Source organism: Microtus oregoni, unplaced genomic scaffold (assembly GCF_018167655.1).
Source record: "Microtus oregoni isolate MIOR12 unplaced genomic scaffold, Mior012 000043F_ref0000047, whole genome shotgun sequence".
NCBI lineage: Eukaryota > Metazoa > Chordata > Mammalia > Rodentia > Cricetidae > Microtus > Microtus oregoni.
This window is the reverse complement of record NW_024543210.1, coordinates 21,275,456-21,347,544: the sequence shown is the minus strand read 5'-3', so window position 1 is coordinate 21,347,544 and position 72,089 is coordinate 21,275,456. Positions and strand designations below refer to the sequence as shown.

Genomic DNA, 72,089 nt, shown 5'->3' with positions numbered 1-72,089 from the left:
TTTCACCAAATTGGCCTGTGATGAACTTTTTTGATTGATGATTGATGTGGGAGGGACCAGACTGGGGGTGGTGGCACCCCTGGCTTGATGGTCCTCAATGGTATAAGAAAGCAAGCTGTGTAAGCCATGAGGAGCAAAGCGGCATTCCTCTATGATGTCTGCTCTCTGGCTTCCCTGAATGATGGACTTAGGAGCTGCAATATAAAATAAACCCTTTCCTCCTCAAGGTGCTTTTGATAATGGTGTTTTATCACAGAAATAGAAAGCCTTAAAAGCCAAAATACAGCATTAACTAAGGTGCTCATCAACAGATGAATTGATTAGAAATGTGAGATGCTATGACCATTGGAATGTGTTCAGCCATGGAAAGAATTTTTGTATTTGCGACAACATAAATGGAATTAAAAGATGCTATATTAAGATGAAAATAGTTATAAAAAGAAAGTTGTTCATATAACGAAAGCAAATATAGAATGATCTTATTAAGCGATAGAGGCAAACATTGATTTCACAAAGTAGAGGGCAGAACAGTGATCACTAGAGGCTAGGCAGGGTGGAGAGGAAGACGTTAGAGTGGAATTAAAAGTAGATACAAATGTGCAGTTAGAGAGAAGAAACACAGCTGAAGCTTATGCATGATAGTAAGGGGACTAATTTATAATTTATGATTCATTTTATAATGAGCTAAAAGAACAGAGTTCAAATGTTCTCACATTAAAGAAATGATATATAAAGATTTGTAGATGCTAATTATATAGAATTGGTTGCTACATATTGTAAATGTATAGTGAATTTTCAGGCTGCACTCTATTCAAAAACATAGAATTGTGTGTCAATTAACTTTTTTTCAAATCCTTGACTTCAGACTGGAGCTATAGTTTTGTCATAGAGTACTTGATATGCATACAGGTAGTCCAAGATTCAGTCTTTGGTACTGGTAAAAGTATCAAAACCCTGACTTGAAGATGAACAGCACAGCTCTTTACCAAACTTAGTAACTTTCCTACATCTTTTGAGTTCATCTTTAAAAACAGACATGATCATATAGCATTCTGAGGTCAAATAAGGTCAAGCTAGTAAAAACATTTTGTAAACTGAAAAGCCCAATAGAAAATGAATTGTTAACCTGTACTCTTTCTGCCTTCATGTGCATATTTCCCACGAAAGTATCAATGCAATGCATCAGGATATGGGAGTCAAAATTGTCTGGGAGGCAGGTAGGGCCGAGGGTCTCCAGGTCACATGCAGTGCATAGTGTAATTCTACTTCCACATAAACTCCATGGCTAATGTTCAGAGTACTCCTTCTAAGCAACACAGGAAACCAATCTCAGGCATCCTCTGCACCAGAGCAATAAAAGAACTTGCAGTATTCAGAGGACATGATAGCATGTTTTCTCACGCATGACTCCACCCACGGGAAGAATCAACTAAGTTTAGAGTCCCAGAGTCTGTGGGAGATTATGAAGGTCCATTAAAATGGTTTAACAAATCCACACATCAAAGATAACTGGGTAAACTATGAAGCTTTTTACCTTGCCTCCCCAGAGAAGAGAGGATTTTATAAATTTATTTTTTTTCTTTGAGAATTTTAAAGTACCTGATAAGTTAGAATTATATCTACCTCACTTCTTATCGGTCCATGTATTCCAATTCCCTGTGAATCTGCCTCTTCATTCTACATCCTCTTATTTTTGTAAATAACTCATTAAGTATATTTAATGCTGCCCGTATGTGCATGGATGTAGGGCCATCTACTGGAGCATGGACAACCTACCGGTGACCATACCCCCCGAAGAATGACCCTCACTCTCCCGGGAGCCACCAACTTCCAACAGCTTCTCGGTTAAGAGCAGAGCCTTGTGAATTCCTCCTCTGTCTATGCAAGAGTTTTTCCTGGCTTGATCTTGCGCAGGTCTCAAGCAGATAACCACAGCCACTGTAAGTTCATGGGTGCAGTAGCTATAGTGTAGTTACTACCAAAGTCTGAAATACTGATCTAGTGAACAAAAGGATGAAACTGTTGCACCTAAAGCCACAGATTGTTAATGAAATGCATTATTTATAATGAGTGAGGAAGGACAGACTACAAGGAAAGAAATAAAAATTAATTAATCAGAAAAAGATAAATTATGGTGGCGTAAGCATGAGGTTGGCAGATATTGTCAGCAAGAGTGTTGGTCGCTTGTAGGCTATCACTATGTATGTGTTAGGCATTTAAATTTAGAATAGGGTTTGCTCTGAGAACCTGTGAAGAGAGAAAACCATACAAAGATTTGTTGTGAAGCCGGGCGGTGGTGGTGCACGCCTTTAATCCCAGCACTTGGGAGGCAGAGGCAGGCGGATCTTTGTGAGTTCGAGACCAGCCTGGTCTACAAAAGCTAGTTCCAGGACAGGCTCCAAAACCACAGAGAAACCCTGTCTCAAAAAACCAAAAAAAAAAAAAAAAAAAGATTTTTTTTGTGCAATTCCTACTAAAGTTGTCTGAGTGACCTTGACAGTCTGTCTTAGCATGTTTGTATGAGATGAACAGTGACCGTGATCCAAATCTAGTGTTGCCAATTTTTGAGTCTTATGAATAAAAGGATTAGCCTAAGAGTGTCCACGGATATCCAAGAAGAGTGGGGCTATCCAAGGACAGAAGGTAGAGTTGGCAAGTTCAGGAGTAGGACTTTGATGGCTTTACTTGAACACTTTGGTCATCTACACCTTGATTTCCCTTCACACCCTCCTTATTTTATGAACTTCTTTATTGTTTATGTTTATAATGGAATGTCTGGTAATTCACCATGACTACATTCTAGCATCTAAGAATACTGACTACTGTGCCCTACCTGGATCAAGCCTACTGTGGACACTAAATTAAAGGTAAAAGTGGACATTAGGAGTATGAAGTTCAGGTGAGGGGATAGATTTGCCCTGTGGAAGCAACTCAGGGTGATGACTATCTAGAGACATGAGAGGAAATGTGGGTTGGAAACTAGCAAAGAGCAATGATCTTCATCTTAGGACCATCACCAATAGAGGTAAAAGAAAAAAAAGAAAAAAGAAAAACTGGACTAGACTAGAGTGTCACCCATCTCCACTTTTCTATGTTTCTCATCGATCCACTTCTAAAGGAAAAGATGATTTCAGTCTGCCATGAGTCACAAAGGCATGGGAAGATTCCATTAAATGGGTTTCTAATTGTGGTTTGGGAGGAAGCCTTGTTAAAAATCTGTACCTAATTTTCTGCTTATGAGCTAATATGCTTAGCATATTATCACCAGAAACCAAAATATTAAAACACTTTCAGATTTCAAGTCCTCTTTCATTACCATGCTCCCTGGCTGCTTCCCTTTGCCTGGTGGAATGCCCCCTTTATACTGTGGGTGTCTCAGGAGTTTACCTGCAGACCTCACACTGCGGGCTCCCCTCCCCCTTTTCCTGTACTTGCCTCTGACTACCACCAAGAACCTTAAGCAAGAGCAATAGGTCACAAAAATTACCTGAACCCCTCTTCCTCTTCTAAAGCAGACACTTTTAGCCTTCATGTCCTTCATGTAGATCAAGAGGAACAAAGGAGGAGAAGAATTTCTCCTTGAGAACATAAGCCAGGAAGGAAGGCTGACCAAGCCCTGAGCACTGGTTTTAGGCTCCACATCACTGCAGAAATGGGAATATGTCCAGGCTGAGGGGGCACGCCACCCAGCACTCAACAAAATCTTAAATGGCGTGGAAGAAGCCAGGCTCCTGTAGCGATGAGGACAGAGCTGGGGCTTTAGTTGCTAAACCCCGAGACGGATCCTGACTAGAAATGTCCAAGATCACCCAGGAATTCACCGATCTACATGGTGTCAACAGCTGTGTTTACAGTCTATTGGCAAGGAAGGAAGGACTCATTGTCTAGCCATTGCTGTGAGGGAGTGGAAAATCTTTGTTTTCCTGCCTTGTGCTCTAAAGGAAGTGTAGGATCAATCAATACAATCTACAGGTCTGTTGGAGGATATCCTAGGTGAATCCAGTTAAAATGTAAGTTCAGATCTGTAGCCATTGTTCCATGAAACCTCCAAAGATATGATATCATTATATTTAAAATATCATTAACCTGCTAACAATGCCCCATGTCTCTTCAGCTTCTTTGCTCCTCTACTCACTGACACCGCATGTTGACCCCAAGTCCCCTCTCTAAACTGTTTCTCTCTATCTCATCAAATGTCTCTCCTCTTTTCTTTTCCTGCTGCCAAGATGTGTTTCCTGTCTAGACCATTACAATGAATTCCAGTCAATTAGCCATCTGAATCCAACCTAAACAATAACACTGCTGTCTAAATTTTCTCAAAATACAAAGCTGTTTGCATCACTTCCCTACTTTTGTGGCTCCCCATTCATTAATCCACTAAGGAAGCTATGCAAACCCTTTAGCCTGATGGTAATTTTTTACAGGCCTCACCTCCACCAACTCCTCTACTGCATCTATCCCTTGTCTATTGTTTTTGTCAACACTTTAGTAACATTAGGTGATTCTAGAAAATTTACAGAAAAAAAAACATATAAACCTCAATCCTTTGTCACTGTTCACAAAAGCATTTTTGTCTCTTTACACATGGACTAACTTACAGAAGTAGAAATATCTTGGTTCTTTTTTATTTATCCAATAGTGGCATTTCCCCCATCTTTAAAATAATTTTACATATTCAATATCATTTGTGACCCTGAATGAAAATATAATTATTTGTTTTTATAGTATACTTAGTATTTGGTTATAAATATTATGACAGATGTAGACATGTATATATATATATATATATATATATATATATATATATATATATATGTTAACAAGCAGGCCTACAACTATAACATAGAGCTACCACTGCTGACATTTTTAGCATGTATAGTTATTGCTTCTTTCATTTGATCACCATATCAAGGCAATCTTTCTGTTACATTTTTTCTTCTTCATTAGCTTCAAAACTTTGCATCATGTTTTGTTATGAGCAGTAGTGAATTACATAGCTCCTTAAAAAAATACTAGAGCCCAGTTCCTCTAGTTATTAGTAAGAGTGAAAAGGGTGTATTCATTTCCAATGGAATGCTAATTTCCTATTCTTGTTTCCTTAATAAATTTCCAATTTTTGTTACAATAATCTGATTTCCATAGCACATTTATGACCTCTTGTAACCTGCCTTTTAAAGGTTATTTTAACTATACAATGTTACATAATAATAAAAATAGTAATAATAATAATAGTAATAGTAATAATAATGCTCAAATAGCTTTACCTCTCAAGACCAAATTTTTGTTCTATTTTTGATGGCTTCGTTTGAATTTTCGATTATCTTCACATAATGTTGTTCTAACAAGTTTGTTCAGAAGTATGCACTCATTCCATGCTCTCTAGGCACCTGTCTTAAATATTTTTTCTTTCTCCAAACTTATCTGTGGCAATTTTGTCATCTAGAGGACTCCTTCATAACAATATTTAACCTTCTAGTGCCACCTCTTTTCATCCTCTATCCTCATTGGCTCTGTTAGTTTGAAGGAAATTGATGTCAGTCTTTTCTTAGGTATTTTTTTCTATGCAACCTGTTTTAGTTAGCTCTAAAATTTTCCAGTTTACTTCATCTTCGATTTTAAATGTTTCAGTATTAAAGTAGGTTCTAATGTATTTCCATCAAATTTAAATAAATAACCAATTATTCTTTTCAGTTAAAGACAGGTCCATTCAGATCATTTCATTTTACTTTTTCCCCTACTCTTTCCAGTTATGTCATTCTACAAATTTCCATATTATGTGTGCAATTTTTTTCTTTCAATCTGTGTTTGATCTTCTCTTTTATCCTTTTTTTTTCATATAAGAATTGTACTTCAGTACTCCCTTAGCATCTCAGAGAAATGTTCCATTTCCAACATTATTATTCAGCTTTACAGTGTTCAATCAAATCTCTGCAGCTTCCTTCTAATTAAGCATTTTGTACAATTCTATGAAATCTTTCTTACTCGCAGAATATCCCCCATTTACAACTGCTCACTCAAATTTCTTAGCTATGACAACCTCTTGAATCATGATAATAAGGATAACAATACTTCTAAATTTTCCTCCTACCTTACAAAAGACAGAATTACCCTTTTGAACTACAGTACAATTTTTATGTATCTGGTATTATGTGTCAGGTATTACAACCCTATTAATGTCTCTGCATAAATGGAGAAATAAAGTCAGCCATGCTTGGCATTTGCTATAAAAGTGGGAGCTAAGGTAGGTGGTTCTTTTTCAACTTCTTGAGGGAGGAATTTCTGTCTTTCTGGTTTTAAGTTTTTATAAATTTTATAAATTCTTACCCAGTCCTACCTTTCTTCTGTAAATCTCCGTTAAACCCATGCTTTCCTCAACACAAGCCACATGCCCATTAAAAGAAAGAACACTTCAGATCACTCTTCTATGTTTTGTTGTGCCTTATATTGGATTTTATCCAGTTGGGAATTCTAGATGTTTTCAGAAAATGGTTCATTGGTTACATTTTCATCATTGGGGTAACAGAAATAAGTATAAAAGGTTTGTACGAGCTCATGGTTAGAGGTGAGACACTGTGGTCATCAGTACTCTTTTATTTTATTTTATTTTCCCCCAAGATGGATTTCTCTGTAGTTTTAGAGCCTGTCCTGGAACTAGCTCTTGTAGACCAGACAAGCCTTAAACTCACAGAGATATGCCTGCTTCTGCCTCCTGAGGGCTGGATTTAAAGGCATGCGCCACAACTGCCCAGCAACAGTACCCTTTAGTGGGGTTGAAATGAAACAAATCCCAGCAAGACTGCAAAAAAGGTCAAAACTCTTTACCTCATTGCAAAGAGACAAGAAGAGAATAAGAGGAAAGGGTCATATGATATTCTTTAGAGAAATGCCTCCAACTATCTGAGAGCCTTCATTAGGATCACTCCTGCAAGGCTACATCATACCCAAGGAGCACCACCCTACAGCCTTTGAAAAATGATCAATTTCTGCAAATAACAAGTATATGTCAAGTTTCTGCTCCCCATATTTTTTTAAGACTTGATTACTTTATTGAAACCTGATGATGTGAAAGAACGCAGTACACCTCTGCTGTCATTACATTTCCAAACTCTTTACTTTAAATATTTTATTTCCTGTATTATTATTTTTTATCAATCTCGTTACTATATATTGTATACCTTTTAGACAATATACATTTTCTCATACTTTGTGTTTTGGGAAAGTGTCTAATAATATCTCTTTCAAAGCACTCTCTTCCTATTGCAATAGACAAGACTCTAACACTTATCAACTGCAATAAAAGTGTTCAGGAAAAAGCAATGGAAAACTCATCTTTGAGTAAGCTCTCATGTTTTCTGTGGGTTGGTATGCACTACACTGTGACACAAATACTAGCCATATATGATTATGTCTTATTTCTCCCAACTAGAGAATTAAAACTGTGGGAGAAGCAGCCATGTTTGCTTTGTGTTTGTTTTCTACTAGGGTACAAAGTATCACATAATTGGGTCTCCATAAAATATGGCAAATTTAGTTGAAGTGTATGTACCATTTTATGTGATATATATGTTACATGAATTATTACTATGTATTATTTATGCACCTCATAAAATCCATTGCAAATACCATCTCTTTTGCAAAAGAGTTATATAATGCACAGGCAAGATAGATAACTTACGGTTACCCAGTCAATGACTGAAATTAGAATCAGATCCAAGTTTGATTCCAATGGCCATATGATGTTTCTGCTATGCCATTCTTACTCAATTAAATTTTAATGAAGCTGAAATGACCTCATCAGGCATAAAACTTAGAAGGACTGTCATTGAGTTAAATATAAAACAGCATTCATCCCTTATCAAGTCTACTTGCATCTATTCTTTGGCTGAATATGAGAATGGTCCTCAAAGTTTCTGCAGAATTCTCTTTTCTTCTCCACGATAACAAAGTAATTTTCCACTTACTACTTCTTTAAAATAATTTTGTCATGCCATTCCTTGGAAACTTGAATGAAATTTGATAAAGAACAGAATTTTTCCCATACCACAGCTATCATTTCATGTTAGGATATTTAATCTACATTAGTCGACAGAAAAAAATGGTGTTTATTGACCAGAACCAAAATCATTGAGAATGAAAAGAAAACCTTAAAGCTTGTACTGTCAGCTCAAGGACCAAGCACTACTCTGTGTTGTGTTTAGTTTGGATTGAATGGTTTAAAATCTATTTGATTTTCTTTTATTCAGTTGTCTTAGTTAGGGTTTTCATTGCTGTGAACAGACACCATAACCATGATAACTCTTACAAAGAAAAAGTTTAATTTTAATTTCAGGGATTCAATCCATTATTATCATGACTGCATGCATGACGTACAGGTAGATATGGTTCTGGAGAAATAGCTGAGAGTCCTACATCAGGCAACAGGAAGTTGACTGACAGTCACAGTGGGGAAAGCTTGAGCAAAAGAGACCTTAAAGCCTGCCCGCACAGTGACACACTTCCTCCAACAAGACCACACTTTCTAATAGTGGCACTTTTTTTTGGGGGGGGGGGCATTTTCTTTTAAAACTACCACACCAATATTTAAAAGTTTGAAATCCCACAGAAAGACAAATTCTTAGCTAAAAAGATGTCTGAACACATTGGTCTTGCATTTCATTTCAATACAGGAAATATAACTTAGCTTGAATAATAGCAAGAATGGTTATTGCCTTCGGTTATGGACCAGAGATCGTGCAGACTTGATGTCAAACAAAGAAAATTACAGCAGGAAGAAACCTTAGCAAAATTAACTCAGCCTTTTCATTTGTAATAAGGAAGGATGATGTGGGATCACCCAAGGTGGTGGTTCACAGGAGACTGATAGTACAGAATTGCATATTCTGATTACTCAGGCCACTGCTCTTCTTATTAACAAGCTTCAAAATGAAATAAGGACCTCACATAAAATTCTATATTGGGTAATTTAAAAGTGAGCTGTACTGTAAAATACCAAGCTGCTACTCCAGGCTCCCTTAGTGCCTGATCACTTCTGTGTTTACATTCACACATTATGCTGTCGAAGGACAAACAGATCTTCCAGGCAGATATTGCAATTTAGCTGAGTAACCACAAAGCAATGTCATTCGGAGGGTTGATTTTTTATAAAAATACAACTATTTATTCTGTATTAAACTTATTATAAATGCACCTTATTTATTCGACATTGTGGTATATATTAATATTATATTCTATCATCTATTTTGGACAGTAATGAAGATAAAAAGAATCTGTTGGATTTAACATTTTTGGAAAATGAATCTATTTCCTCTATTGTATCCACAACTCCTGAAATTCTCTTTTCTGTCTCTTGTAATCTGTTGGTTATGCTTGCATCTGTAGTTCTTGTTCATTTACCCAGATTTTCCATTTCCAAAATTCCCTTGGTTTGTGTTTTCTTTACTGACTCTATTTCAATTTTCAAGTCTTAAACTGTTTTAGCTATTTCCTTCACCTGTTTTATTTTTTTTGTTCGTTTGTTTTTGTTTGTTTTTTTGTTTTGTTTTGTTTTCTTGGCTTTAAGAGATTTATTGATTTCTTCAATTTTTTGTTTGTCTTTTACTCCACTTTTTCTTTAAGTGTCTCTATCATCTTCAGAATGTTTTATCTAGGATCATTTTCTTCTGCTTCTTCTGGGTTAGCATGTTCAGGTCTTCTGGTTATAGGTTCTGGTGCCATATTGCTCTTTTTGTTGTTGAATATGTTCTTACACTGCCATATGCCCTTCTTTTTCCAGTGGGGACAGTAAAGGCTTATACTTCAGAGGGTCCCTCTTCCTCCAATTTGTGAAGGTGGGGCCTCTGACTTAGGTGATCACTCTTCCTCCAGGCGCAGGCAGGTCTATGCCTCTAGTGGATACTGATATAGTTCTGGGGCTCCTCTGGGTGTAGGCGGGGTCAAGGCTCTCTCCATGAGCAGTTAGGGCCAAGACACCAGTGGTCACAGATGTGGTACGGGAATGGTTGTGTTTGTGGGAAGGCTGCTCTGGAGTCTCTGTAGTTTGGTGGGTGGTTGTAAGGCACAGGATGTGCCTCCCAGGGCTAGGGCATAGAGAGCAGAGCCCTTCATCTGGTAACCCAGACACTCACCTTTCCAGGAGCAGACTGCCAAGAATCCAGTGGTCATTGATGTGGTGAGCGATGATTGCATGTATGGAGAGGCTGTTCCAGGGTTTCTGAGGTTTGGTGGGTAAAACAAAAAAATCTTAGGGAAAATGTCAAATAACACTTGCCTCTTATAGAACCTGTAGCATCTTATACATTACCACTGACAAACCAGATGAACAGTAGATATTAGTAGTTTTGAAATTTTCTTGAATTAATCCTAAGTGAGGTGGCTAGGGCCTGGAATTTTATGTAGAACTTAGAAATGATAATTTATAATATATGTTATGGGGCAGACAGAGGAGCCAGTGGCAGACAATTCTTATCTTCTACAGTATTTTCAACACTGATGTGCTAAAATCTAAGAATAATGTCGACATGTTATAATAATAAAACAGTAGAGTTTGACAGGAAAATCAATTTGTGAAAGAAGATAAATTGTTCCTTATCTTTTGCCTTAACAGCTAATGAAATACATGAGTGGCTCATTCATGTTTCCAAGGGTCCATAGCAATGGAAAGCAGATGTGGATTCGGTTCTGCATGAGAAGGTTTCAGAATCACTCATGAACATAGAGTTGAACGTGACATTGTTCAGATTAGACAATGTTCCCTAAGAAAACATTCAGCAATATAAGAGGTTATATATTTATGAGGGTGGACCCTTCTACTATAATTTCTAGTAGATCATGGATAAAATAAAACTAACAGACTTCAAAACTCATAGAGGAATAACAAAGGTTTTCATTCTCTACTATCATTCTCAGTCAGTACCAGTAATATATATATATATATATGAATATATTATATTAATTACAATTATATAATATTATTATATATTATATAATAATATATATAATATATACTTGTATATATATTATACATATTATTATATGTTAATATTATATGGTGTTGCGGGAGGTCCTCCCGTTCCTCCAGCCTATAGCTGCTGAGATACCAGCCCATTGGGGCGTGGTCTCTCTCCCTTTAAAAAAGCGGCCACGAGACGCACAGAGGCGGAGCAGCAGCGGCCAGACGCGCAGGGGCGGAGAGGCGCGGCCAGACGCGCGGAGGCGGAGCGGCGGCGGCCAGACGCGCGGAGGCGGAGCGGCGGCGGCCAGACGCGCGGAGGCGGAGCGGCGGCGGCCAGACGCGCGGAGGCGGAGCGGCGGCGGCCAGACGCGGCGGAGCGGCGGCGGCCAGACGCGGCGGAGCGGCGGCGGCCAGACGCGGCGGAGCGGCGGCGGCCAGACGCGGCGGAGCGGCGGCGGCCAGACGCGGCGGAGCAACACCGCATAGAGGAAGAGGCTTTCGGGGACCTGCTCAGAGGCAGACCCAAGCTGCGGGAACAGGCGTGCAATAAGGAGAGCAGATCGCCCTACTACAATCGAATCAAAGAGGGAAACCTGATCCGGTTTTTAAAGGACCCATTGGATAGGATCAATAGGAGGAGATGGGCAGGCGCCAAGGCAAGAATTCTCCCAATACTCCGAAAAACAACATGAAAACATCAGAACCCAATGATCTTACAACAGAAGTATTTGAACAACCTAACACAGAAGAAATGGAAAAAATCGACTTTATGAAGATAATAGAGTCCCTTAAACAACATGTAAAAAATGCCCTTATAGAAATGGATGAGAAGTATAACAAAAAGTTTGAAGAAATGAGTAAATACGTACATGATACCCTGGGAAACCAAGAAAAAACCATCAAACAGGTAATGGAAACAGTTCAAGAATTGAAAACTGAAATGAAGGCAAAGAAGAAAATACAAACTGAGGACCAGCTGGATATGGAAAATCTAGGCCAACGAGCAGAGTCTACAGAAACAAGCATAATCAATAGAATACAAGAGCTAGAAGAAAGACTCTCAGATGCTGAGGACACCATAGAGAAAATAAACGAACAGATCAAAGAAAACAGCAAAGCCAACAAATTCTCAACACAAAACATTCAGGAACTATGGGACACAATAAAAAAACCAAACCTAAGAATAATAGGAATCGAAGAAGGAGAAGAGTCACAGCTCAAAGGCCCAGAAAATATTTTCAACAAAATTATGGAAGAAAACTTTCCCAACTTAAAGAAAGATATTCACTTAAATATTCAAGAAGCCTACAGAACACCAAACAGACTGGATCAAAGAAAAACATCTCCTCGCCATATAATAATCAAAACACAAAATATACAGGTTAAAGAAAAAATATTAAGAGCTGCAAAAGAAAAAGGGCAAGTAACTTATAAAGGTAAACCGATCAGACTTACACCTGACTTCTCGATGGAAACTATGAAAGCCAGAAGGTCCTGGATAGAGGTTCTGCAGAAGCTAAGAGACCATGGATGCAAACCCAAACTACTATACCCAGCCAAGCTATCATTCATTATCAATGGAGAAAACAAAACATTCCAGGATAAGAACAAATTTAAACAATACGTAGCCACAAATCCAGCCCTACAGAAAGTAATAGAAGGAAAATCGCAACCCAAGGAATCCAACACTGCCAACACTGCCTACAATAACCCAGGCATCTAATGACCCTTCACGAGCACATCTCAAAGAAGGGAGACAATCTCTACTACCAAAAGCAATAAGAATAACCGGAGTAAACAACCACTGGTCATTAATATCACTTAATATTAATGGGCTCAATTCACCTATAAAAAGGCACAGGCTAAAAGATTGGATACGAAAACAGGATCCAACATTCTGCTGTTTGCAAGAAACACATCTCAACCACAAAGACAGGCACCTACTCAGAGTAAAGGGTTGGGAAAAGGTGTTTCAAGCAAATGGTCCTAAGAAAAAAGCAGGTGTGGCCATACTAATTTCTAACAAAACTGACTTCAAACTAAAATCAATCAGAAGAGACCGAGACGGTCACTTTATACTCATAACAGGAACAATTCATCAGGAGGAGGTCTCAATCCTGAATATATACGCCCCCAATATAAAAGCACCTACTTATGTAAAAGAAATATTACTAGAACTCAAGGCAGACATCAAACCACACACACTAGTAGTAGGAGACTTCAACACACCTCTCTCTCCAAGGGACAGGTCAATCAGACAGAAACCTAATAGAGAATTAAGAGAATTATTGGAGGTAATGAAGCAAATGGACTTAACAGACATCTATAGAACATTCCACCCAAATAGGAAAGAATATACCTTCTTCTCTGCAGCTCATGGAACCTTCTCAAAAATTGACCACATACTCGGAAACAAAGGAAACCTCCACAGATACAAAAAAATATCTGTGTCCACCTGTGTCTTATCAGATCATCACGGATTAAAATTAGAAGGCAACAGCCACGCTGCCCCCAAAAAACCGACAAACTCATGGAAACTGAACAGTCAACTACTGAACCACACCTGGGTCAAGGAAGAAATCAAGAAAGAAATTAAAGTCTTCCTTGAATTTAATGAAAATAAAGGGACAACATACTCAAACCTATGGGACACAATGAAAGCAGTGCTAAGAGGAAAGTTCATAGCACTAAGTGCCCACTTAAAGAAAACGGAGAATGCATACATTGGGGACTTAACAACACACCTGAAAGCTCTAGAAAAAAAAGAAGCAGACGCGCCCAGGAGAAGTAGAAGACTGGAAATAATAAAACTGAGGGCTGAAATCAACAAAATAGAAACACAGAAAACAGTCCAAAGAATCAATGAAACAAAAAGCTGGTTCTTGGAGAAAATCAACAAGATCGACAAACCCCTATCCAAACTAATTAAACGACAGAGAGAGAACACGCAAATAAATAAGATCAGAAATGAAAAGGGGGACATAACCACAGACACAGAGGAAATTCAGAGAATCATTAGATCTTACTACAAAAGCCTGTATGCCACAATTCTGGAAAATACAAAAGAAATGGACATTTTTTTAAATAAGTACCACATACCAAAGCTAAACCAAGACCAGGTGAATGATCTAAATAGACCGGTTTCTCGCGAAGAATTAGAAATGGTTATCAAAAATCTCCCTTCGAAAAAAGCCCAGGACCAGATGGTTTCAATGCAGAATTCTACCAGAACTTCCAAGAAGAATTAATACCTATACTCCTTAATGTATTTCACAATATAGAATCAGAAGAGTCATTGCCAAATTCCTTTTATGAAGCTACAGTTACCCTGATACCAAAACCACAAAAAGACCCAACCAAGAAAGAGAATTACAGACCGATCTCACTCATGAACATCGACGCAAAAATTTTCAATAAAATACTGGCAAACCGAATCCAAGAACACATAAGAAAAATTATCCATTATGATCAAGTAGGCTTCATCCCAGAGATGCAGGGCTGGTTCAACATACGCAAATCTATCAATGTAATCCACCATATAAATAAACTGAAAGAAAAAAACCATATGATCATTTCACTAGATGCTGAAAAAGCATTCGACAAAATTCAACACCCCTTTATGATAAAGGTCTTGGAGAGAATAGGGATACAAGGGTCCTACCTAAATATAATAAAAGCTATTTACAGCAAGCCAACAGCTAACATTAAATTAAACGGAGAAAAACTCAAAGCCATCCCACTTAAATCAGGAACACGACAAGGATGTCCACTCTCTCCATACCTCTTCAATATAGTGCTTGAAATTCTAGCAATAGCAATAAGACAACATAAGGAGATCAAGGGGGTTCGTATTGGAAAGGAAGAAGTTAAGCTTTCGTTATTTGCAGATGATATGATAGTGTACATAAGCGACCCCAAAAATTCTACCAAAGAACTCCTACAGCTGATAAACAGCTTTAGTAATGTGGCAGGATACAAGATCAACTCCAAAAAATCAGTTGCCTTCCTATACACTAAGGATAAGGAAGCAGAGAGGGAAATCAGAGAAGCATCACCTTTCACGATAGCCACAAATAGCATAAAATACCTTGGGGTAACCCTGACCAAGGAAGTGAAAGATCTACTTGACAAGAACTATAAGTCTTTGAAGAAAGAAATTGAAGAAGACACCAGAAAATGGAAAGACCTCCCTTGCTCTTGGATTGGGAGGATCAACATAGTAAAAATGGCAATTCTACCAAAAGCAATCTATAGATTCAATGCAATCCCCATCAAAATCCCATCAAAATTCTTCACAGATCTGGAGAAGACAATAATCAACTTTATATGGAAAAACAAAAAACCCAGGATAGCCAAAACAATCTTATACAATAAAGGATTGTCTGGAGGCATTACCATCCCTGACTTCAAACTCTATTACAGAGCTACAGTATTGAAAACAGCTTGGTATTGGCATAAAAACAGAGAAGTCGACCAATGGAATCGAATAGAAGACCCTGACATTAACCCACAAACCTATGAACACCTGATCTTCGATAAAGGAGCTAAAAGTATACAATGGAAAAAAGAGAGCATCTTCAACAAATGGTGCTGGCAAAACTGGATGTCAATCTGTAGAAGAATGAAAATAGATCCATATCTATCACCATGCACAAAACTCAAATCCAAATGGATTAAAGACCTCAATATCAGTCCGAACACACTGAACCTGATAGAAGAGAAAGTGGGAAGTACTCTACAGCACATGGGCACAGGAGACCACTTCCTATGTATAACCCCAGCAGCACAGACACTAAGGGCATCATTGAATAAATGGGACTCCCTGAGGCTGAGAAGCTTCTGTAAAGCAAAGGACACTGTCACTAAGACAAAAAGACAACCCACTGACTGGAAGAAGATCTTCACCAACCCTGCTACTGACAAAGGTTTGATCTCCAAAATATATAAAGAACTCAAGAAACTAGACCGTAAAAGGCTAATCAACCCAATTATAAAGTGGGGCACTGATCTGAACAGAGAATTCTCAACAGAAGAACTTCAAATGGCCAAAAGACACTTAAGGTCATGCTCAACTTCCTTAGCGATCAGGGAAATGCAAATCAAGACAACTTTAAGATACCACCTTACACCTGTCAGAATGGCGAAAATAAAAAACACCAATGATAGCCTTTGCTGGAGAGGTTGTGGAGAAAGGGGTACACTCACCCATTGCTGGTGGGAATGCAAACTTGTGCAACCACTCTGGAAAGCAGTGTTTCGGTTTCTCAGGAAATTCGGGATCAACCTACCCCTGGATCCAGCAATACCACTCTTGGGAATATACCCAAGAGAGGCCCTATCATACAACAAAAGTATATGCTCAACTATGTTCATGGCAGCATTGTTTGTAATAGCCAGAACCTGGAAACAACCTAGATGCCCTTCAACGGAAGAATGGATGAAGAAAGTATGGAATATATACATATTAGAGTATTACTCAGCAGTAAAAAACAAGGACTTCTTGAATTTTGCATACAAATGGATGGAAATAGAAAACACTATCCTGAGTGAGGTAAGCCAGACCCAAAAAGAGGAACATGGGATGTACTCACTCATATTTGGTTTCTAGCCATAAATAAAGGACATTGAGCTTATAATTCATGTTCCTAGAGAAGCTAAATAAGAAGGTGAATCCAAAGACAAACACATAGGCATCCTCAGGAATATTAACCTTCATCAGGCGATGAAAGGAGACAGAGACAGAGACCCACACGGGAGCACCGGACAGAAATCTCAAGGTCCAAATCAGGAGCAGAAGGAGACGGAGCACGAGCAAGGAACTCAGGACCACGAGGGGTGCACCCACACACTAAGACAATGGGGATGTTCTATTGGGATCTCACCAAGGCCAGCTGGCCTAGGTCTGAAAAAACATGGGATAAATCCGGACTAGCTGAACATAGCGGACAATGAGGAATACTGAGAATTCAAGAACAATTGCAGTGGGTTTCTGATCCTACTGCACGTACTGGCTTTGTGGGAGCCTAGGCAGTTTGGATGCTCACCTTACGAGACCTGGATAGAGGTGGGCAGTCCTTGGGCTTCCCACAGGTCAGGGAACCCTGATTGCTCTTCGAGCAGATGAGGGAGGGGGAATTGATCGGGGGAGGGGGAGGGAAATGGGAAGCGGTTGTGGGGATGAGGCAGAAATCCTTAATAAATAAATAAATTTAAAAAAAAAAAAATCAAGCTAAGACACTAAGGGTGTGGCCACCTCCAGGCATTGAATAGAGAAATTCCATGTGCTTATGTTATTGTGTGTTTGGAGCGTCTGGTCTACATTGTACAGAGAGTAGGAACATGTGGTCTTCTAAAGTCTTTACACCTGAAGCATCATTCTTTTTGTTTTCTCTTTCTGGCTTCTTCCCTAGCTACTCTTAGTCAACTATTTCAATATGTAACCTTTTCAATATTGACCTCTTTCAAGCATAGAAGACACAGAGAATAATGTAACAAAATCACATTTGTGATACCAGCTTGTGTAGACAGATTTTTCTGTCTCATCTGCCAGCTCCTAAATAACCAAGAGGAACTTATAGAAGCTTGGCTGATAGCTCAGGCTTGTTTCTAACTAGCTCTTACAACTTAAATTAACCCATATTTTTATTAATCTACATTCTACTATGTAGCTTTTATCTCTATCCCATTCTGTGTGTCTGGCTGGCTTCTCCACCCTTCTTCCTCCCAGCATTCTCTGTGCCTGCATTTTCTGCTTTGCTATTGGCTGTTCAGCTTTTTATTAAACCAATCACAGTGATTCTTCACACAGTGTAAAGGAATATTCCACAACAGTCTTGTCTGGTTTTATTACTGTTGTTGTTTTGAGACAGTCTGTTTACATAGCCCTGGCTGTCCTGGAATTCATTATATAGTAGCCTGGAACTTGTTTTTTCTGCTTGCCTCTGCCTCCCAACTGCTGGAATTAAAGGCATGCACAACCACAAAAAAAAAAAAATAATAAAAAAAATAAAAAAAAAAAAATAAAAAAGCGGCCACTTCCCTCTCCTCTCTCTCTTCACTTCCTGCTCTGCCGGCGACTAGACTTCCTTCCTGGTTGCACAGAGGAAGTGAGCTCAGACTCCACAGCTCTCCTCTCGGGAGCAGATGCCTCAATATATTATATTATATATGTCCATTATCCCACAAAATGATGATAAATTTAACAAAATCAAACTGAAATGCTAAAAGACTTCTTTCTTGGATCTTGAGAAGTGTATTGTTAAACATATATAAAAGAGAAAACTACCAATAATAATCAAGATGTCCCTGGTAGATAAGTATAAATGAATAAAGCAGAAGCATAATTAACTGTAACAATGTAACAAAGCTCATCCCAAAACTACAGTATTAATTTTAATATATAGGAAACTGGCATCATATAACTCAATACCAAAGGGTGATAAAATCTCAAGAGTTACCAAAATAACAAACTCTCTCTCTCCCTCTCCCTCTTCCTCTCCCCCTTTCTCTCTCTCTCTCTCTCTCTCTCTCTCTGTCTCTCTCTCTGTCTCTCCCTCTCTCTGTGTGTGCTGAAATGATGGCTTTAGGAGATCATCTCTTTCATATCTCAGCTCTGTCTTTCTTTGAACAAACATTGTAATTTCCCCTTTTTTTAATCTCTAAACCTGAATTTATTGACTAACCCATATACTTTGGTAACTGATTACATTTAGTGAATACTTAATTAAATGATAATATTATAAGAAGTTAGTAGATAATATCTTTTTATAGTGTTGAGAAAATTGCATGTATACATAATATATAATATATACATGTTTCATATATGCATACATATACACATGTAAATACAGACATATACACTATATATGACATATAAATTATTGGATCAGAAATATAATATAATATATTTGCTGTAGGAGGCTGCTTGTTTGTTTCCCAGCCACCCAGACTCCTGAAATAATTACACAAACTATATTATTTGCAATAGTCTCTGGCCAATAGCTTAAGCCTATTTGCCAGCTGGCTCTTACATCTAGAATTAACCCATTTCAATTATTTTATATTTTATCACAAAGTTCGAGCTGACAGCTCACATCTTTCCCCTCTGGTAACTACATGGCATCTTATGACTCCACCTTCTTTCTCCCAGCCTCAGTTTGCTTCCCCTCCTACACCCTTCCCCCTTGCCTAGCTCTACTTTACCCTATCACAGGCCAAGACAGCTTCTGTATTCATTAACCAATAAAAGTAACATATATACAGAAGGCCTTCCCACACCATATATTTATATTATAATACTTACATAAATTTATAACATATAATTTATATATACTATTTATATAATATATACTTATAATATATATTATTGGTACAAAAAAGATGATAGAGAAAAAAATCTATAGTAGATACCATAGAGGCACATACATGCATGTGGAAACTTGTGGTCAGAACTATCACTATAGAATATTGGTAAAAAATGAGTGAAAAGTACCTTAATAGTTAGCTGATAGGAGAGCAAAGTAAAATTTGGTTTCTTAACTAGTATCATGAGGAAAATATCTTCATATACATAATATAATCAAAAGGTAAAATTTCTGGAAGAAAATATCTTCCTTCCCTTCCCCTTCCTTTGCTTCTCCACCTCCCTCTCTTCTCCCTTCTCCTTTTTTGACAGGGACAACATCTCAATATGTAGCATTGATGATTTGGAACTAAACCAGGCTGGCTTCAACTTCAGAAATCTCCCTGCCTCTGCCTTCCAAATGCTGGAAGTAATGGCATGCACCACCATTCCTGGCTGCTTTCCTCTTCCACAGTAATGAAATTGCATAGATATCAACAATGAAAACTGCATGTTCTAACCTACCTTACATGACAGTCAAGTCTGGTGCTGTGTTTCAATGTGACTGCCTTCATAGGTTCATGTGTTGGATTTCCAGCTAGTGGAGCTATTTTATAAGACTGTGGCACCTTTATGAGGTGGAGCCTTGTGGAAGAAAGTGAGTTACTGAGCAGCAGATTTAGGGTTTTATGGTCCAGCCTCACTTCCTGTTCACTCTTAGCTTTCCAAGTGTGGATGCAATGTGACCAGACAACATCCTTCTCCTATTATGGCCCTTTTCCTGCCTTCAGCTCCTCTTTACCACCACAAAGGACTACAGTCCTCTGGAACGCTAAGTGAAAACAAACCCTGTCTCCTTCAGGATTCTTTTCTCTGTGTATTTTGTCTCAGCAATGAGAAGGTAACAGACAGTGGGTGATAAACTTCTTGCCAATGGGATGTGTTTGGCAATATCAATAAAGCAGTTCGCATGATCCTCCTTAAAAGACAGCTGGCACACAAATGCTTTACCCATCTAGTTTTCTTTGGCTATCTTTGTCTATAATATAGTTCTATAAGAACAGTCAAAGATTGGATGGGGAACACAATCATTTGGGGATTTAAGCAGGCTTCATACAGTATAACTCCCATCCTTGCTCTGATTTCCTATCTCACCACTCTTGATAACAGATACTAGCAAATATCTGTCTTGTCTGAGTCTCTATTACACTATCTCTTCTCCTGCCTCATATTACCTACATAGCAATGCTTATTTTCTTTATTTCAAAGGAGTAATGGGGTAGTTTGAATGAAACTGGTACCCATAAGTTCATGGGGAGTGACACTATTGGGAGGTATGGCCTTATTGAAGAAAATGTGTCACTGTGGAGTTAGGCTTTGAGGTCTTCTAAGATTCATTCAGTGTGACACTCAGTCCATTTCCTGTTGCTTTCTGGCCAAGGTACCACGTCTGCCTGCATACCTCATGCTCCCCACCATGCTCCCTGCCATGATGACAATGGAATGAACCTCTGAACTGTAAGCAAGCCACACCAACAAAATGTTTTCTTTGCAAGAGTTGCCATGGTCATGGTGTCTCTTCACAGTAACAGAAACCCTAACTAAGACAAGTACAAAGAAAAAATTCTATAGACGCATCCATTTTTAAGAGACTGTATGGAAAGAGAGAGGTGAGATGAGAAGCTGTAGGAGTTAGTAACAAGCAATGTCATTCAAATATGGAGAATGAGTACTGAAATAAATTGATCTCGTAGTCATCTAGATTAGACGGAGATTACTGGTGACTGTAGAGGGCTATTTTCAAAGGGTGACTAAGCAGCCGGTAAAACAGCCCAGCCCTCAAGGGATTATTGCATGTTATGTGGAATCCTTCCAGCTCTTTTCAAAGCCAGCACCAGAATATGTTGGGTGTTTCTGGACTAGGTGTATCTGAATCATGAAGAAATAGACATAGCCTTTGCCCTGAACGATGTCTTGATGCCTTCCCATAAGCATGATGCATCCACTAACATATCTGCTCTACTCGACCTGGTCACTAGAACGTCATCTGCCAACTCATTTGAGTACAACCCACCTTTGTCCTTAGTTGAATTTTCGAAGGTCACCAACATATGCACTCTCTAGCATGAACAGCATGGATTGCTGGTAACAATACAGTCTTATTTGTAATGAGAAATGATGACTATCTTAAAGATATAATCACAAAGTTGGGCCATGTTTAACCACCATTCTTTCCATAGAAGCCATAAGCACCAAAACATAGGAAACAGAAGAAGATCTAGGGCAAACTGAATTTTTCAAAGTCCAAATAAAGCACTGATTTATAGAACCCAAAGAGATAAATCCCATAAAGTACACAAAACCTGAAAGTTTATTGTGCCAAAGTCATTGATTCATAAGAAATACTGACAATAATTAAGTTTAGGGGATTCCAGTCATTATAACACAATATAGCCTTTATTTATTGACCTTAAAGAATAACAAAAGCACCTAGGTCTACAAACTCTATGCATTACTAAATTGCCTAAAATTCCACACATGTTGTATAAAATTATGAATAAAGATTTTTGTCTGAGCCGGGCGGTGGTGGCACACGCCTTTAATCCCAGCACTTGGGAGGCAGAGGCAGGCGGATCTCTGTGAGTTTGAGATCAGCCTGGTCTACAAAAGCTAGTTCCAGGACAGGCTCCAAAACCACAGAGAAACCCTGTCTCAAAAAACAAAAAAAAAAAAAAAAAGATTTCTGTCTGAAATATATAGACTGATTACCTATACAGTCTACTTCATGCCATCCAAACTCCATGTCCCCCACACACTAAAGTTGTTTTGTTGTTTTTCTTTTTCTTAGAAAAACAAGGAAAATGTGTTGCGAGGGTGGAGGGCAAAAACAGTAGAGGAAACAAGCCACAATTCCCTTCTCCAGAAATGAGAATGGGAGGCTCAGCACTTCCAATCTCTGATTTTAACCAGTTAAAATGGTTGTGGTTTACCAAAATGCACCTGGAATCTCTGCTACTGCCATGCAGGCCAAGGCAGTTGCAGGACTGAAAAATGATTCTCGTGATACTTAAGCTGCAAGGCATAAACAAGCCACAAGCTCAACACAGAGCAAACTGCAGCTGTTTGGCTGTAGCCAGACTTGTGTCCCGCAAGGAGACCCCTGGAATTCCCAAAGGCTAGATGCTATGCTCACTCTGGACATCATATTAACCTCACCATAGCAGCATCTGTGTTTTCTTGACTGTAAGGTTTTACATTTTTGTGCTGGTCTTAGGGTGAGAGTTCATTCCCTGCCTTTTACTCCAGCTTCATTTCCTTTGGTTATTAAGCAAACTCACACCATAGCAATTAAACACTTTGCTCAAACCATATCATCATACATGCAAAGCTATGAGAAGATTATAAATGCCCAATGCAATGCACTGTGTTAATGCTTTCATAAACTATAGTTTCAAGCAATAACAGCTCAAGACTACCCAGAGGGATCCTTTCGTGTGTGTGTGTGTGTGTGTGTGTGTGTGTGTGTGGTACATATGTATTCAAGTCTGTGTGTCCATGCATTTTTGTAGGTATGGGCGATAGAAGTCACCATCAGATGTCATCTTCTGTTATTGTCCCATCTCACTTTTTTGAGGGTTTCCAACTGAACATGGCATTCACTGATGGATAGACGCTTGGCTAATAGGTTCTGGGATGCCTCCAACTTCACTTTCCACCAGGACTAGTGTTCAGATACGTGCCACCCTGCCAGGTTGTTTCATAATCATTACTGTTATTATTATTGATAATTTTATATATGAGTACTATATTTACATCGTACCCCCCCATCTTCTCCCTCAAACTATTCCTGTGTCCCTTGCTCCCTCTCAAATTCTGTTTTCTTTATTATTGGTTCATGTGGAAATATAACCGGCTGGGTCTATGTGTGCTTGCATGTATGTGTTTTTAGGAAAGATCACATGGTTTTGGATAACCAGTTAGGAGACTGAACCCTGGGAGAGCTTGATTCTTTCTCTCTTGTCAGTCATTAGTGGCATGTTACTCTTTATATAAGAGTAGAACTACGTGATATTTCCCTTATCCAGATTACATGCGAGGTTTTATCCACAAGTGTAGAGATCTAAACTCAGGTCCTTATGCCTAGGCTCCTAGCACTTTAGTAGCTGAGTCATCACCCAGCCCCTTCCTTTATGTTTTTAAATTCTCTTTTCTAGATGTAACTTCTGTATATTTTTGGACTCCCCTTCTAGATAGAATTGAATATGATAACTTAAGTTTTCAATATATATAATATATAATTTTCTTAAAACTTCTATCCATTACTCTGTGTATATATGCATGATGTTTATGTGTGGGAACATCTGTCATGATAAAAGTGTGGAGGTAGGGCGGGGAGCAGAGAAAAATGTAGAGCTCAATAAAAATGAATAAAAAAATTAAACAGGGAAATGATGGTTTATTATTTACAACCTTTTAAATCATATTAAAGACCTTCAAGTATTATAATGAAAAAAAAAGTGTGGAGGTTTATAGGACAACTTCGTGGAGTTGATTCTTTCTTTCCATTCTCCCATCGTTTGTTGGAATTGAACTCAGCTGATCAGGTTTGTGCAACAAGCACATCTACCCACTGAACCCTCACACCATCACTGTAGTCTGACTTCCTAAGTTTGTAGTTACACATGTGAGGCATATAAATCCAGAATAGCTTAGCAGCCTGGCACTCCATTTAGCTTGGGCTCTATATAGACCCCTCCTTCAGTGATGCACCTAGCAATTCAGGACCCTCACCCACACTGAGCCACACAAACATAGAACTTAAATAACAGAGTAAGTCTTTCTCCTTTAGTAATAAACATCTCTTTCGTGGTTAGTCTCCATTCAAACATGATAGAACCTGTTCAGGAAGAGAGCAATAGAGGCAATGGACTGATCTCGGTTGGGATGGTCTTGGGGGCATGGGCAGTAAGGCATAGTGTGTCTTCTTTTGAATATTTAGGCAAAACAACCTATTTCCAATTATGTCTATGCATAGCTTGGTATGCATATGATTAAAATCAAATGTCTTATGAGAAAGGACATGCACAGTGGAAAAAAGACTTTCATAATCTAAGTCAGTCAATCAAATTAGAGATTTACCCAACACTATGTCCCTTAGTAACATACTTCTCCCCCTTCTAACCCTTTAAAAAGAAGTCCCAAACAGCAGCCAATGTTCATGGATATTCAAGAACCCTTGCAATCTATCTTGCACCGTTTCTTTAATTGAACCCCCTTATTGCCTTAGTGTGCACCTTTTTAATTCTTTGACCAAGACAGAGAGAAGGTGGAAATATCAGGTCCAGAATAAGATGATGGGTAATTTATTAGCTTGTCTGTCACTACTTCATTTTAATGTGTAAACAGTTGAACAGACTGAAAACTCAACAATACTTTTCAATCCATATAGAGGGTACAGACCCAGATAAAATCTTCCCCAAGACTGGGGAAACAAGAAGGTAAATACATCACATCTTAGATGGTTAAGCTCAGTTAGTAGAAGATTAAGAGCTGGGAACACCTGCAGGAACCTTTCCCTGAGAAGAAATATCCAAATAGCAATTGATGCAATGGAGGAGCCTTGAAGTGAGAAATGGGTATGAAAAATTCCAGGAGGACCCAGTCATGGTGTCACCTCACAACTTTGTAAGTTTCAACTTCAGAAACTAGACTGGGTTTCAGAAAATTAGAAAAATTCTTCTCTAGCCAATGGCAAGCAGAAGACAGAGCCATTTTGAAGCACACCAGAACCTTGTTTCCAGAGATCTAAGCCCCAGGAAAGACTGGTGAACTACACTTGACCAGCTTGGGTGTTGTGAGTCTGGCTGACCTCAGGAAAGAGAAACACAGTAATCAAGTCAATTCTAGTTAGTCAGTGCTACGTGAGCAGTGTTAAGAGCTGGGACAGCACCTGTGAAGATCACAGTTCTGAGACAAGGGCTTATGGACAAACTGAGGCATGCCTTTTGAAACTGTCCTTCAAAACTGCAGGAGAAATAAAGTCATTCTCAAACAAAAATTGAGAATGTGTATTGTCAGGAGACCTCCTTCATATGAAACATTAAAAGAAATTCATTCGTTGGAGAAAAGGGAAATGACACAGGTCAGAAACTACAGACAGAGCTTTGACAGCGGACCTGAAAGAAAAACCCGGCTTCCTTATTCTTATGTAGCAGATAACAGTGCTCAAAAAAAAATTGACAGCAGTAATACTTGTGACTATGTATGCATGTACATGGAATAAATGACAGTGCTAGGGACAGGAAAGAGAAAACAAAGGTAGTTTGTTGTTTTAAGACGTTCAACCCACTTAAAACAGTAGGGTGTTGTTTGAGTGGGATAGACATTGTTGTAACTGAACACTGCAAATTCAAGAAAAACTATTAAAAAGTAAAGTGTGGACTTCTCGAATTTTGCATGCAAATGGATGGAAATAGAAAACACTATCCTGAGTGAGGTGTCCCAGACCCAAAAAGATGAATATGGGATGTATTCACTCATAATTGGTTTCTAGCCATAAATAAGGACCACGGAGTCTACAATAGGTGAACCTAAAGAAGCTAAGGAAGAAGGTGAACCCAAGGAAAAACATATAGTTGTCCTCTTGGCTAAGGGAAGTAGACCAAATTTCCGGGGAGAAAATGGGATCTTGGGGGGGGGTGTGGGATGGGGGTAAGGGGAGATGGGGAGAGAAAAGGTAGAAGGGAAGGAGGGGGGACCTGGGAAACAGGAGAATTGGGATAAAGGAAAGGTGGATAGGGGAGCACGGAACCACAATTCTTAGTTAAGGGAGCCACTTTAGGGTGGGCAAGAGACTTGACCCTAGAGGGGCTCCCTAGTGCCCAAGATGAGGTTCCCAGTTAGTTCCTTGGGCAGCTGAGGATTGGGAACCTGAAATGACCCTATCCTAGAGCAATACTGACGAATATCTTGCATATCATCATAGAATCTTCATCTGGTGATGGATAGAGATAGAGACAGAGACCCACACAGGAGCACTGGACTGAGCTCCCAAGGTCCCAAGGAGGAGCAGAAGGAGGGAGAACATGAGCAAAGAATTCGGGACCACGAGGCGTGCATCCACCCACTGAGACAGTGGAGCTGATCTACGGGGAGCTCACCAAGGCCAGCTGGACTGTGACTGAAAAAGCATGGGATAAAACCGGACTCTCTGAACATGGCGAACAATGAGGGCTGATGAGACACCAAGGACAATGGCAGGGGGTTTTGATCCTACTTAATGTGCTGGCTTTGTGGGAGCCTAGCCAGTTTGGATGTTCACCTTCCTAGACATGGACGGAGGGGGGAGGACCTAGGACTTAACACAGGGCAGGGAACCCGGACTGCTCTGTGGACTGGAGAGGGAGGGGGAGAGGAGTGGGGGGAGGGGGAGAAGGGTGGGAGGAGGGGGAGAAGGGTGGGAGGAGGGGGAGAAGGGTGGGAGGAGGGGAAGGGAAATGGGAGGCTGGGAAGAGGTGGAAACTTGTTTTTTGTTTAAGTTTTTTTTTTCTTCTTTTCACAATAAAAAAAAAGAATTTCACATTCATAAAAATGTTAAAAAAAAAAAGTAAAGTGTGTGTGTGCGTGTAAATGGCTCTGTGGTTAAGAGCACTAACTGCTCCTCCAGAGAACCCAGGGTCTGTTCCCAGCACCCGTAGCAGGTGCCTCAAAAGCCCCTATGATTCTAGCACCAGGCAACTTAGTGCCCTCTTCTCGCCTCCACAGGTCCATGCATGAAAGTATGCGTACACAGAGTGATGCACACACATAAATAAATATCTTTAGAGAAAAACAAAAAAAAATATGAGGCAGTTCTGATCCAGCTATTTTCTGAGGTTGGGTTACTAGCCAATGGAACCATTTTAAAAATTTTAAACCAATTTGTGCATGTTTCTTGCAAATTTTAACAAATTCATGATAGGCCTCTTGAAGAAGTCTGTTCTTTATGGGCATATCATAGGAATCTAGCATGGGGCTCTGCAAAGGAATGACGCTGAATGACGGTTGTAAAATAATGATTTTTAAAAAAAAACCACTAAAATTCAGAGTATAAGATGCTACAAGTATTAATAAAATTATGGGTTAAAAATCATGAGAAACCATGGGGCCTCAGAAAATATCACCTTTTTGTTTAAGTAATCGGAGAAAGAAAAGCCACATGTTGAACTACATTCCAAGCATATTCCTTATGATTTCTGGTCATGGCATCCACAGTACACCCATTTCCTTGTGCTCTGTCACACTGGGACATGTGTAATATACATAGGTCTAATCTTTTAGCTACATTATTAGTGCATTGCTGACCACATAACGAATAACATATGTATGTGTCTGTATGCCTGTGTATGTGTGTCTGCATGTGTGTTGCTTTAACCAGCTTCTTGAATGTTCCTTACACTTAGAAAACCTGGACTACAAATCGGACAAAATAAATGCTTGCTTCACAGTCTCTGGAATTCAGGCTCCCTTTCATGGATCCTGTGTGCAATTTGTTAATAAATAAGGAAAATATCTGAAAGTTTATTTTGAACTCTTCTTGATTTCCTTGAAAACCCTGACACACAGCATTTTTTTTCTTTTTTTTATTGAGAAAAAAAAATTTCCGCCTCCTCCCAGCCTCCCACTCCTCCTCCCTCCCCCCACTCCTCTCCCCCTCCCCCCACTCCTCTCCCCCTCCCCCCACTCCTCTCCCCCTCCCTCTCAAGTCTGAAGAGCAGTCAGGGTTCCCTGCCCTGTGGAAAGTCCAAAGTCCTCCCCCCTCCATCCTGGTCAGGGAAGGTGAACATCCAAACTGGCTAGGCTCCCACAAAGCCAGAACATGAAGTAGGATCAAAACCCAGTGCCATTGTCCTTGGCTTCTCAGCAGCCCTCATTGTCTGCCATATTCAGAGAGTCCGGTTTTATCCCATGCTTTTTCAGTCACAGTCCAGCTGGCCTTGGTGAGCTCCCAATAGATCAGCCCCACTGTCTCCGTGGGTGGGTGCACCCCTCTTGGTCCTGACTTCCTTGCTCATCTTCTCCCTCCTTCTGTTCCTCATTGGGACTTTGGCATTTATTAAACAATCTGGCATTGCTTTGCCCACAAATACCAAGGAGTACATATTAGAAAGATGGATGCTCTTTTCCTTGTCACCCATGAGTGTGTTTCAGCCCAGAGCAAGGTCTAGGAAGTTATTTAAAAATAAACAAATAGAGCCAAAGAGTAACTCTATTCTTTTATTCAAAGTTTATTAAAACATGAGAACAAGTTGGATAAGCACACGTACCACTCAGCACCGATGTAACAGCACTCTTTCTACTGATAATCCCCAAAGCTTTCCTCTTGTCTGCAACCAAGAAGCAGAGATAGACACACACACACTCTCATCGCATTGACCCAGCACTCTTCGCATCATGACCCAAATATTCTCCTTGCCAAGGAGACGGAGATGGGAGAGGCAGACTCATGTGACTACATCCAACCACAGACTGAGCGGGTGACTCTTTCGTCAGTAGTTATCATTTCCACACCAGTCAGCTCTGCCCATCTCAGTGTCTCCCTTCGGGTGTCTGGTGATCTGGGTTCGTGAGACAGTCTGGTGACAACGGACACACAATTAAACAAAACTGGCCAATGTTCCCTACCCACGATCATTTAATTGCTTTGGTTATCAAGTACTGGGTACATAGGTCTTCTCACCCCCACTCCTGACACATTAAAAACTGCATGGCATGGTCTGGAGCAGTTTTGAGAGGATTTTATTTCCCATCCCCTTCTGTGGGCCTCTTTCATTTTTATGTTTACCTGTTTGGATTTTTTTTTCTCCAGATAGATGGGGGAGGGCAGTTTGAGTCAAAATAGTGACTTCATTAAACATCTGCTAGGTCTCCAAAGTCTCAGTAAATATTAAATAAACTCCCCAGAGCCCTGGTGCTGTTGCCTGAGACAGGCAGCAAGTCTTGGCTTGCATGAAAAGTCTTGTTTGGATATCAGGATGTGTTTGCTTTCTGTTGGTTCAGACTCATCTTGGAACAGGGCTGAGTCTGTCAAGTCTGAGACCTTGTTTCTGGTGTTATCTAGAACACACAGCATGAAGAAGAGGCCTGCTCCTTGCTTATCCTGAAGTAATTCACTGACATCCAGCAATCTTCCTCCAAGCATAAGATGTTTCATTTCAAAATTTTCCAAGCCAAACCCTCGGGGAGGTGGGAGCTAATTCCTCCCACCCAGCAGCTTCCTAGTTCATACAGCCTCAGAGTCCTCTTTTCCTAGGGGACTTGGGACAGTTCCAAGCAGCAAGTGATTCTTATGTCCATTCTGGAAATCCATGGAAAGAGTGGGGTTTGGCTTCTACGTTTAAGGCAATAATAGAAGTTGGAGTATAACTAAATATCCTTGGGTTCTAGTTGGGGACTGTATCCTAACGAAAGGTCCTAAAATTAAAAGACTCACAGCCAATTTCCACTAAGAGAGAGGACACTGTACGTGCTCTAAAGAGCGGAAGTGCTAGTCTGCGCGTTCATATCATGCAATGGGGCAGAATCAGCCTGATTTCCCCCTCTGCAGTGTCCAAGGTTATTTTCCAAACCATCAGTCAGAGGTCGGGTGGAACTAATGTCCAGGTTGATCCTCTTATGAAGTACATAATGAGAAGTCCTCGACATCAGCAAATCTCTCTTGCTGTGGATGGAGGCTACAGGGCACACCAAGGACAGCTTACATCCACCTGAGAATTCTCTGAAAATCATAAGTAGCATCCCCATCCTTCTCCTCCAGTATTTTCTGGGGGGTCAACCCCTACTTGTGACCTCACAGTGTTCTGTAAATTTTAATCAAAACCCAAATAGTAAAATACAGTCAAGCAAAGGGATCAGGGAGTAAGCATCTGCTGACGATTAGAAGTTAACTAAATTAATAAGACCACTTCGAAGCTGATAGTACCAAAAATCCAGGGACATAAACTATGAACGAGGTAAAGACACGGGAGGAGAGATCTGGAGCTTGAATAAAGCCAACATGTGAGTTACATGACTGCCCCTCTGACAACACAGAACAAGAACAATGACTGGTCTACCTCCACCGAGGTTCATTGCTGTTGTATGAAGTATGTCTGCATTTGCTGGGCGGACACTTTATTCATGCCCATTTAAGAAAGTCATTGTCCAGATTATCCCGCTAACCCATAAACTAAAGTGATAGACTAATATGTCTTTCAAACACTAAGTGTTTGAGAAATCCAGATGCTGTGGTAAGTTCTGAGAAATTGTCTCAACAGTGGTCAGGCCAATTCAGTTTAAAACTCTGAACTGATATGCCCATGTAAACATATCTTATAGGGGGAAATGTTTATGTTCTAAGGAAAAATAACTCCAAGATATATATCTTGGATATATCAATGATATACATATATATATATATATATATATATATCATTGGGAGAATATGTAAGCATATGCATGTATATTTCCTTGTGAGAATTATAGTTATAACTCTTAGAAGGAATATACATTATAAAAGGCATATTAGAAAGGTGGATGCTGACAGCCTAATACTGTCACTGAGCATAAGAGCTGAGCATGAATTTTCTTGTCTGGATTAATGACTTCTTAATTTTGTAAAAGGCACATCATAGGAACTCATAGACATTTACATTGAGATAAATAGGTTACATAATTACAGGCATATCATACCTGGGAGACCACCCCATTCTACACAGTGTAAGATTCCTGAGCTCTGCCAATCCACCTTCTTCCTCGGCCCTTCAACAGTTTTTTTCTTCCAGTGTTTCTGCCATGTTCTACTGAACATGTCTGTGTCCCTGACAGTCAGACTATGTCTTAGTATATTTACTTCCTCTTCATCCTTCCTCCACTGGCCTGTGCTCCAAAAGACAAATTGTATGCACATACAACCTTCTCTTTCTTAAAAAAATTACAGCACAACCGGGTGATTTGTTTCCATCACTCATTTCCCCCGACAACTAGCATGGCTTTAGCCAAAACTCATCCCCCCACCCACTTCTCTGACGTTCTGTTCCACTGTGGCACATGAAAAACAAAGGGAACATTCAGGGACGACGATGTGAGTGTTCTGAAACCAGCTTTTCACTCTGCTTCTTCAGGAAGGCACATCAATCCCAACACCATTTTGAAGACTGAAATCAGCGAGGAATCGCTGATAAGCCTTGAAGTCTGAAGAAGTCCTCTCTTCAGTTGTGTTTTCCAATGCCATTGCAGTTTTCGAAATTTACTTTGTTTCTTTGTGGGCATGTCTGACAGGATTTAAAGCACTGGCAATCTTAGATGCTGCCAAACATAGTCACAATGCTGCTTTAATGTCTAAGCAAATGTGGACTGGTGATCTGACCTATTTCTTGCTACCATTTTTTAAAACAATACTTTTGTTTCATGCACACCCACTTCCTAGTTTTCTCATTTGGGACAGCTTTTTAATAAGATGACTTTAACTTTAATTATCTTCTCCCATATAGTTCAAATTTAGATCTAATTATTGAAAAAGATAGACATAAAAACCAATTGATTTGACCTGTAAATATAAACATATGCTGTTAACTAAAAGTCTTTGAGTTTAAAAAATAATTATGATACAATATCTCTTGATCTGATTTTTTTTTGGAGGCTGTGATCTTTAGGTATTGCTTGTGGGTAAAGCTGTGTTCCTTTTATCTATGGATACATTTCTAGTTATGCACATAGTTACTGAACTTCACCTAATGGGTTAACTCTAGTTAAAGAAAAAAACCAAGTCCAAATTCAAATGTCAGTGAAAATTCTATTTTTCCAGATCCCAGTGATACCAAGAAGCCTATAAGCCTTCAAAACTATGGGTAGAAATAATTAGAATAAATTGCTCTCATGTTTAAATGAAGAAACCCATTTTCATTAGAGTTTACCTACTTTAGGAGGGGTCAGGGGCGGAATGGCTAGGGTACCTGGCTCCTACGCCCTTCACTCAGCATTGAGAGAAAACTGTGATTCTGAGATTACGGGCAGAGGGGAGCATAACATTGTAACTGTAGGAATTTGGCAGGAACAACTCAGCAGCACCTAGCTCCCTGGATTTTCCCTTAGCAAGTATCACCCACTGAAATGGGTATATTCTAGAAAGTAATTATCTCCATGTTAAAAGCATTCACCTATTTTTATCTTTCCATCTCCCATTCTCTCTCAGTCTAAGGGTACTGCTACAATCTTGTTTCCATGTGCATCCTCCCTGTGTTACTTTTAGCCAGCCCCTTTCTCTTTCCAGCTGTGTGCACGCTTCCATGCTGGTGTGGCTGAATGACACCCTTCTCTACAGCTTTCAGGCAAAACACTGTGCAATTTTCTCCACTTTCTGCTCCCTCTTTCTTTGTTTGACAAGTTCATTTTCTCTCACCTAGCACTTTCCCATCTGTCAGATTTCTGATGTCATCTTAACACCCCCAGATTGGGGGACCCATTCTTGGTTTGTACATATATACTTGGGAATTCTGGGCTATAGAGACTAACACAGGCATTGCACAGCTAGAACTAAAACCTCAGCCCTAAGGGCATGACATTGCTTCAAGATCACATTATAAGTAAGTATTTGGGGGACTTTCCAATTGGGTTTGTTCCTGATGTCTCAAATGGAGACAATACAGTTCATCAGATCATAGGTAGTATAGCTCCCTTAACATTAAGTACTCTGGGAACTGTTGTCCTCTGCTCCCGATGCACACATAGGGCAGAGTCACTTCTGTTGCAAGCAAGGATGAACACACAACCGCATCAGGGTTTCTTCCACTCCAACTCGATCAGTTCACTCAGAAGGGAGGTAACAGGGCTGCTATTTAGCACGATGCCATTTGTATACTAAAGGAAGTATTGAAATGTTCAGAGGTTGATGCTTTCTGACAGGTATATCCCTGTCTTTCAGTGAGGCAATGGGATTCAGTTGAAATAGTAGATTCAGTTCTCAACTTCTTTTACATACTTTTTTTAAAAAAAAATAATAAACACTATTACAATCACACATTTAACCAGCTAATCTAAAATTCATCTCTTGTTGAAATTCTTCTCCAGCCAACTCCGGACTTCTTGGAGGTTGTAGTTGAAGGGGCCCTTCCCCCCTAAATAAGCAATTTTCTGTCTCTGAACGATGCACACACGTTCAAACGCTACCCCGTAAGCTACGTTGGCGTTATTGTCCATGCGGTCAGCCACAACTTGGCACTGGGGCGGCAAGGAGAAACGCTCCAGGAGCTGTTGGGCTGCTGCGCAGCGGTCCTCTTGGTTCCGGTGCTTCTTCACCTCAAAAGACAGAGAGGAGTCCCCAGGCACTGCCCAACCATCTGAAGGATGAGCCTCATCAATGTACACCAACAGGAAGTCGGCCACTGATGAGAACTCTTCCACCAATTGGCGGAAGGCTGGCAGTTGCCTAGTGAAAGGTGGTCAGGTGGCTGAACCAAAGTTGACCACCAGTGGGCGCTCTGCACTGGCAAAGTCAAGGAGGTGGCATTCTGCCCCATCAGCTGTCTTCTTCAAGGCATAATTGTTATCTGCTTCAGGACTGGATACATGCACCACGCTGGAATTGGGAGCATCTTCACCCAATTTAACCTAATGGTGAAAAAAAAAAAAAGGATTAATGTATTAATACATTACTAGTACAATTTACTCTAAATACAATGGGTTCTAATGAGGGGGGGAGGGAGGGAGGGAGAGAGAGAGAGAGAGAGAGAGAGAGAGAGAGATCTGAGTAAAAACTAGTCATGTCAGGTAACCCAAAGGATGGTCAAGAAAAATATATGAAAGTATAAAAGTCTTCCATTCTGACTATTCATTGGAGATAATTCTTCCCATCTCTGAAGACACTGGAGTGAACTGTCTTCATAATGAAGTTGATTCTGGTGTTCTTTGCTACTCTCACTTTCCTGTCAGTGCCTAACAAGCATCATAGAATGAGTGATTAATTGACTTCATTTTAAAAGTTAAAAGTAAATGGCCCACTTTAAGATAAATTATCTCATTTTTGGAATGAACTGCCTCTTTCTGAATTCTAAAAGATTCAGGCAAGACCTGAGTTTTCACACATTAGGGTTTAATTTGTTTTCTCTCTTCTCCTTTTTCAAATAATTTAATACATTTATTTGTTTATTTGTCCTGTGTGTGTCTGTCTGTCTGTATGTCTTTCTTTCTGAGCACTTGTGGAGGTCAGAGGACAACTTGTTGGAGCTGTCCTGTCCTTCCACCATGTGGGTCCTTGAGTTCAAACTCATCTCATCAGACTTGGAAGCCCGGTGAGTCATTTCACCCACGCAGTACGTTCTTTACTATTAACCAATGAATCAGAACACCAGTGGGTTCTGTCTCTGGGCAAAGCTGGACAATCTATAATCCACCATTTGTGAGTAGGATTTCTCCCACTGGCCCTTGCCCATGCTTTCCCACCCAGAAAATTTAGACCATCATGCCTGCTTTCCTTCCGTGGGTCCAGGAGAAGGAAGTAAGGAGGGGAACTCTATTAATGACTCTGTGAGGGTAAGAGATGCCACTGTGGACAGCACCCCATCACATAAGGCATGCTGCCACTCTTCTTGGGAAATCATATGTTTAAAAAAGTGCAAATTGTTCTGAGAAGAGATTTATGCTCCCCTCAGCATGCATGGTGTGATATCTACAGGTTCTTGTGGGTACTGCTCACAATATATATGTTATGGCTAAAATCTCAGAGCTGCCCCTGAAAAGCAAAAACTAACAAGAAAAAGTGCTATTCCACAATATGACTTTCAGCTGAGTTCTGACTTTCTATATATTTTGGGTTTTTCCCAAATATTTCCCAATATTCTATATTGGAAGACCCAAACCTTGTGCTTTTCCATCATATAATTTATTATCAAACCCCTCAGAATGATAAGCATTCAGATACAAGGCATGGTGACTGAAATTATTCTATGAACGCCTTAGCCCTTGCTTTAAATCATTGAACAGAGAATACTGAAAGTTAGTGGCCTTTGGATCTGTAGGTTGATAATAAAAAGCAGGCAACAGATAAGAGTCAATTACTTACTTCAGAATTAACATGATTGGATCTCCCTCTAGAATGGTTTAATCAAAGCTAATACCATTAGGGATAGCTTACAATAGTACAATTGATTTTTAAATACTTTCCTTAATATTGCAAAACATTTCCAACTTGATCGACTTATCTCTCTCATATAAATATAGTCCCATATAAAACTACCGTTAATTGAAGCTACTTAAAAGGGAATTGCTGGAGAGCAAAGATGTATGCTGATGAAGAAGACTCAGGGGATTTTCACTTAGGGAAAGAATCAAAGTTCTTTCTCGTTCTTGAAACTTTCAGGACCGGTTTGAAATTGGTACTAGTAGTGGTCCAAAAAACATTTTAAAATCATAGTCTTGCTTTTCAGATACGATTTAAATAAGTATATTTTGATTCAGTAACAACTATGAAGAAAGTTACTTATATGGATCATCTCGGCTATTTTATAGTCAACTGGATAGAGGATTCCCATAATTCACCTCTGACCAGATGACCTCTACACTGCTCTTTGAAACACTAAAAAACACATTAAACAGGAAGATACACATTTTAGGCATTGTTGAGCTTTAAAGTCTTGGGGTCTCTAGATACTTGCTCCTAAATAAAGGGGCTTGCCCTGACTTCTGACTTCCCGTCACATCCTGCAGTGATGTCAGGACTGCTTTGAAAGTCACTGTCTGTGCAATGTTGATCCTCAATGCCCTGTGATAAGAAGGCATGGATGTGCTCTGATGAGCATGTTGTAGAGACTACTTGTTGGATCAGAAAATTTTCATGGGAACAAATAATCTCTGATCTGCAGACTAGAGGATTCATTCTGGGTGAAAGCATCCATCTGCATGTGGGAGCCATTGTTGAGCTGTGGACAACTGTGTGGTCTTGAAAAACAGGCCTGGGTCTCCCTGGCTCCCAAGCAGACCTTTTTATTGTTGTGTTATTCTTGACTATTCAACTGAACAATCCGATCTGATATTTTGGTCAAAGATGATCTCTTGTTACCTGCAGTCAATTTCCTTGGAAAGTTTAAGAGCGTGTCATTTCTTAGAGATAATGGACAGTTCTGCCATACAACCCTTAGCAAAACAAAGAAATTTTAGTCTCTATATTACCTTAGAAAATGTAGGATAAGCATCATACACTTTAAATTTAAAGTTTAGGGAAGTCAACAGATTCTTAACAACCCTGGTGGTGGAGGTGCTGAGCATTTCGTTGCTCTGAAAAATATGCATCTTAAAAGCTTTAGGGAGTGAATTATTGAATAAACTCTGGTTGTTATAATCCTAAACCAGAGAAAACTTCTACACTGAATAGCAACCTTGTCATACAGTGAACACAGTCAGGTGATGGACAAACACACTAAAGCATATACATTCAGAAACGGGAACCCTACCCTATCACCAGAGACTGCTGTAGTCAACACCAATATCATTGACCTGTTCTTAATTATTTCAGCTAATCAGCAAATAAAAGAAATGAGATCAATTTTCTTTAATGTTCTTCAATGTTCTTAAGCTGGGAACATTAGGAAGTCATGTATGAACACCTTATTCATGAAGGTCACAGGCTAGTGAAAATACATAGGTTAAGATTAACGGTACTAATAAAATTAAGTGTGCTGGGGCAATTGACTAGTCTCCATAAAATCCTGGATTTGAGACCCAGCATAACAAAATAAGTACACACACACACAGAGGGGGTGGAGTCACACTTATGATGTGTAAACCCAAGCATGAACAAACCAGTGGTCAAATTTTATAAGCCTTATAAAACTAGTCATAAATTGACTCATCTTTTCTAAAATCTGATAGGGGATGAGTTGGATAAAATTTTTGAAAAATAGACTTAATCTTTAAAAAAATGTTTTAAATTTTTTTAAACCAAATCACTATGAAAATTAAATTTACATTAGATTAAAATTCCCAGTAGAGAATTTCTTGGTTTTTTTTTTTTTTTTTTTTTTTTTTTTGGTTAGAATCCTGCATCCTGCTGAGATGGAATGGGAGAAACCCCATTGTCATCCATACAATGGAAGACAAGAGCAAAGTATTCCCTGAAACAGAGCCGAAATGATGAAGAAAATAAAGTTGGTCCCATAATAACACTAAGGCTACAGGAAAGACGCTCAACAAAAACAAACCATCTTCTGGTACTCCCAAACTTTGTTTTAATTTCCCACAGTGGCACAGAAAGTCTCCTGGCCACAAGTTACCTATCATCTTAATTTCTGCTTCTTAGAGGGTTTGTGTTTGGTTTTTGTCCTTAATGAGACATATTTGCCAAAGAGGCATTCAAAAGGCATTTTTTTTTTGCTCTTGCGGAAGAGTAATTAGGTCGGTACCTCTTTCCCTGCCAGCATCAGCCGCCTAAAGAGAACCCTGCCTGGTATTTAATGCCCAAACACAAGAAGCATCATTTCCACTAATTGGTCTTGAAGTTCCGATGTTCCCAAAGGGTCTCTATTTTGCAAGGATCAGAAGGGACACACGTAAACTGTGATAGCGTCACTACTGACCTTTATCGCTCTCATCTGCACTCTGAGAGTCATTTCAGTGGACAGGAACACAATGCCCACTAAGGGAGTGGGTGAGGCATTTGCAAGTTTACTGCTGATGACATCTCTGGGCCAAGTTCAAAGGTGATAACAGATATGTTTATAAACGTGAGCAAAAACACAAATGCATACTGTATGTAAGAATTTGACTCCCTTGATGATGGGTTCCAGTTTAGGACAGGGTTGAGAACTTAGGGACTAGAGGATAAAGCAGCAAGATGCAGACTCAAGGGAAATATGGAACCATTCCTTGAATGAACTAGAAACATAGCATATACTGCCAGCCTTGTTTTTGTTTTGTTTTTCCCACAGCCTAAAAGCAGTTTTTGAGTAACATATCACACACTCTCATGATGAACTGTGAAAAAAATTACAAAAATGGGGAACGGGCACATACCAGAATATTTACACAGACTTTTTGTCATCCAAAGCACTGGAAATTAACTCTCAGTAAGTTTCCAATTCTTCAACATAATGACCAGGCTACAGCAGTGTCCTCAGAAACATGGCCAAACAATTATTAGGCAGGGCTTCAGCCATGCCCATTCAGATGGGCCAAATAAATCAGACTTGAACAACAGCCTACCTCCTCTATCTTCTGGGTTAAGCTCTCTTCTTGGGCTATTCTCTTTTTGATTTGTATCTTGAAAATGAAGCTCAAAGCCCTATCATTTCGCTATATTTTATCCAAGTGACAGACAAGCTCTGGCTGTGGCCTGCTTTGTGTCCTTGTAGGACAGTTTCCCTTGCTAAAGAGCCTCTTTTCACTGTAGAAGCCAGTGTCAAAAGGCTGGAGGTGAATAAAGGGAAGGAGGAGAATGTTAAAGAGACCCTTTCAAAAATCAAAATTGTATGTTCCCATGAGTATGTTTTCTGTGCCAGTGCAACATCAGCCTTGCAGAAATGAGCCTGCCCGTGAGTGTCTATACTGTCTGCTTACTTTTACACTTCATTTAGGGAAGAGCCAGGCTCCAAGGCAGGACAGCTTGCTTCCTGGCTGCATTTTGAAGTTGTTGAACACCAACACAAAGGTACAGTGTTCACCAGCAAAGACACCAAGGAAACTTAAATCATAAATATCTGCTCTTTCTTCCAAACCTTTCACCAGTTTTTAGATTTCCTTTTCAACCCAAATTACGCACAGACCTCCTGACCATTACCAAGCCTGTGTGATCTTTGATAAGCTCCCTATAAAGTTGACTGTAAGTCACTTTTAAAATTTCACTGCAGTTTTTATTACTAGTATTTCATTCTGTTCTCCTTCCCTCTCCTCACTGCAGCTCCTGCCTGGGTCACCTCCTGTGTGAACAAATACAGCATCTCTAAATATCTTCACAAATATAATAGCTGACATTCACTAAGCAAGAAAGTTGGGAGTAATGAATGACCTGTCTAAATGAAACTCCATGCAGACACACCCCTCCTTCTGGAGAAATCTGCTTCAGGGGTGACAGTCGCCAAATAATGCAAGTCAAGATTGTGAAATCCCAAGATGCAATGTCAAACAGGACCTCCTCCAGCATCTATGGAAACAGTCACGCCTAAAGACAGTGTGCCACGGATGACACAGCATTTGGCAAATGATTCAACCTGTTTTAGAGGTTCTGCATGAGTTTCTGAGGCCACCACATCCACCATGATGCCAGCCATAGTTAAAGACAGAAGAGAACAGGATTTTGCTCAAGTCGGACTCATAATGTTTTCATTTACCTCACACTCAGCCCAGCTTTTTCTCTGAGATTGTATTTTCTTGGGGTTTCTTTGGCACATAGAAGCTATTGTACAAATCATTAAAAGCAAGCATAATAACATAAGTCATGAACTTGGTCATTAATCAAATCAGTGGCCAGAGACAAAGAAATAAATAAAAGGAATACACAAACCATATGCCAACAGTAAAAACAAATCTTTTATCTTTCTCCGTTCCCATGAACAGAAATAACAACATATGACAACACAATGGAACACTATACGTTAGTGAAAAAATACACCGTGAAGTTTATTATAGGGGCATTTGCTTGATTTTTGCTTTTTCCACATCATTGATATTGATGGGAAAACACCTCAATTAATGTTTATAGGTGCTTTTGTAGCATCCAAGTTGATATGAAAATAATATTTATATTCTATACATATGTGTATGGGTAAAATTCTCCAAAAATTCACTTTTAAATTCTTCTAAGCAGATGTTTCTTGTCTTTCAAAAGTGAAGCTTTTAATATACTGAGATCAAGCCACTAACATTCCATATTATCTAAGACATGATACATAGCTGTAAGAAGGGGTTGGCTAATCAATAACATTTTAATGTGCAGTTGTAATGCCCCACTCCTCCAACCTCCTGACACCTGAACATACATACAGATGTCACATTCCCTGTGGGAATGGAATTATCTCTCAGTATCTCTGGGCTCCTCCTTTTTATTACCTCTACATATAAGATAAAACTGGGCTTTAACTACAGTGCAGGAGACTCCTTTCCTGATAAGGGCATTCCTATTTGCTTGACATTTGACATGTCCTCAGCACAGCAAGAGGGGACCTTCTTCAGATGACTTGCAGGAGCAATGTCATGAATCACACAATCTATTCACAAAAGGCATTTTCTTCCCCAGCACCGGCTTGGATGCTTTGTTTTTATTTTCCTGGCACATGGATTGATTTTTCCACTGTTTATTCGGGGAGGGGGGGGCTCCTTCCCTTCCTCCTCGGCTATTCTGAGTTTTCATCATGCTCTCTACTGTTCCACCTGTCTGAAGAATGCCACTTGGTTGAACATCTGGCTTCACTATTGCAAGCTCCCTTCTCCGGCAAGTTCTCTCAGTGCCCCTAGGGACACATTTCCTCCTTTTGTAGAAATCTCTTTCCAATGCATTCATTCTTCCTATAAAACCCAGGATACTTCAGGAGTCCTGTGAACCTAAGGGATGGGGGCAAAGGCGTGGAGGACCATAGAAAAGTATTCTTCTTTGCCCTGACTGATACCATTTGAAAATGTTCCCCTAACATCTCCCAGCAGCAGAATCTAACACCAGAACTTTTCACTTCAAAACATCAGTCACCCACTCTGGTGTTTCAAATGCTGACAGAGACACACGTTTGCCAGGGTAAGGGAGGTCGCTGTTCTAATGCCCAGAGCCTGATCTTGGAACACACCATAGACCCATCAAGGCTTTTCTAGGTAACTTATTTGTGGCTTTGGTTTCACATACAAAGTTTGGATTTCTGGCAGTTCCTTGATCTTTCTCTTGCAAACTGACACTTCATAACTAGGAATCCACACATTCCAACCAAGTAGGTGGCTGTACTGGGCTTGCTTCCATTAGTTCTTACCTCCCTAAGAAATGAAGGGGCTAGGGTGTGATCAGAGTCATCATCATCATCATCACCATCATCGTCATCATCATCATCAGACTCTGACCATTTCAGCAGAGAGGAAACATTATCCAGACCTCTCTACTACATCTCCTACAGCCTCCTATTAAGCAAAGCAGCAAAACCCAGCTCATGCCGAGAGCAGAACAAATGCAGCCCCCAGCCTCCACCAAGCCTAACTTCACCCAGAGTTATTTCACCACCACCAAGCCCCCAAACTGCCTAGTCAGAGCAAGGTGACAGCAGCCATCGTCAAAGACTCTTGCTGAGCTCACCCAGAATCCTGATGGCTCAATATCTGTCGCTCCCAAATCTAACCTGTGCAACAGGTGTCCCAAGTGACATTGAGACTCCCTTGAACGTCATCAAATGGGCAGGTTACCCCAGATAGGGCTGCCCATGACCTGCAGCCCCGTACCTTCCAGTCTCCTGACCTAGAAGCCCAGTGGGTGCAGCTCACCTGTTTGTAGGCATCTAGGAGGAAGCTCTTCCAGACACAGCGTAGTCCCTCTGAGGTCAACATGCGCCGCCACTCTCCGCGAGTGGACTTGGAGCGGCTGAGCAGCAGCGCCACGTGCTTCAGCAGAATGACCGAGTCATAGAGCGCCAGGAAGAGGCAGTTGGAGAAAAAGACTGGCAGAATCTGCAGTGTGATCAGCAAGTCTACGCTGAGGAGTCCCATCTTCTCTGCTCCTGCAGCCTGTCCCCTGTGTGCTGTGCTTCCCCCTTCACCCTCTTTTTGAAAAGGAAGGTGGTGGTAAAGGAGGTGGGGGACCAGGAGGGAAGATTGGGAGTGGGGGTGGGGGGAGAAGGAGAAAAACTAAATTAGAAGGAAACCCAAGTTGTCTCTTCTTTGAAAGAAGCAGAAATGGCAAGACTAAGTTCGCTCTCTGCAGTCCAGCAGTTGGAGTGTGCCCATCAATTCATTCAATTCCGAGATGCATTTTTTTCCAGGATTTAAGATGGTTAAAAAAAAAAATAGAAAGAAAGAAAAGAAAAAAACCCTGGCGTACCAGTTCCTAATCCAGTTACCCCTGTCAGAGTCCGTTAAAGACAGGAAGCTCTACTTTCATTTCCAGGCACCTATGAGACCGCAGAGATGGTAAAATTTCTTTGAGCTTTTCATGTTCCTTTAAACGCAGTCTGACTTCTTGCAGTGCCAAATTTCTTAACTCTGCTGTAAGGGTAGGGTTTGTTTGTATTTTTCTTTCTCTCTTTCTGTCTGTCTGTCTTTACTCCGTCTTAAACATACTTTCTCTTCTCCTCCTCCCAGCCTGCCTCTGTCTGTTCTTTCTCCAGGTTCTCCAGGAGCGGCTGAGTCCTCTGCCCCCTCCCTCTGGCTTTTCCTCTTTGCTATCTTCTGCCTGCGTAGCAGAGTGCCTCTCTCTGCAGCCCAGTGAGTCTCCCGAAGCCTTTTATACATTCCCTGGCTAATTGCTGCAATAGAGAAAGGAAAGCCTAATCTTGCTAAAGATCTTGACGTCATCGAGAAAGAGGGCTTTACTTTGGCCAGGAGCACAGTGAACAGAAAAGCAAAACTCCACAACTTTTTTTTTTTTTTTTAAGAAGGGGTGGGGGAAAAGACAGTGGGATTTTGCTTTGTGATTTAAAGGGAGAGAAAGGAAAAGAAATCACCTTTGACAGCTTTCAGGAAATGCTTCCAAACTTGAAAGAAAGTAATTTGTAGATTAATATGTTAACACTTTCCTCTGACTACCATTTTTATTAACCTATCAGTAGCTTTGGCAATAAAGACTCCTGGCAGACAGGTAGAAAAGGGGAAGAGTGAACATAGATGGGTTTTACCCATATAAAATTTTTAAAACGATATTAATGTTCCTATGTGAGCTTTATACCATGACACTTTTTTTTTCACCAAATTTGGGTCCTGGCTCTTATGAATATATGTATATATATATATATATATATATATATATATATATATGTAATGATCTTATTGAAGAAAACTTATCTAAGTTGGAAAAGTTGTAAACTGTTTGAGACCACCACAATATTTCTTTAAAACCTATTCCCAAACTCAGTACCAGTGTTATTTTTGGTTTTACTGAAGCTTCATTTCATAACAACAATAATAACCTTCCAGGCAAAGAAGAAACCGAGTGACCAAATCTTTGAGTGCCATCTTCCTTCAACACTGATAAAACAAACTTTCCATTCATTGCCATTTTGATGCCACAAAGTTGAGAAATCGATTATTTATGAGAGTCTCCTAAGGGGCCTGAAAACTTAGGAAATATTTTGGGTTTTTTTTTTTTTTTTGGCTTGGCAAAAATAAATAATTAAGTCTATAGGTGGTTAGGGACAAATCGAGAATCGGTGCCACGTGCCTCCTGGCCCTCAGCGACTTCTTTGCTCTTTAATCTTCATGACAGTTATTTCAACAGGTCCAGTGTGGCAGCAGCTCATCAACCCCACCTCCTCCTACTTTTCCTTCCTCTCTTGCCTAAGAGATCATCTCTGGGAATACTTCTCCCTGATAGAAGTAGTGGCAATTATAGACACTGGGGGGGGGGGGGTCATAAAACCGTAATTGAAAGTTGATTAGTTGAGTTTTCTGTGTGCACAGCGGCCCCACTGAGCACGAGATAAACAGTGGGTGCAATCAGGGGGTCAGTCTGCTGCTCTTACTGCTTTGCCCCTCCATACGGCACTTAAAAGCCTAGACATAGCAGAGTCATTCTTTGTAGAGAGCACGGGTGAAAATCTGCATATGGGTGTATTTTGTTCAGTTGGCAAGGCACTTTTGAAATCGAGTCAAAAGAGAGGGTAAGATCTGTGTGACCCACAGCTCTCGCTGGGCTTTGCCATCTCCCCGGCACTTAAGAATCCTGGTTGGCATTTGTTCAGCTCAGTGAGGATGTTCTGAATGAATGAATACCGAGGGCAGGCAGAGGGTTCAGCTTGCTTCACACTAGGGGGCGCCATTCACATACGACATATCAGAGTGCAGAGGGGCCCTGCAATTCTATAGTGAGGTAACTTTTGCATGGCCCTCCTCAAAGACAAAGGTTCCATGCTACATAACTTTGGCTCTTTTTTTTTTCTATTAATCATCAGATGTGAGGTTTGGGTATATACCCCGTGGACTAAGTGTTTAGAGGAGAACCCAGATGTTTGAAAAATTAACACAAACAACAGACCATCTGTCCTTCCAGTACCAGCACACAAAAGTCTATCATTCCCTTATCCAGTATTTGTGTTCCGTTCTTGATTCCAAGCTTCTAAAAGCCTTTATGGGAAGTAGGAAAGGACACAGAGATGGAGGTGACTGTGGTATCTCAACTAGTATAGATGAGAATACTTCAATACCTGATGAAGTCACTGCCAGCAAGGACAGGAGGTGTGGTCCCCAGAAACAAAGCTTCTACTCACTGCCTAACCCTGAAAGCCTCAAGGCTCCACAGAGTTCTTCTGAGACCTAGAAATGTAAGCTGATGCTCCTCGTCCTTGTCATCCACTCTCAAGATCTGAGGCGTGATTGGAAATGGCCTCTCAAGGAGAAAGATTAGTGGGAAGTCAGAAAATGCTTCCTTTTCAAATGCAAAGTGCAGAATACAAGCAGGTACAGATCAGAATTATAGCCACTGGCTGCTGTTTGTTCACATTTTTTCCTTTCCTTTTTTTTTTTTTAAGATCAGAAATGTTGGAGTGGAAATTGAAAATGTAGGAAAATGAGTAGCCCATAACCAACCTGAGAAAACCATTTGTCAGATTTCTATTGATTTTTTTTCTGAGTAAAGGAATCATAAAATTGAGCATCTCCTCCCATCTGTCCAACACCTCAGAAGAAATTACAACCCTCCGAAACGAGGTCTCTTTCTACATGTGGTTCCCAGTTGCTTGTTGGAACTATTTGGTAGTTATCATTTTTGATCTTCAAGTGATCTTATACTCTCTAAGTCACAGAAGCATCATGATGAGGCATAGCATATGGTTTTCCCCGGCATGATGAGAGAAAGTGGGTCAGCATGCTTGGAGAGTCCAGTGGTGTGGGATATCTCTCTGAACCCTAAACCTCACTGTTCTTCTCAGCAGTTCTCTTGTTCCTGGTCAGGTCATGACTCTAGTGAAGTTGGTTCACTAGGAATTTTATCTTCTAAATAGCAATGAATATCTGTGTGATATTGTCCCAACTCAACCCCTTGGTTCAGATTTCCTATCTGAAAGGGTTTGGATATCCTCTGGTCACGAAATTGTCCTAATCAGTCAACATGCGAATGAAGTCCATGCAAACCAGCAGGGCACATGGTGGTTGAATTTCCCCATACAATTTTTCACACTGGTTTTCCTCCCCAAAGACACAGTCCAGGGAAAAACATGCTAGACATTTTTTTACTGAGTACAGAACTACTACAAAATCATTTAAAATGCCCCCCTCTTCTCATAGTAAGAAGGCATCAGATCCCGCCTTTGACTCTCTTTGGTGGAAAAGAGTAATACATGATGAATCTTTCCTTACTGTGCTTGCTTTTGGCTTTTCAACTGAGATTAACAAAACGAAGTTGTGTGACCTGACAGCCCACTTGATAATTTGGAATGTGACAGCTGCCACACTCTTTCCTCCACTCTCACCTATAAAGGGAAGCAAAAGCCCAAAGGATGTTGTCACAATGGTATTTCATGCCACTGGCATACAAGCCGCCTTGGTTTGAAACATTATAGTCGTCCTCACTCACGTGATTTGTCAAATGCATAATAAACATAGGGTTTTATCTTGACTAAAAAAATCTGTAGAATAAATGCAACAGTTATCAATCCAAAAAAATCACAGGAAGGACAAAGGTGCTGGCTAAGGCCTTACAAATGGTGCTTTGTGACCTACTTCGTTAAATGATGTGCTCTAATCAGGAAATGGAATCACAGAATGCACAGCTTCTTGTCTCTGGTTCTGTTTGTGCCAGACACAGGAGTGTGATGCAAGGTGTCTACCACAAGTACCGATTCCCTATGAATTCCCCGCGGGTCCACCCCTTCTGCAAACACAGCCATGTTCCCTGCCTTCCCGTGACGAAGTGTGCAGGTCAATGGATAAAATGCACAACCCTGCAGTCAACTCTGACGCTCCTTAAACAAAGCAACTCAGCGCTGAGGTAGGGCACGCAGGCACTGTGGGCGGTGAGAAATGCCTTCACTACAGCCCTTCCCTAGATCCTTGGCAAGCGCTGGCACATGGGAGGTGTGAATGCATTCTTCCCTCAGGAACTGAGGCTGCTCCTTTAGAAAGGCCACCTACCTCAAGCAGAAGAAAAGACAAAGAAAAAGAAAAAAACAGAACAAGGAGGAGGGAAGGGGAGGTAAAAGTAGCAGTAATGGAATTTGAGGAAGCAATGGCTCAGTATGTATCTGAGGTAGCTAATAACACCAGGACCTAAAACATGGGAGGAAAGGGTTTATTTCATTTTAAACTTTTAAGTAATAGTTCATCACTGAGAGACGAGATGTCAAGGCAGGAATTCAGGGCGGGAACCTGGAGGCTGGAATGAAAGCAGAAGTCATGGAGGCTTGCTTTCCATGACTCGCTTACTTTCTTATACAACCCAATACCACCTGCTCTAGGGATAGCATGTCCACAACAGACTTGCCCTAGGGATAGCATGCCCAACTGCCCTAGGGATAGCATGCCCAACTGCCCTAGGGATAGCATGTTCACACTTGCCCTAGGGGACAGCGGACTTGCTCCCATCATCTCTCAAGAAAAGGCCCTACAGACTGTATACAGGCCAAGCTGATTGAAGTATTTTCTTAATTGGGGTTCCTCTTCCCAATGAACCCTGGTTTGTGTCAGGTTGACAAACACACAAACACAAGACAAGGTAGTGGTAAAGTACTTCCTGTGTAAGCATGAGGACCTTTGTTGGGTTCCTAGCACCCACATAAAAGCCAGCATACACTGTAACCCCAGTGCTGGGCCGTTGAAGACAAGTGGATCCTTCAGACCCAAACACAGTCCAGCCTAGTGGGTGAACCTAGGTCCCAGTGAGAGATCCTGTCTCAAAAAAACAAGGAAACAAGGTGGGTGGTCCCTGAGGAACAATCCCCAAGGTTAACCTCTGGCGCCACACCTTCTTACTCATAGAAGCACAGGTGACCAATTAGACACATATAAAACTAACATGGTGGGAAGTAGAAAAAAGGAAAGGTTCAATGAATTATCTGTGGAAGCTGCCACAAGAAAATCAATTAATGCCAATTGTGGGGATACCTCTCTTGAGAAAGACAGCTGTCCAGAACCTGGATGGCAGCCACCACCTCAATTCACAGAGACCACTAAACAGCTGTTCAGAGTCAAGAATGTTCAGTTGCCCCTGACCTGGTCTGTATTAGAATTAATGGCCCACTCTCCAAACATCTCCAAGTGCCATGAGGCTGGCTCTGAGTGTTTGCTTTTGAGAATTATTTACCTCTGGAAATAACCTAACTTGGGGACCTAGTGAACCAAGAGATCCCAAAGGAACAGAGTGGAATACAGTCCTATCATGACACACATGGCACACTCCAGGACAGAGAGCTCTCAGAATAAACAGTTCCGACTCACCCATTTCTGTGAGTGTGACTCAATCATTTCATTTCGCCAACTTCCCTGACCCATTACAGTGGACCAAGAGAAACCAAGGCAAACGGCCAGAACCAGTTCATCACCTTTGGATCAACTTTCCCTTGCCCTTTATTTCATTCCACAGCTTGTTGGACACCAGTAGATGATATTCAGCTTTGAAATAAAATAGGTCATTCTTTGTAAATGGGTTTACAGAAGCTCTTAAAGGAATCACTTTATATCATCACCTTATTCATGATCCAGTACATGGGCACATAGCATGAGAAACATTTGGAGAGACATGATGGCTCTTGCCACTCTAGAGGCAGTGGAAGGACTTGTTCTGAGAGTGAGACATGCCACAACTCCCCTTCCAATCAGTAGACATTAATACAAAGGGAAAAACCAGATGGTTCTCTCTCAACTTCAGCAGAGATGGGGAAGCTAAAAGAATTAATTGTATCATGGGGAAATAATTCATGTTTGGTGTGGGGATGAATATCTGCAATGAAGATGATTATAAATGAGACCTATTACCAAGAGAAATTATGAAAATGTTACCCATGGACTGGTTCTTGATATAGGGAGGAAGGTTAAAAAGATAATTTCTCAAAACTCACTTAAACCTAGGGTGCTATTAAGATAATAGTTTAGAATGAATTACTGTACCACACATGCATAAAATCATGCAACTGGGCTAATGGCAGAATATGATATTCCTAAATGATTTTTTTTACTTCCATTTCAATTTTAAAGGCTCTGTTTTTATCAGATTAAATGAATATTTGTGCTCTTCTAAGAGGCTGGAGACAGGAAAGGATTAGTGTGACATACAAGGACAAAAATCTAAGGCATGAAATGCAAATTTAGTTTGAAGCTGGACTTGTTCTTTAGATGGAGGCTAGGAGTCTTTTATCAAGATACAACCACTTAGCTAAATGATTACTTCTCAAATAGATGTATAAACAAATTCCTGAACAGACATTTTACTTTCCCGGGGGACTCTCTATCATTTTAAAGATCCTAATAAATCTTCATTCCTGAAAGAAACCAATATACGTTAAGATTTTTGCATTAGTAATAAAAGCTTCACTAACCTAAGAGTCTCAGAGGAAGCATATGTGCTGCTTCCTGGAAATTTTGAATTGCAACTTCCTTATTTGTCTTTTTTTTTTTGCTGTTGATTTGTAATTTTTTAAAAATTTTTACTGGATATTGAATCTATGCATGTGCCACGTGCCAGTCATGCTTTTGTTATGAACTATATGCTCAATCCTCTCTCTGCTTTTTATCTTGACACTGGGTCTCTCTAGGCTGTCCAGAGTAGAATTTACTTTGTAACCCAAGCAGACCTAGACCCTGTGGCCCTCTTGTCTCAGCTTCCTCATTATCTGGCTTTGCAGACTTGGGAGGGCTAACTTGGTGGTTAACTGAAATATCTGAAATGAACGACAATCCAGAAATGGAGAGTAGACCTCCAGATCTTGATCTGGACCTGAGACAGGAAGACAACATGCCTTTGATTTGGATCTTGAGGCTGGGTGACACAGGTCTTTAATCCAGATCTTGAGGAGAGAGAACACACCTTTAATCTGGACCACTTTTTCTGCTGGAAGCCTATATAAAACAATGGAAGAAGGAAGGGGTCGCTCTTCACCTGCTTACCCTCTCCTGGCCAGCACATTCACTGGCATTGGAGCCTATTCTTTTTTTTTTTTTTTTTTTTTTTTTTTGGTTTTTTGAGACAGGGTTTCTCTGTGGTTTTGGAGCCTGTCCTGGAACTAGCTCTTGTAGACCAGGCTGGTCTCAAACTCACAGAGATCCACCTGCCTCTGCCTCCCGAGTGCTGGGATTAAAGGCGTGCACCACTACCACCCGGCTTGGAGCCTATTCTTCTTTGAAATTCCAGCATACACAGACCAGCTGAGACACCCTGTCACACGAGACTGAACAGCTAGCTACTAGATTCTTGAACTTTTCATTCACAGCTAGCCATTGTTGGATTAGTTGGATTGCAGTCTGTAAGTCATTCCAATAAATTACATATTATATGTGCTTATATGTATATACACATACATACTTATATGTATATGTATGTATATATGTATATATATATATATATAATATATTTGAGATTTCTGGGATCATGAAGCCCATGTAACCATAAACAGACCTCTAGCTTTATTTTTCTCTTGTAAGTGGAGCTGTTGCTTCCTCATACATATTCAGTGTTGATAGATGTCATGTTGTATTTTACAAGGAACTAGTCAAAAGAAAATGATGTTTGTTCAGACTTTCTTAAATTTACTTCTTCTGAATAAATTTTCACCAACAAGGGTGAAGGAAAAAAGGAAAGAGGGGATTGATGTGGAATGAGAGGGATGGGGAAGAAGAGAGAAAAGAGGAGGAAGAGGAGAGAGAAGCGGAGGAAGAGGAGAGAGAAGCAGAGGAAGAGGAGAGAGAAGGAGAGCAAGAGGAGGAAAGAGATGGAAGAGCTGCTTGCAGCAAGTTTGAAATGACATTGCTTTGAACTACCAACCTGTTCCTGCTAACCTGATGAAAACTTTTGATAAAGCAGTGAAAAAGAACGATTATCTGTCGCTGAAAATACTAGGCATGGGCACCATTCCTGAGGAACGACATAACCAGCCTGAATCTCTGTCCTATGCCGCTCTAAATCACAATCAAGTGTGACGTCCTCCAAGGCATGTATCTTGACATTATTTGGCACTTAACCTCCTCTCCATCATCCAAGATGCTAACGAGAAAGAAAAGCTGGCCAAATACTTCCTACTGTATAGGACACCTCTTGTCTTAAATTGCTTGGACCCAAGGAGAAGAGAAAGACTTCAAAAAGGAGATGTTATAATGAACAGTATGCTTTCCAAATTGAAACCTCAACAACATTCAATGCTTGTCAATGATTTGCGTACTGGCTACTGCTTCAATTCTTCACCAGAGCGAGTTCCCTATACAGGGGTCTCAAAAGTCATGACATGATGTGTTTCGGTGAGAAAGTGCAAGCCCAAAGCTGTGGATTCAGTTCTCAGCATTCTCTCAAATTGTAGATAATAAATTGGCTACAAAGACCATCTTGTGTGACAGAATGGTCATTCTAGGAGAGGTTAATTGGAAGAACTAGGGAATGGTGGTGAGGCAAGGTAGACAGGTAGTCCAGATGGATTTCACTCAATATAAGGACAGACAGGAATGGGGGGGGGCAATAACAGACAACATTTGAATTATTCAATTGTGACAGTTGTTAAGCATCAAAAAACCAGAGACATGTGAAAACTATAAGTTACCTCAGTAAAAAGATAGGAAATAAGAGTTCTGTCGGCGATATATTTTTCTTTCCTAGATGCAGGACCACTGTAAGAATATGGAATATTGGGGGTGGAGAGATGGCTCAGCAGTTAAGAACACTGGGTGCTCTTCCAGAGGTCCTGAGTTCAATTCCTAACAACCACATGGTGGCTCACAACCATCTGTAATGAGATCTGGTACTCTCTTCTGGCATGCAGACACACATGCAGGCTGAACCTAGTATATACATAGTAAATAAATAAATCTTTATAAATATGGAGTGTTAAAAAAGAAGAAGAAAGAAAACAGAAAAGAAAAAGAAGCGGGAGAAAATTAAAGAGTATGTGTTTATATTATGAAACCAGTTCAGAGTTACCACAAGCATGAACCACCACACATCATGTACATAGTCATTCACTGATAAGTGGTATTTATTGGAACTATTAAAGATTATTCCTTGTCTTAAAAAATATTTAGGATCCAGTAGGAGGAGACAGACTTGTAAACTAAAAAAGGGAATACAGTGTTTCAGGTAGCATACAAGCATTGCAGCATACAAAGGGTTAAAATAAAAGAATTAGCTAATGTTTATGGAGTAAGAATAAAGAATGGACTAATGAATATGAAATGAATTTCACTCATGTGATATTTGGTAAGGAAACAAGTGTAAAGTGGTGGTTTCTTTATATATTTATGTGTATAATTTTTTATAGATCACTATTCAAGGAACTGATATACTATAAATATTTGGAGGGCTTAGAAGACAACTTATTTAAGACTATAACCTACTTTGAATATATAGAAATCTTCCATGGAAAAGTGAACTAAAATTTGTTTCAGTCTTTGTTTTAATGAATCCTGATAGTTAGCAGACAAGTACTGGGACCTGGGTTAATTCTTCCCTGTCTTCAATCTATCAGAAATGACTAAGCATAAGTTCAATCAGTCTTAGCATTTAAATATTAGCCATGGTATACCATCAAGCTAATTCTTTACTTCCATGCTGTTCGCCCTATACTTCTGTTCATACTATTTTTCCTGCTATATCATGTGTGATGGTAATTACATTGATCCTTTCATGCCAGACCATTCTTACAGAGCATAAGCAATAGAATTGAGGGACACTGAGGATGTTTCTCATCATGTGTTCCAAAAAGATTTAGAAACTGAAACTATAGAATTATACGTAAAAAATAGAAAATGTGATATCTGTACATAGAGAACATTCTTGTTTCATATTTGGTTTAAATTACTAATAGAAAATAGCTAAATACTGAGATTAAATTTCATTTTGTTTTCCTCAAGACAAGGTCTCACTGTATAGCTCTGACTGCTCTGGAATAACTATGTAGACAGGACTGGCCTTGAATTCACAAATTAATATCCAAAGTATTAAAATTAAAGCATTACAATGATGTCCATCTGAGATTAAAAAAATATATTTTAAAGATTTATTTATTTATTATGTATACAGTATTGTGTCTGCCTGCAGGCCTGAAGAGGGCACAGGATCTCATTACAGATGGTTGTGAGCCACCATGTGGTTGCTGGAAACTGAACTCAGGACCTTTGGAAGAACAGGCAGTGCTTTTCTCCACTGAGCCATGTCTCTAGCCCTCGAGATTAAAAATTATTAGTGGGAGCCTAGGCAGTTTAGATGCTCACCTTACTAGACCTGGATGGAGGTGGGTTGTCCTTGAACTTCCCACAGGGCAGGGAACCCTGATTGCTCTTCAGGCTGATGAGGGAGGGGGACTTGATTGAGGGGGGGAAATGGGAGGCAGTGTCGGGGAGGAGGCAGAAATCTTAAATAAATAAATAAATAAATAAAAGAAAAATTAAAACATAAACAATATTCAAGAGCAATATAGGAAACGTCACTTGGAATAAATGTATACTAAGGACCAATTTCATTTCACTTCTTCTACCTTTATCAACCTCCTCAATTCCTCTGTGACTATGAAGAAGTTTTATATACCTTCAAATACCTACAGTTTCAACCACAGAAGACACAATATAAACTTATCTGACTAATTTATTTACTCTCTACTGTATACTGTTTTCTCTTCGAAAATCATATGTCAAACTGCTAAGAAACAAATGAAAAGTATAAATTCCTTTCCATCATTTCTGGGCTGAAGCCAAATCTTCCACCTGAGTCCCTTTATACTATGGTGAAAGCTGCTATTAAAAATGTATATACAAAAATAAAGACATATCATTATCTATTGAAAGGAGCTGCTGCCTGTTGGTTCCCGGCCACCAGGCTAGCTTAGACCCGAAATAATCACACAGAAACTGTATAAATTAAATGAATTCTTGGCCGATTAGCTCTAGCTTCTTATTAGCTAACTCTTACATATTAATTTAACCCATTTATATTAATCTGTGTATCGCCACAAGACTGTGGCTTACTGGCTAAAGTTACCAGCATCTGCCCCTGGTGGGTCCATCGCTTCTCTCTCTGACTCTGCCCTTTTTGCTTCTCTCTCTGACTCCGCCTTTCTTTTCTTAGCATTCAGGCTTGCTTTCCCTTCCTACCTATGCTCTGCCTTGTTATAGGTCCAAAGCAGTTTCTTTATTCATTAATGGTAATCGCAGCACACAGAGGGAACTCCCACATCAATTCTCCCCAAATTTCTGAGCCACAGTCATTTCCTCACTAATCCACCCATTTGTAATGATGCAGTGGTCACACTGGAACAGGGTCATATTGCTCTTTAGAGCATGAGAAGATCTCAGTTTGCTTATTACCATACACTCCAGCATGGAATATATCAGGAGGTATAATAGGAAGGAGATCACTCCCCAGGTTGTGAGAATCCTTAGATCGAAGAAATGCAATTAGTAAGAATTCACACAGCTTGTCAATACGCTTCATAATCTGCATAAGTCAATATGATATATAATGTAGAGTTTTCAATTGGAAAAATCTCATTGGTGGGAGAAAAATGATGCAACTTACCACAAAAACATAAATCATAAGTGGATAATAGATAGAAAACAAAGTGATAACCATCCTATAGTTCATGACCCTAGAGAAGTTGGGAACAAGGAGAACCCTAAGAGACACATACATGGATTCCCCAGGGAAGAGGGAATAGACAAAATCTCCTGAAAATATTGGGAGCCGGGGTGGGGGATGGGGAGAGACGGAAAGGGAATAAAAGAACATGAGGGAATGGGATGGTCAAGATGGAAGAAGGACACAGAGAGAGAGAGAGAGCAAGAACAAAGATATCTTGATTGTGGGAGCCATTATGGGGCTAGCCTGAAACCTGGTACCAGGTAAATTCCCAGGAATCCACAAGGATGACCCCAGTTAAGACCCTAAGCTATAGTGTGCCTGAACTGACCTTCCCCTGTAATCAGATTGATGACTACCTTATTTGTCATCATAGAACCTTCATCTAGCAACTGATGAGAACAGATGCAGAGATCCACGGCTAAGCTTCTGGAGACCAGTACTAGAGAGGGAGGAGTGATAATATGAACAAGCGTCAAGACCATGATGGTGATACCCACAGAAACAGCTGACCTGAGCTAGTGAGAGCTCACTGACTTTGGACTGACAGCGAAGGAATCTTCATAGGACCAAGCTAGGCCCTCTGAATGTGGGTGACAGATGTGTGGTTGGAACAGTCTTTGCAGCCACTGGCGGTGGTACCAGGATTTAACCCTACTGCTTGAACTGGCTTTTTGGAGCCCGTTCTTTTTGGAGAGATACCTTGTTCAGCCTAAATATAGAAGGAAGGGCCATGGTTTCACCTCAAAGTGATGTCTCAGATTTTGTTACTGCCCATGAAAAGCTCTACCCTCTCTGAGGAGTGGATATGGTAGGGGTGAGAGGAAGGTAGGGGGAGCAGGAGCAGGGGAGGAAGTGGGAGTAGGAGTGGGATAGGTATGTAAAATGAGAAAAGTTTGCTTTAAAAATAAATACATTTAACAAAAAACATAAATTATAAGAATATAAAACCTTTTAGTGAAATCTATGATAATGGGTCTCTATGCCGACTTTTTTTAAAGTCAGTTTCCTCTCTGGGTCATCACATGTCCCACAGAGAGATCTGTGGATCTCTTTCCCCTGGAGGTTTAGCATTTTCTCAATTGCTTATAATGAAGATCCTCATCTCCCATATGATAAATGGGTGTTTTAGAGAACTTTCTGGAAAAAAATGCAATGCTCCTACCCTGTATCATTGATGACAAGGAGATGTGTGGAGGATGAAAGAGGAGGAGGTGTGTGTGTCTCTCTGTGTGTGTGTGTGCAAGCATCTATTTGCTTCTCTGAATTTTCTCCAAAAGAAGGTATCAAGATTTACCTGATATTATTCTTTCATCATACACTTGCATATGCATGTCCATTAAATTTTGTAGTCATGCATTGCTATATTGAAAACATACTCCAATAATAAATTCAGTATATGAAAATTGCTTTCTTTTCCTACAGTATATAAAAGTGCCAGGACAATCTGCTCTCTGTGATCAGACACCAGAAAACTAAACATTGAGTGATCTCCAACTTTATGAAACCCATAAAGAGGAAATAAAAATGGGTATGAAGATAAACACTTAAAGAGATAAACACTGTCAAAAAGAAATGATTAAGAAGTTTGTAACAATTTGTAGTTTTTATTGTTTTCTGTTTACCTGGCTTTTCCTGCTATGAATTTCTTTTCTTCATTTCCCCTTCTCTTAATAAAGTTTGTTCCCATAACCATTGACATTAAAGTGAAGAATGGGAGCCAAGACTCGGTTGATATTTATTGGGAAGAACATAAGCAACTGGAAATTGTGAAACTCTCCCTATATTGTTGAAAGTTTCATCTAGCGGCTTCCATTTGATAATTCTGGAAAACTGATCTCCTTTTCCACACTGTCTGTACCATAAAGAATTGCCACTTTCAGTCTATATTTAACCTATAAAACAGTAACTACTTATTATTTAAGCCTAGTACTATGCCAAAGGGCAGAAGATCTACAGATTTGTGTTACATTAGAGCTATGTGATTCTTTTCTTATGAAATGCAAAGAGAAAATGGATTATTATTTCCATTGGTGTGCCCTTGACATTGTCATTTGAAATTTTGTTTCATTAAATTTTATCATTTGGTAATGGAAATGACAAGGTTGTTTTTAGTGTGACCCATAAATGACTGTCATTAGACTGATACAACTCTCTAAAGAAATTGCATAATCTGCCCATTAGTGTGTGTATAGTGGAGCCCATCGCACCATGTTCTAAGCAACCTGACATGTACATTAGATGCATAGCATACTATTCCTTCAAAAGGAACAGAGTAGAATTTGAAGCTAAAAAGGTTTTGTTGTTTTTTGATTAGCAAATTAATTGTGCTTATTTTACATTAGTGAAGAGAAGAGAGGGCAATGTACTCTCTTAGAGATAAATACAAAAAATCTGGATGGGAGAATGGCTAACATACACTTGCATGAAGCTGGGCTCTCAATTAAATCAAAAAGGACTTCTGTTATAAACTAAAACCTTGAGGTTTTATCTGTAGGTCTAAAATGTTGATAAAGAAGACCAAACGCTTCTAGAGTGCAGTGCAATTTCTTCTCTGAGTGACCAGTTTATCTCTGCCGCTCTTAAGTCCATTTATTGTTTTTTTTTATTTTTTTAATTAATTTATTTATTAAAGATTTCTGTCTCTTTCTCGCCACCGCCTCCCATATCCCTCCCCCTTCCCCAATCAACTCCCCCTCTCTCATCAGACCAAAGAGCAGACCTGGTTCCCTGCCCTGTGGGGAGTCCAAGCAGGCAGACAGGCTCAGGTGGTGTAGGCAGATGGGTTCAAAGTCAATTTATTGTTAACAAGATGTTGAAAAGCTTAGTTTCGGAGTTACCTACTGGATTCTGGGATTCAGTTAGTATGTTTCACTGAGACAAAGTGAAATGAACTCCCCAAGTATATTAAATGCTTTGTTTAGACCAGTTTGCTGCTTTACTTCTATGATCTCAATTAGCTGTACTGTAAAGACATAAAATAAATTATCAATAAAGAAATGCGTGAGCAGCATGACATAGGCCACCCAGCAAAAGTTTAGTTTTTTTTCTCACCTAGCGCCTTTCTCTGCGATCACTGTAACACCATCATGAATAGCATAAAAAGGAATGACGACTGAGTCTCTCTGGAGTTCATTATACACCGGTCAGTCTCTAAGTGTTTCAATAGGACTAACTGAAATGGCCTTCATAAAATTCTTATGGCCTATTTGTTGGTTCATTTCATAAATGAGAAAACCAAGACTCAAGGGGCAGTGAAGCAAATCAAAGAAGAACCACTCTCTGAATCACAGTGTCCTAATGCAGGAAGTGCCTGAGACACAGGCAACTAGGACAGCCCTCAGTGGGTCACAGGTGAATCTTAATACATTGAACCTGATTTGGAAAACGTGAATGAGCAGCCTCCTGCTACATCTAGGCAGATATGATTAGATTAAAGATCCTGATATGAGGAAATGATCCTGGTTGTAAATTCAGGAGGGCCCCAAAAGGCATCTCATAAACCTTAATAACATGCCGGTAGAGGTGCCTTTCACATACACTGTGAACAGCAAAAAGACATCAGGCCAGAAAGAGATTTGAAGACGCTAGCCTTGAAGATCACAAAGATTTCATTAAGAGGGGAGGAATGATGGCAGCCAACAGACTCAAAAGAGGCAGGGAACATATTCTTTCTGAAAGCCGCTTGGTGGAATGGTACCCTTTAGGTACCTTGATTTTGACCTTCAGTTTCTGACTCCTAGAATACTAAGAAAGTGAATGAGGGTGAGTTGTTTCCTCTAGTTTTGACATGACCCTTGCCATCTTGAAGCTGAGACTGTGTGATGATATGGAGGGCCACTAGAACCATGAGACTCACAAAAGCCCTAGAAGACCATCACAGAATTCTTTTAAGGACCATTGCCTTCTGAGATTCTAGGAGGTAAAGAAGCAAACAATTAACTGGGGTTGAATTTCCCGGTTGTTTGACAACCTTACATCACCCTGGGGCTTTGATATTATCTGTTCGAAAGTTTTTCTTGTTCCTGAAGTAGCCCCAGCAAACTCATAGCTTCACCAAAATGGAATTGAATAGAGTTTTGTTCTATTTAATGAATTGCATTTCTTTATATCTCTCCAAGAAAAGTCATGCAACATGAGTGTTTTTAGTTATTTCAAGCTGTAATCTTGATCAGTGGTAGTCTGTTACAACTACCAGAGGAAATAAATACAGACTACAATTTAGAAGACTCTCTAGATTCTGGAATTTAACTGTTCCTGCTTTGTCAATATTCCAAAAAAAATTACATAGACTATTACTTATATAATGGCCATCTCACTCTTGCTAAATGTATCTTCCACTTTTCAAATCCGTGACTTTCTTTGCTCGGCCTTCTGTTGTCACAGATACTGTGTTTTGTTTCTCTACGAGTCTTCCATAGTCTGCCTGACTTCTGTTCATAGCTTCATTCCATAGGCTGAAGAGTCCTTGTTTATCATACCAATTACAGGACATGTTTCTGCAATCATGACTGTCTAGCTTTCTTCTGCTATTTTGCTACACTTGTGAAACTCAGAAATGGTTCTAGGATTCAAATAAATTCAATTTTATCAAAGATCAAAGTATAGTAGGGAAACCGTGGGACATATTAGACCAAGTAGGTGCCATTATGCGATTTTCAAAATTGTAGGGATAAGTCCCGCCCCTTGGGGGGCGTGTTCGCCTCGGGCTAATGTCTGCCTATAAATTTGGCGAGCATGCTCCCAGCTGTCGCTTCTGCTTTCCTGGTCTCCGCAGGAACGGTGGTTCTGTAAGTCTATTTCTACATTAAAGATATATATATATATATATATATATATATATATATATATATATATTTACAATCTGTCTGCATTCGTTTACGACATTACATCAAAATTACTATTAGGTCTGTAACTGAAAAACATTTTAATGAATCCAGTCAGTTCAGTCAATACCTCTAACATTAGCAGTGAATCTACATATCAGGTTCATTTCTACCAACACCATGAGAGGTGCTTAGAGCTATGTGAAAAGAATGTCAAGAAGTCACTAAATAATTTTACCTGTGACTTCTATGGCTACATTTTAATCTATCCCACAGCAGAACAAACCAAAATAACAAATACTTCCTAAGAGATACCAAGCAACACTCTTCTAAAACTACTAGTACAGGGATGTCATGGCCTCCAATCTACTGGGAGAAGCCTATAGCTATAGATATATCCATAGGCAATAGGTGAGGAAGTCTACACCCAAGTCAGTTCTGTTTCTAAATAAATAAAAACAAAAATAAGATTAAGCAATCAAACCCATATTCTTAAAGATATCACCTGTGGCCATAATTAACAAAGATACAAAAGGCCTGAGAGTCACAGTCAAGGTTATTTTTAGATATCAATAAAATGTTAACCCCATCAAAATCAACAGAGTTTGCTATGTCTACTTTGTTCTTATTGCTTAAACAAAGGCTTCTTAAACTGAGCACTACTGACTTTGATGATGGGTTCTACGTGTTGTAGAATTTCTACCACTCTATCCCTGTCAAGAGCACCATCTCACACCAAGGTAGGACAATCACATACAGTGTGAAATATCCCCTGGCAAACAAAATGACACGAAGCCGAAACCACTATTTTTAGAGGAAAGCACTTGCGCTAATCATAATTATAGAAATGGGATACATTGTTTGGTTTTAAAGTGGTCCCCTTAGCCATTTATGTTACTTTAAAGAAATGGATAGACTGATAACACAAGCCAGCAAGGGCCTTCATCAAGAAAGACCGTGCTCTCTTAAAAACAAAGTCAATTTTTAATTATCCAGTTTTTATGGTTGCTATCTAGGTCAAAGGACAAATCATGTATGCCCCATATCTCTTCAACAGTTCTTACCTTAGGTTTCTGGGAATAAGGGTTTTAAAGCTAATCCTGGATGTACACAGATTACATGATACTCAGAGCAGACGTGGATCCGCACTAAGTTCTATTCATAAATGTATCTAGAACACATGCATACAGAGAAGCTGTCCCTCCATTAGACATGAGCAATATCATTAGGTTAAGTGGCTTACAGGTCCATTTTTAATTTCCTGGGTCATTTAGGAATAAAGGCAGGGAGAAAACAGACTGAAGAGAAGATCAACTAAAATACTTGCCCCATTTCACCCGTTAAAAAGGGATCTTATGTTTTTACAGCAGATCGAACTAAAGTATTCCAGTCAAGGGCTCTCCAGGGCCATAAGATAGCATCGTCTCAAAGAGAAACCAGTGCATGTGAGACAGAGCTGCAGGCCTCCTTTTTGCAAAGTAAGAGAAAAACAGGAGTCATACGAAGTTTTTTTTTTTTCCACATCAGCAGAATAGATGTCTGTGAGTATTTGGAAAATGGTAGTATCTGGGCTGAGGAGCTGGTGTGCGGCAGGAGGGCTGGCTGCACAAGCCTGAGGATTCACTCAAGTTCAGATCCCCAACACCTAGGTAAAAGGCCCAATATGACCACATACCTGTAACCCAGGGCTAGGGCTGGGCAGTTCCAGCCAGATTTCTAGAGCTGTCTGGTCTAGCTGAAGCAGTCAGTTCTAAGTTCAGTGAGAGACCCTATCTCAAAAACTAACACTAAATAAGGTAGAAAGCAATAGAGCAGGATATTGGACATCCTCTTCTGGCCTCAGTACACAAGCACATAGGCTCATGAACACACACACACATAGTAGAAATGACAAGACATATAAACTATGAGTAGCCAGAGTTCTAGGATTTCTAATTGGACTATGATTTCTTTACAAATCATGTAGATATTGAAATTTTTAATAATATTGGGATTTTCATGATATTCTACAGATGTATATAGCATCTAATTAAGGCAAAAAAAAAACCCTCAAAAACCAAATAGCCTGGCCTTCAGAACCAATAATCTTTACAACCTCAAAAGATACTCCCTTTCCTGCTAATAAGTGGGGCCACAGCTTAATGTCTAGCTTTCATTTCTGATACAGCCATCCAGCAATCCTCTCTTCATGTTCCCAAAAGATAGTGCATGTGCAAACAAATACGGGCATGTGTTTATTGTTATTATATTTAACCAGGCCATCATCATACAGGCAAGGTGCTAACTTTCCTGCTCGTGACATCACAAACACACCCTTCCAAGGCAAACTACGCAGGTCCTGACCTCAACTCTTGTACTAGCAAGTCCAGGGCTTCTACTAAGGATTGTTTTCACATTCTTGCAAAACTAAATCAAGAGCCTGTATAGACTAAAAGTACGAACACACCTTGTTGCCAGAGATGTGTAGTCCTGCCTTTACTTCTGACTTATTTTCCATTTTGATTAAGGGGATTTCACCAATCAAGGAAAAGCTACCCTTGAACTGTCGTCTCTAAGCAAGAAGCTGACAGCACTAATAGTTCAAACCAGGCTGATTAATGGCACTGTCCCCACCTGAAAGGCAGGTCATCTCTGTCATTACACGATCACGCAACCTTTGTAACCTGTCAAAGATATGTGTGTGTTTCTTCCTCCATCCTCTTCTCTCTTTGGCTCCACCCAAAAAGTGGGGGTACATACTAGTGTTACTGTAAACAGGAGGTGCCTATGGTTTGAGTTTCATTGACTTTGAAAAATCCAAGGACTTTAGTCTGTAAATGGGGAAATTCTTCCATCAGTTCTTAGGCAGTAAAGTAGCATTGGGAGAATAGAACAACCAGCCTATATTTTAATAACTTGCATAATTTAAAGGACCTTTTTTTAATAATAATAGTCATAAATACACAAATTAATTATAGAAGCATAGAACACTATGAACAGAAACCGTTATAATTATACACTTTAAAATACTGAAAAATACTAAAAACATCACAAAATTCAGAAAAACATTTCAGTATATTTTCATTAACTGCCTGATCATATTTTCATATTTTATGACTGTAAATTCTTTAATTGTTGCTTCATAAAATAATAATATTGCCCCATATTTTTCTCCTGAGAGAATAAAATAGATAATAGCTGTTTGTGCAAATTTGCAAATAAGAATGAAGTTCTGTATTGCTATTGATTGCTTAAAAGATTTTCTTTCAGCTTTACCATTAAAGGCAACATAAAATTTTACCGTGGAAGTCAAAATTCTTGCATATTAGTGCCGTCTCAATTTTCTAGCATATAAGCTTCTAATTTTATGCATTTTCCACATTTTTTCTTCCACTAACATGTCTCTTAGTGCTTTGGATCTGCAATTTGTCATAGAAGGTAGGGTTTCTAGAAGTTTCCTCATACCAGAATGGCAAATGTTAGCAAGAAATTGTAACTATACCTTACATAAATATAAATTCATTTATACCAATCTAAATACATCTTCTAAAATGTCTTCCAATCTCCAAAACAATTACCACAAAAGATATAGAGAGTCAAAAGAAAAGGCATAAAAATGGCTTATTTTAATCAGTTACACTTAAAATACATTGCTAGTATAACTGTTGCAAAAACAAATATGACTCTGAGTTTGAGGCAACTAAAGGGCTTAAAACTTAATGGAACGAGTAGATTCTCATCTGCCTAATGTTTGGTTTAATTAGCATAATTGTAAATATGTTTTAGGGAAGCTAATAAAGGCTGTGACCTGGGTTGCGTCTTCTGACCCTGCCCTACTTCTCCCCAGACATCTCCCAACAACTTCTGTAAGGTGAGTACCAATAAATTTAATCATGCAGCTCCTACCAAAGAATCTTCAGTAATGAATTAGTGTATGGAGTGTGAAGAAAAAAAGCATGAAGATTTATACATATGATTATCAGCACAGTGTGTTCTGGTCACGTCAGGACTGCTACACTCATGAACTCATGAAATTAGAGCTGCAAGCCCAAGATTTGAAAAAGGTAAAAACAGTCAGCACTCTATCATGGAGTTGAAAAAAGTTCATGAGCCCTTCCTCCTAAGGATCTACGGACAGTTCATGGTTTTACTTGAAGAGTGTCCTTAGTAGATTGATGGGCCATGCTCCTGTGAGTGACCCTACACCTGTAAGTAAATGGGCACAAATATTGAGATGATGAGTTACTGTTATTTGGGGAAGTTGTGAAGTGTGGTTGGATCTGAGAGGAGTTAGGAAGAGCTGGAATGAAAATACAAAAATACAATGTATGGAATTCTCAAAAAAATAATAAAATATAATTTGTAAAGAATAAGGAAAAGTAATGACAGTTATGCTGACTACCTGGAGAAATAAGTACAAATAAATTTATAGAAGAAAGTTATTTTAAACATATTTGATTAAAACAATCCATTTTTATATATACCTTATCTTTTTGAGCCTTTCTTCATTTTGTGTTCACTAGAGAACAGAAGGCATAAGTACAGAAATTACTCTTACACATTCTTTTAAACATAGGAATTATGTATCAATGAGCCCAAGAATGTTAAACCAGTGACATAAATATACCACAAGGATTTTTCCTGAAAGAAAACTATATCATTAGATTAATAAGACAATTTAAATTCATATATAAAGAGAAAATATATAAAATCATGAAAACAACTAGAAGACAAAAATAGGTGAATATTTAACTTATCACTTTTATAGAGAGAATGCTTATCGTATATGAGAGAAGAAAACAAAATGGAAAAATCCAAAGATGGAAGTGTATTATAATTAAACATAACTACATTTCTATTGTCATCCATATCAGTAAGTCAAAAAGTAAGGTAAGGGAATGTCAATCATATTTACTGTAAATAAAAAGTGCAATGTGGTGAATAATGGTTATCAAATTGTGGAATCAATAGAATCACCAAAAAGAAAAAGACATGCTTGTGGGAATGTGTTATAGTATTATCTTCATTAAGTTGGTTGCTCCTGTACTGCATAAAAATGAAATAAAAATCCAACCATCAACATTTATCATTCTTGATGTGGAATTCTCCTTTGTATGCTGTGAATATGTTTTAGTAACATTGGTTAATAAAGAAGCATCTTTGGCCTATGGCAGGGCAGAATATAGCAAGGTAGGAAATCCAAGCAGAGACAGTAGAGGAAAGAAGGAGGTATCAAGCAGATGCCATGAAGCTGTAGAAGGAGAAAAATGCCAGAACCTTACCAGTAAGCCACAGCCTTGTGGCAATACACAGGTTAATAAAAATGTGTTAATTTAAGATGTAAGAGCTAGCTAGGAATATGCCTGACCCATAGAAAAGTGCTGTAATTAGTATAGTTTCTGTGTGATTATTCAGGTCTGGGTGGCCAGGTACCATAAATTCAGTCTCCTTTACATATTCTCTTCTTCCTGACGATGGAGACAATGTGACTGGCGGGCTCATGCTCCTGCTACCATGTCTCCCTACCACCTCAGAACTACCACAAACTGTAGGCGAAAATAAAGCCTTCCTTCCTTAAACTGTTCCTGTCTGATTTTCATCACAGCAAAGAGAAACACAAATGATACAGAGTGAATATAATTTCTATAGCAAAAGTTATATTAACGGCCAGGTGGTAGTGGCACACGCCTTTAATCCCAGCAGAGGCAGAGGCAGAGGCAGGCAGATCTCTGAGAGTTCGAGGCCAGCCTGGTTTACAAGAGCTAGTTCCGGGACAGGCTCCAAAGCTACAGAGAAACCCTGTCTCAAAAAATCAAAAAAAGATATAAATAATTCTTGAATATCACTAATTGTAATAAAGCTATGCCTAAAGTATAATATAAATATACTTTTATGTATACCACTATATATATATATATATATATATATATATATATATATATATATATATGACCATTGGGTTACTTATGTAATAATGAAAATGGTGGACAAATAGATATTGTATCAATAGTAAATTATAGTACATCACATGATAATATACTATGAAATTTTACCAGGGATTGAGCTAATCATCTTTGTTTGTTTGTTTGTTTGTTTGTTTTGGAGGGTTTTTTTTAGACTGGATTTCTTTTTGTAGTCCTGGCTCTTCTGAAGCTTACTCTGTAGTACAGGTTGACCTTGAACTCATAGAAATCTGCCTGCCTCTGCATTCCAAGTGCTGGGATTAAAGGAGTACACCACCACACCTGGCTTTGCTCATCTTTCTTAATAACACAATTATAATTCTATTTGAAATTCCTATGGAAAGTATTTTCTAACTCTTTTTACACATGGCATTCTGGTAAATAAAATTAAAATACAATATATTGAGAGGAGATTCTAAGAGTGTTTCTTTGAGGGTCAGATAGCAAGTATGTTGTCTTCTTGTTCTTCTTTTTGTACTTCTGCAGAGTACACAATGCTTGGGGTTCTGACTGACATCTCAGACTCCTGTTACATCTCTGAAGATGGAAATCATACAGTAAGCCTAGTAGAACAGAATTATGAAAACTTCCTACATCTCTATTAGTCACAGGCATATTCAGTATGGACAGGGTGGGTTGTTTCTGTACTTCTTAAGTAAAAAAGAAGTAGAAATCCCTCATTTAAGTCATCAACTTGAGTTCCTGTATCCAAACTTACCTAACACAACAATACTTGAAAATGTTTGAATCAAATCTTCCCATTAGGAAAAAAATACAAAAGTTAAAGAAATTATAGTTTACTTGATGCTCAAAAGTTTATGGAGATGATTAGATATATAGGGTAAATGTTTTGGGAGAAAAAGTGACAAATTCAGTGATGGAGGAAGGTCATTGGTTAAAAAAAAAAGAAACTGCTTGGCCTCATAGGTTAAAACATAGGTGGGTGGAGTAAACAGAACAGAATGCTGGGAGGAAGAGGAAGTGAGCTCAGAGGCCATGCTTCCCTCTCCCGGGCAGACACGATGAAGCTCCTACCCAGGATGGATGTAGGCTAGAATCTTCATGGTAAGTGCACCTTGGGGTGCTACACACATTATTAGAAATGGGCTAGTCCAGGTGCAAGAGTTAGCCGAGAAGAGGCTTGATATAATGGGCCAAGTAGTGTTTAAAAGAATACAATTTGTGTGTTGTTATTTCGGGGTATAAGCTAGCCGAGCAGCCAGGAGCCGGGCTGTGGGAAGAGGCCCACAGCTCCCACAACAGTTCAGCATGCAGAGGCATTTTAGCTAGAAATGTGTTGATAGACCTGGACGTTCAGCTGAGAGGCAGAGTATAGTTGGCTTTTTCTCTTTTGTGGGGCCACCAACCAGCTAATAATCATCATTATTAGTTCTGAATGCTCATGCTCGGCCTAGCTTAGGCACGTTTCTGGATAGCTCTTTTAATTTAAATTAACCTATTTCTCTTTATCTGCCTTTTGCCTCAGGGTTTATTGCTTGTGTAAGTTTATCTACTTCTGTATATCTTACTTTCACTGTTTCTCTGTGTCTGGCTGACTTGTGTCTGCTTGGCTTCTTGCTCTGGTCACGTCCCAAGTCCCTCATTCTCTCCTTCTAATCTTTTGTTCTTCCCCCTCTTAAGCCGATTTATTGCCTCTCTATCTGCCAGCTCTACCTATCCTTTCTTCTCCCTGGCTATTGACAATTCAGCTATTTATTAGACTGATCAGGTGCCTTAGGCACCCATGGTGAAACAAATGCAACACATCTTTACATAATTAATCACACATCCTTGTATCATTAAACAAATACAACATAAACAAATGTAGCACATTTTTACACAATTAAAGTAATATTCCACATCATAAAGAAATGTAACATATCTTTGCCTAGCTGAAACAATATTCTACTACAGCTGATAGCCTAAGTTGCGCTTTATAGAAACTTTTAGGTTTGAGGGATTAAAAATGAAATATAACCCTTCAGTGCTTCATATTGGGAATATAAAAACTATACCTTAATAACAAAGATAAATCTGAAATATAGCAACTCTCAAAGGGAAAGAAAAGATAAGATTCCAACAGTTTCAAACCCTGAAATTAGATTAAGGTTTTATCACAGATTGTGTCCCTAGTTATTTTCCAGAAGCAAATGTAGGCTTTGGTGATGAAAAATACCATTATTTTAGTTGACAAATTATTTCCATAGTTATTGCTTGCTTATATAAAGCATCTTGTATTCTGTCAAAAATAAGTTGATACCAAAAAGGAAACAAGAACAGCAACAAGACAGAGAGACAACAGTTTATAGGAGCCAAGTGTTCAAATATCTTCATAATGAAATTATCAAAAATAAATTTAAATCAAGTACCAAGAAAACAAGTTTATTGAGAACAATGGTAAATAGGTACAAGAAAAGAGACTTCAATATTCAAAATCTTTTTTTCCAAAAGAAAACTCCCTGGAAATTATCAAAGTGAATCAAATCAAAGTTCCCCAAATCAAAAGATACAATAGCCAAGTTATAGCTTAAGAAAAAAATTGAATCTATGAAGTAACAAGAAATATACATAATGGGCTCTACTCTTAGACCTTGGTATTAAAATTATTTGCATTTCTAAAAGCTTTAAAATTATTTCAAAAGCTTTAAAATGCTAAGTGAATCTTTGTTCTAATATTCAATCTCCATCCACTTGTGGAGGCATGCTTCTCATATTTTGTAGATAAGATTGATAGGAGAATCTTTTGATCAATCATTTGACCTTTGAATTCTGACTCATGGACTAGAGCTTCTAATACTTTGGAGTTTCTTGATTAATAAATCCATGTTTTATTTTAACAAGATGAGTATTGGCTAATGTATATAACCAAAAAGATGGAGGTTAGTAGTTAGTTATAGGTACCAACCACTTCATTATGAAGATTTAGAACTTCCCATTCCCCACACTTTGGGGACAGCAGAAGGACTAAAGGTTGATGTGATCAGCAATAATCATACAATCAATTATATTTATACAATGAGGCTCCAACAAAAGCTAAAAGGATTGTGTTTGGGTGAGCTTGCAGATAACTGAAAACACGTAGGATAGCAGTCTAAAGAGGGCATGAAGGCTGTGTACCCTTCCAATATACTTGGCCCACTGTGTCTATTGGGTCCTGTTGTTCAGCTGTGTTTCCTGTAATGTCTTTTATGATATACTAGCAAGTGAAAATCAAGTGTTTCCATGGCAAAGGGACGTAGGAATTCCCTGATTTATAGTTGGCTTAGCTCACAAATGACTGGTTTTGATTGACATAATGTGAGATATGAAATGGGGAGATTGCTTAGTGGATAAAGCACTTGCCATGAAAGCTTTAAGACTTGAGTTCAAGTCCCTAGAACTCACTTAAAATCCAGATGTGGTAGTGTTTGTCTATCATCTCAGTACTGCTAAAGGAAGACAGGAGGTGAAAATAGAACTCCTAACAAGCATATCTATCAGTGAACAACAAGAGTTTTTGGGATTTTCATGTTTGATAACCAACCCAATGAAAAGAAAAAAATGGAAGCAGCATTGAAATTAACCATTTACAGATAAAGATTGGTATTGAAAGATTAATACCTTAATATTAGTGAGGTTTAAGATTCAAAACTTAACACCCTATATTACTTGAATAAGGAAATTGCCTGATTCAATATATGCAGAGAAAATGTTATAAATTCAAAATCTACTCACAATAAAAGTTTATAACAAATTAAGAACAAAAACTTTGATGAATTATCAAAAATATAGCAGATAGCCAGGTGGTGGTAGAGCATGCCTTTAATCCTAGCACTCAGGAGGCAGAAGCAGGCGGATCTCTGTGAGTTTGAGGACAGCCTGATCTACAAGAGCTAGTTCCAGGACAGGCTCCAATGCTACAAACCATGTATCTAAAAGCAAAACAGATAGATAGATAGATAGATAGATAGATAGATAGATAGATAGATATAGAGATATATAGCAGATATCCTACATAATGTCAAGAGGAAAGTTTACTATCAGTAACAAAAAGGATTTTACTAATATTAATTAAATTTTTAAAAAGCATGTAATAAGTAAAGCTGAAGAAATAAACACTGAAAATATTAAAAAAAGAACCCATAGGTTGGCTATATAATTGTTATGCAAAGTCACTATTTTTACATAAGCATCCATAGACAAATTATTTCTAGAAATCAATATAAAAACCATAACATAAATAAACCAGGGTCCAGCAAGCATTTTCTGTAATAGTCAGATGATAAGTACCTTAGCTTTTGCAGCCTGACTGGCTGATCTCTGCATATTTCATTGCCCTTACAGAAAAAAGTACGGCTGCATTCCAATAATACTTAATTTTCCAAAGTGGGTAAATGGCTGGATTTAGCCCACATATAATTTTCTAACTCTCTCACCAAGACAAGCAGTAAAAATGCATTAATGCAATAGTGCATAATAATAATATAATTGAGATGCCTGTTCTCCCTAAATAGATCTTTTTGGGCATAACAATTTAACTATCCCAGATGGATAGATGGATGGGTGGATGGATGGATAAACTCAAACAGAATATATACCTCAAAGCAGTGTGGAAGGAATTGTTCCAGTAAACAGTTCTGGTCATCTAGGTAGAAATATTCTAAAAGAAAATATTTTATAGAACACCAAAAATTATACACATATTATCAACCTAAGAACAAAATACGAAAACAAAAAACTGTAGAAGAATATCTGGAGTTCCTGGAGGCAAAAAAAAAAAAAAAATCCCTACCAGAATCATTCCCTTTGTAGGGTAACTTCATTTACATGAGGTAGAAGTGTGTGTGTGTGTGTGTGTGTGTGTGTGTGTGTGTGTGTGTGTGTCTGTGTGTGTCTGTGTGTGTCTGTGTGTGTGTGTCTGTGTGTGTGTGTTAAAAAATAGTCGGTTTCTCTATAACCCTTTCAAAATCCTTAGTAGTATCCCGCCCTGTGCCACGTTCTCTACACTGCCATTCCCTTTCCTATTTACCTGTTTCCCACCTTTCACAGTTCACACCACCTATGCTCCACTAATGCTCTCCCTTAAATCTTTCTCCCTACTCCACCCACTCCCCTTTTGAGTTTCCTGGAAATACTCCAAGTCTAAAGTACTCTTTCTTTCTATTATTATCCATAATGTGTCATGTCTGTAAAATTCTCTCATACAATTTTTGTTCAAAAATTTCATGTTTAAAATTTGTAAAACTATACTTTGTCTAATGTATAAGAATGCAGGGCCCTGGTATTTCATAAAAGGAGAAAAATAGAGGCATTAAAAACTAAAGATGAGTTAGTGTCATCCTAGAATCCAGAAAAAATAGCATTATTTTAAAAGAAAAATATGCTCATCCTTACTTTAAGTAAGCATTCTGGGCATTAAGAAGAAAAGAAGCACAATCTCTATTCAACTCATTTAAATAAGCAAAATTTTAACTATAGTGACTATGTATAGTTAAAACAAAATCACAGAAGCAAAATTTTAAAAGTGTTTACATAAAACAATATAATCTGCTCTCTGCTATATCCCGTAAAACCTGTGTTATGTGTATGAGCAATAACCACGTTATAGCAAGACAGTAATTTTTGTTTCTATCATTGTGTAATAGTATAGCAAATACAGAACAAATTCTGTGTTTGGCTTGTTTCCAAGGAAGGACAATTGTGACTAGCACTGCTATGAACATAATTTCATATGTATGCATGCATTTCAGTTTGAAATATACTTAAACCTTAGCATTCTTAATAAGACACCCATATGTTCAACTTTTCATGCCCTGTAATATTCTGAATACACAATTATGAACCCACAGACAGTGTGTGATATGCAATGCTTACTGGTCTTTTTAAATGTTGATATTGCTTTGTGCCTTTGATTTATGCTGCCCTGACGTGTCATAGTACCTAGCACTTCTTCAGATGGACATCTTCTGGTGTAGTGTCTAATGGTCTGTAAAAATTGACTCACTCAAGGGATCTTTAGATGATTAGGGGTTCATAAATTTAACGTTGACTACTTTTAAACTAGTGCTATATAGATTCTGGTTGAAAATCTTTTGTTTGCTTCCAAAAACTTAGATATTCTTCTATAGTTTTCTTGTTTTGGTCTTTTGCCTGTGACTGCAATGAACTAAAATAATGACCATTATGGTAAAATATGCCCATGGTGCAATAGTGGTATGAAGAGTATGATGGTAACCAACCACTTTCTAATTAGATTCCAGTTTAAATACAGAGCAAGAAATGCATGCTGAGCAATATGTCTCTGATCAAGAATCTGTGGCTGGAGAGATCGCTTTTCATCAGCATAAAACATAAGAGCTTGGTGGTGGTGGCGCACGCCTTTAATCCCAGAATTCAGGAGGCAAAGGCAGGTGGATCTCTGTGAGTTTGAGGCCAGCCTGGTCTACGAGAACTAGTTCTAGGACATCTAGGACTGTTACACAGAGAAAACCTGTCTCAAAAAAAAAAAAAACAAACAAAAAAAGATTTGAAAGAAATTATATAAGTATATCTAAAACACAAGTGTAAACAGTTTACAAAGTCATCAATACAAGTAAAGAATGTGGAGGGGAGTATATAACACACAGACATACTCACACGTACACATACATATGCATACGCACACACATGCACACACATGTGCACACACATGCACAGAGAGAGAGAGAAGAAGAAGAAGAAGAAGAAGAAGAAGAAGAAGAAGAAGAAGAAGAAGAAGAAGAGGAAGAAGAAGAAGAAGAAGAAGAAGAAGAAGAAGAAGAAGAAGAAGAAGAAGAAGAGAAGAAGAAGAAGAAGAAGAAGAAGAAGAAGAAGAAGAAGAAGAAGAAGAGAGCCCCTAAGGGTTTCAAATGATGTGTAGCCTAGTACAAAAATTAATGTGGCATAAACGACAGCAGAAATGTAGGTCAGGTCTAGGCTAGATCAATAAATGTTGCATCCTGAACAGGAAAGCTAATAGTTCCATCAGACTTTTCGCTGGCCAGAATAAACTGGAATGTTGTGCTCAGTCCTGGATGATCATCAAGGAAAAGGCAGCCAAGATGGTGAGGTGTCTGGAAATCATGATTTAAGGGTGCTTGGTTCTTGAAAAAGAAGAAATCTAAAGAGAGTCAAGAGGACTGTCTTT

The 72,089-nt window shown here is 39.2% G+C and overlaps 1 pseudogene; it reads right to left on the bottom strand.

The window, feature by feature from the left end:
* Positions 1-28,534: 28,534 nt before the first annotated feature.
* Positions 28,535-42,659, bottom strand: LOC121434455 (annotated as a pseudogene).
* Positions 42,660-72,089: the final 29,430 nt, after the last annotated feature.